The sequence below is a fragment of the Bidens hawaiensis genome, unplaced genomic scaffold (genome assembly GCF_021521415.1).
Source record: "Bidens hawaiensis isolate Kalapana, Puna unplaced genomic scaffold, B.hawaiensis_p1.1 tig00025007_1, whole genome shotgun sequence".
Lineage (NCBI taxonomy): Eukaryota > Viridiplantae > Streptophyta > Magnoliopsida > Asterales > Asteraceae > Bidens > Bidens hawaiensis.
This window is the reverse complement of record NW_027493973.1, coordinates 231519-303607: the sequence shown is the minus strand read 5'-3', so window position 1 is coordinate 303607 and position 72089 is coordinate 231519. Positions and strand designations below refer to the sequence as shown.

Here is a 72089-nt window from a genome sequence, read left to right as displayed (position 1 = left end):
TTTTGAAGCGCTTAAAGGTGATAAGCCAAATTTGAAGTATCTTAAAGTTTTTGGTTGTAAGGCATATGCAAAAGTGATACTACCACACTTAAAGAAGTTGGATGATAGAAGCACTGAAATGGTATATTTAGGTAGTGAACCGGGATCAAAAGCTTATAGACTATTTAATCCTAAAACAAATAGAATTTGTGTTAGTAGGGATGTATACTTTAAGGAAAAGGAGTTTTGGAACTGGAAAGAGGAAGATGAGAGTTTTAATCAGAAAGGAAACGAATGGACAGAATTTACAGTTGACGAAGTTTCAACATCTGTTCCACCCATCAATGTCGAACCTGAGTTTGAACAAACTGAAAATCAAACTCATGAATATGAAGAACCACTCTCACGCGTTAATCCACCAAATTCACCAGTCACTCCACAATCATACACCCATGAACCAAACTCTGAAACATCTGCAAGCTCCTCTAGACCTTATGATCATACACCATTACGATTTCAAAGTTTAGAAGATATTTATGCTCGAGCACCAGAAATAATTTTAGATGAAAATGAATTGTTACTAGTTGAAGAAGAACCTCTACGTATAAGGAGGCATCAGAAGATGAAAAATGGATTGAAGCTATGAAAGTTGAATTAGATTCAATCAATAGGAATAAGACTTGGATCTTGACCGATTTACCCAAGGATCATAAAGCAATAGGTTTGAAATGGGTATTCAAGACCAAGAGAGACGCAAGTGGAAATATAATAAAACACAAAGCACGTTTAGTAGCAAAAGGTTATGTACAACAACATGGGATAGATTTTGAAGAAGTCTTTCCCCCGGTAGCACGAATAGAAACTGTATGTTTAATTTTAGCCTTAGCTGCTTATAATAAATGGGAAGTACACCATGTAGATGTTAAATCAGCATTCTTACATGGAGAATTAAAGGAAGAAGTGTGTGTTTCTCAACCTGAAGGCTTTGTGAAACCACAAGACAAATAGAAAGTTTACAAACTTTCTAAAGCTTTGTATGGACTACGACAAGCACCACGTGCATGGAATGTAAAGTTAGACAACACATTGAAGTCACTTGGATTTCAAAAGTGTTCATTAGAACAAGCAGTCTATATCAAGGCAAGTTCAAACTCTAATCTGATAGTTGGAGTTTATGTTGATAATTTGATTGTCACCGGATCACCGAAGAAATAAATTGACAAGTTCAAATCACAAATGGAAGGAAAATTCGAAATGAGCAACTTAGGTTTACTAGCCTACTACTTAGGTATAGAAGTCACCCAAACAGGGGGTGATATCTCAAATAAACAAACTGGTTATGTGAACAAGATTCTCAAGGACTCAGAAATGCTTGAGAGCAATGATACAAAGACACCAATGGATCCAGGACTTAGACTAACAAAAGTTGAATGTGGAGAACTAGTCGATCCTACCAAGTATAGAAGTCTAATAGGATGCCTAAGGTATCTCTTACACACGAGACCAGATTTAAGTTATTCTATAGGATTACTTAGTCGTTTCATGCAAGAACCAAAGGAGCATCATCTCAAAGCAATAAAGCAAGTTATTCGTTATATCAAAGGAACAAAATATTATGGTATAACTTATCAAAGCAATGGAGGATGCAAGTTAGTTGGTTATAGTGATAGTAGCTATGGAGTTAACACTGAAGAAGGGAAAGGCACAACAAGAATAGTTTTCTACTTTGGAAACTCTCCTATCAGTTGGTGCACTCAGAAACAACCTACCGTAGAATTATCATCATGCGAGTCAAAATTCATGGCAGCAACAGCAGCAACATGTCAAGCATTATGGTTGAAGAGACTGCTCAGCGCTTTAACCGAATGGAAAGAAGAAAAGGTCACATTGTTGGTTGATAACCGATCAAGCACATCGATATACGTTATCACTTCATATGTGAATGCATCGAAAATGAACAAATAACCGTGGAGCATATTGCTGGAGAATCACAGAAGACAGACATCTTAACAAAGGCGCTACCAAGGATCAAGTTCATCACAATGAGGGAACTACTCGGCGTCAAAGACCTGCTTCAAGTTGATCGTGATTAAGGGGGTGATTGTTGGAAATAATCACTCACAACCGAAAGGGCATTTTAGTCATTTATTATTTATATTATGTTTTAGTTTAATATGTTAATGTAAACAAACTATAAGGGTCAAACATGTCATATGTGTATAGTCTTATGTATGCATCGTCTATATAAACAGAAGTCTGTATCATCATATTGTAACAAACCCACATATTATTAATCAATTTCCATATTTGTTTGATCAATTCGTTGTTATATCTCGATCCTATTTATCATTCTTGTCAAGATTGTTGTTGAACGAACTGATTTTTTTTTAAATATATGTATTTTTTGTTGGACTATATAGTAGAGCCTAATGCATATAAGAACTACCATATACAAGGTTTGACTATATTCGCGTCAAAGTTGTTAGATTAGATATAAAGTAATAGCATCTTAATGAAATACTAATGAAACACTTTTAAGGAGTGTTTGAACTACCAAAAACATACATTTTTTGGTAGGTGGCGGGTCTATGTTAGAGAAGGGGGGGGGGGGGGGGTTGGCTTGAATTAAACAAATTATTGTAAAAGATGGTGATGATGTGACAATGTTGCTTTTAGGTGTTTTTAAGATTTTTTATTGGTTAGGTTTTGAGTGTTTTTTAAGAATGGTGTTCTATAATCTGACGGGCTAGTGGATGGTTAGACATGTTTTTTTTTTTTTTTCTCTTTTGGAGTCCTTATTGTAGATGCTCTAAACCTATAAACTCATAACCCATACCTCAGACATGCTTAGTAACTAGCTATAGGGAAGCCTAAAACTTTTAATGACCTGACATAACCTTAACAGTGAAACAATGCTCCTAAAAGAAGCTCGGGTTTACACGAGAGGTAGAGAAAATGAATAGTGTGAAACCAAAATCTCAATGGCCTTATTTATATCAGGCTATTTCGGGTACCATAATGGATTGTTAAGGGTATCAGTAACGGACTACTATCACTCGACCGTGATTATTAATGAGACACACGTCGATTTTTGGACTTGTGTTAATTTTTAAGGCTTCAGGGACCGCTAATGAAATAGGTAATAGTTCGCTATAATTTATTAAGCCATACAACATGTTTCAGTTAACATCGCTTTTTGTAAATATGCACTCGTCATGGACCACTAAGTTATGGTCCCCTAAGCCCCATTTTCACATTGTACTGGACGAAACATATATTCACATTCTATTTCTTTCCTAGTTCGAGATATGTCTTATTATAGCATATATCGTTATATCATGTTTAGAGATAAGGTGTTTATAAGTGTTTCAGATATAAACACTTATAAAGTATGGGGACTTAGTTATAATTAATCCAAAGTTCAAGTCCTGGGTAAAAAGTGAAAATAGTGGGGTTGGCTTGAATTAAACAAATTATTGTAAAAGATGGTGATGATGTGACAATGTTGCTTTTAGGTGTTTTTAAGATTTTTTATTGGTTAGGTTTTGGGTGTTTTTTAAGAATGGTGTTTCTATAATCTGACGGGCTAGTGGATGGTTAGACATGTTTTTTTTTTTCTTTTGGAGTCCTTATTGTAGATGCTCTAAACCTATAAACTCATAACCCATACCTCAGACATGCTTAGTAACTAGCTATAGGGAAGCCTAAAACTTTTAATTACCTGACATAACCTTAACAGTGAAACAATGCTCCTAAAAGAAGCTCGGGTTTACACGAGAGGTAGAGAAAATGAATAGTGTGAAACCAAAATCTCAATGGCCTTATTTATATCAGGCTATTTCGGGTACCATAATGGATTGTTAAGGGTATCAGTAACGGACTACTATCACTCGACCGTGATTATTAATGAGACACACGTCGATTTTTGGACTTGTGTTAATTTTTAAGGCTTCAGGGACCGCTAATGAAATAGGTAATAGTTCGCTATAATTTATTAAGCCATACAACATGTTTCAGTTAACATCGCTTTTTGTAAATATGCACTCGTCATGGACCACTAAGTTATGGTCCCCTAAGCCCCATTTTCACATTGTACTGGACGAAACATATATTCACATTCTATTTCTTTCCTAGTTCGAGATATGTCTTATTATAGCATATATCGTTATATCATGTTTAGAGATAAGGTGTTTATGTCTTTCTATATTTTCACTTTTTACCCAGGACTTGAACTTTGGATTAATTATAACTAAGTCCCCATACTTTATAAGTGTTTATATCTGACCGAAAACTTGACGGAGTTACACATTTATTAAATCCTTTACTATGTTAGCCCGATTAGCCTTTTTCAGCCTTTTCGCTTAATGCTCGTTGGCATTGATTTGGTCTAGTGAATGTTTAAAGTACTTGTGACATTATAGTTCACTATTTCAGCCAAAATGTTGGCCATTTAAAAAGAATAAAAAAAGGAAAAGAAAACGGGAAAGAAAAATGAAAATGAAAATATTGAAAAACAAAGCCGTTAAAACTAACCAAGTTTCGATTTGCAATTTTGTTTATTTCTAGTTTTCTAAGCTTGGCTTGGTCTGGATGTCAGCCGTTAGCCACTTTATAAATCCATAACAACCCCTTATAATTCATCTTTATTTGTGCATTATTGTATGTTATTTGGGGGAAATTTGATTATTATACAAGCTTATGATAAAAGATATTACTCCCTCCGTCCCATTTTAAATGTCATGGGACTCAAAACACACAAAGTAAGAAATATTTGATCATTTTATTTTATTAGCTGTAAAATGATAATAATATTCTTTAAGTTATTATGGCTAAAAACCATTTTATAAAATGAAACATCTAGTATATGTAATAGTTAAGGCACAATTGAAAATTGAATTTATATGTATAGAAATGACATTTAAATTGGGACAACCAAAAATGAAAAAATAGACATTTAAAATGGGACGAAAGGAGTATTTGTTAACTATTGAATGATATCATATAGACTAGGATATTGTTTACTAGTTTACAGAAATGAGCCGAGTATAGCATATATGTGAGGGGTATGATATCATGCATATCTAGACTATTGAGTACACGAAGTCGAGTTAGGTAGTCCATGTTTTTCAAAATCATGTTCCATATTTCTTGATTAGGTGTGAATATATTGTTGACGTATACCTACGAACATCGTATGCACTTGGCGGTCTTATAGCTTGCATTTGGTAGGTTGGTGCATAAGAGTTTGTTTGAGGACAAACATAGTTCAAGTACCGGAGTTTTGTGAGACAAAATTATGGCCACCATTATATATGCGTTTGTGTCACATAATCAGTCCCTCATCCAATTAAGTTACATGATTAGTCCTTCAAATTTAGAATATATGAAATGCCCTTAATCATAATAGAAAAGTTAATAAAAGTTAATTTTAATACCCAAACTTGTTACAAAATTAAGCTTAAAACCCAAACTTATTACTTTAAAACCTTAATATTCAAAGGTGTTACTTTACTCAAACATCATGCACCATCTGTGTAATTGTGTATAGTTTTTTTTAAAACCGAAAAAGTATTTCAATTTTAACCCACGGAGGGTGTTTGGACTATTCTTTTTGTGGGCCTATCCAATCTCCCATAGATCCGGACTTTGTTAATTGTATTCATCTAAGAGTTCAGCCCATTTGAATTTCTGTAATTTGTTACAATACATTCTCCATAAGTTCATAACCTAATCAAATATGAAATTTATTCAGTTTACTTTACTTTCCCCATGTCTTATTTTGGATAACAATAATTCATCCATTTTAGTTTTAATGTTGAATGACTTAATTTATTTAACTAGCTTTGAATTTATATTCATTAATAAAATTAAACATCCCGTCCGGTACGAAAATGATGTCTTTTTATCCCAAATTTTCCTTCGCGAGTTTGTTTAGCGATTGTAACGTTTAAGCTAGTGGGGGAAAATGGGCTGGGATTCAAAAGAAATTGGCGAAGTGTTCTTGAATAAATGTTTTAATGGTCGTAAATAAGAAATAAGATATGATAAAATCTCGAAAGTCTTGATTTCGTCAAACCAAGTATTTCCGATACATCCCTACCAATCGCTTCACACCTGCAAAAGTAATAAAAGCGATATAAAGTAGGTTCTGCTAAACTAAAACACATATTTCACAAAATAACGAGATGTGAATATAATAAATGCATGCGATATGGTAAAATTTTAATGTTATAAGTACAAGAAAAAGCATAAAAATGCAACTAACATGCATCATTTATATTTAGATGATTTTTGATAATCGTTTAACTATACTTGATTGATTGTATGTTTAATCCTCATGCTTTTGCTAATCATACATGAATGAAACATTTTTAGGTTTCTGACTTGTTGTAACTCGGGGCTAGACACCTAAACCGCTAATATAAAGATTGAGGATTTAGTTGATTGATTAGCTAAGCTACCGTATGATTAATTTGTGAGGAATTTTCTTAGGAATTGTATAGCTACTTGTGGACTTACTAGCGTACGTTGTAGTACGTATTCATGTTTAGGCGGTTCTAAGTCAATATTATGTATAAGCTAGATTTGTTTTATGTTAGCGTGTGTTTAGAGCGTCTATCAAGCTCTGACGATCTAATCTATTCTAGCACTTTATCTTAATTGTTGCTGGTTGTTCCGTGTAGTGAATTGTAGGGTAACTAAACAACGGGACTTGGAGCTTTAGGTATTAGCTTGTCTATTGACCCCTGCCCAGAAGCTTCAGCCTTTTAAGAAAGATGAAACTTAAGTTACGCCTCGCTTGCCTACTTAGTCTAGGTAAGTCTTTCAAATTTTGTATCAGTACCATATGACTCACTGATGGCCGATAACTTAGTTCTTATTGTTGTTTGTGTTTTAAGTTTGTTCCAACGTTATATTAGTTGTAAAAGTGGTACAAGCTAATCACCTAACATTCTAGATGACGATTCAGCGTGGATTTATGTTTATACGTAAAGAAGAATGATTATGGCTTTGCACTTAAATACGATTGCAGATGCTAGTCTCTTACTTAAGTAATATTTTAATAATGGTTGCATGGTATAAGCAGATGCCAAGTATCAGGGACTTGTAGTAAGGCTATGCGTAGTGGCTACAAATTGGGGCGTTTTGCGCCGTGTAGCGCCCAGTCAGCAAGGGGTGAAAGTTTGTTTTTGGGGTGCAATGGTGTAAGGGCTACAATAGTAATATAATAATAATAATATATACATATATGTATATATAACACACACACACGTATTAATATAATAATAATATTTTTTTCTTCTTCTTGGGCGACATCTTCTCCTCGCCCCCCGCCCCATTTCGCCCAAATATCGCCCAGGGGGCGGTGTGCTCTCCCTTTGTCGCCCTTTCTCGCCCAAACTCGCGCCCCATTACGCATAGCCTAATATATGTGAAAGAAGGAGATGGGATCTGTCATGAACAAAAATATTGATTAAAAAAGGATGGTTGCATTGTGATCAGGGTGGCTTATAAGGGGGGAGTAAAATAAAACAATGACTTTAGGCGTCTATTTCTCTAGTGCCGCTAAATTTTAAAAAGTAGAAAACTATATGTAGGTAATTTTGGTGCTGAGATTGTTTATAATTAGGTTTGTTGTCTATACGCATAGAATATAGATGGCATAAGAGCTATAGGATAAAAGCAATTTTTCTTTGGAACATGGACTTGATATTTATACGCTTCAGTCCTCCAAAAAAATTGAGACTGACCTGATTGTGACGCATGATCATCAAGGGAAGTTTATTAGGGAAGAAGAAAACCTACATATTATTACTATGAACTTGGAAGGAGATATAGAGTGTGACATGATACAAGCAGAAAGTACAAGGTCTAGCATTATCTACTTAACACCTCTATTATAAAGGTCTTACAAATCTATCCATAAAAAGTACTTTCATGGTTCAATGCAATATAGTATGTTGTGTTGTGTTTTGTATTAATTTGAACTTTCATGGTTCAATGCAATTTATTTCTAGTAGGTTTTGATATAGTTTTGGAGAAGTGGCAAAAGCAATTAATTTCAAAAATAAAATATGTGATACATTGAAATTTAACAAAAAAATATTAGTACGAAAAAATAGCCTGCTGTTAAAGAAATAACAGCCTCAAAATGAGAACACATGTATTATTTTGAAACCATATGGCTTACATACTACGAATAAGAAACCAAGGTTATGAACTTGTAGTACACCAATATTAATAATCTTCAGATCAATCGACTACATGTACGTCATTGGAAATTTGAAATGGATAACCGCAAGCATTTTACAAGATCGTTGGCTGTCACGACGACCACTTCACTTATCTACGGGAAAAATAGACCGGACGCTAATTAGCCAAATATAATGACAAAATGGACATATTTCAAAGTGGTTGACTACTAATTAATGCACATACCTGAGCAATAATGGTTATCAGAGCATCAGTATCGGATACTGGAAGAACACTATTACACATGACCGTAAAATGAAGTCTCTCCATTTCGGATAGGGCTTTTAACGCAATCGACGAGTTTCTCTGGCAGTAAATTCTTACTAGTACATTGCTGCCTATTTTTCTTACTTTAATCCCAGGATTATAATCAGAATTACAAGGTAAAGAGTTTGTCTCATCAATAAAATAATACGCCTCTAGTTCACCATGAGACTTGGATTTGCTCATTGAAGTAGTTGATTCCTGGATGATATTTTTCCCGCTAGTTGATGTTTCTTCGAGTTCTTTCACTCGGTTTTGAAGATTTTTAATGTGTTTACTTGCATCATCCAGCACTGTGGCCTTGTCCATCTAGAATAAAGATCATTGGAAAGGTTAAATTGTTGTATACATTAGACATAAAGCTCTAGTTTTACGGAATATGATTGTGACCAGTACATGATATATGAAAATGAAATACATCCTAGAATGATTAATTGCTTACCAATTTCATGTTTACAGTTGACATCTTATTCATGCTAATGTACCCCACTACTTAGAATATGCTATATATCTAGAGTTATAACCATATACTTGTCTTGTGAATTAATGGATCTAAGGGTGGGTGATAAAGCTTTGAATACCTGTCTAAATTTAATTTTTCAATAGCATATTAGATTACAAACAACTAATTAGTAGGAAATTTTGATTAACTAGACCGTGTGTTTAATGTACTTAATCCAAGCTCTACTTGTTATTTCACTTTTTAACCGTGTTTCCTATCTAGCTATTTTGCGCCTTTTCTAGTAAATATATAATTAAATGCGTTACTAAAGATATATATGACACATGTAATGGGCCAAACTCTATTGGTGATTTAAGTATTATCAAGCTATATATTTTGTTGAACTACAATTTACTTGTAGACTAAATGAGAGATTATACATTTATAATAGATATTGATACGAGTTATGAGGTGTAGAGTCCACGTTAAATATTATTATGACTTCTATAGACCTGCCCCGGGGAGAAAGAGGGGGGGGGGGGGGGGGGACGACTATCAGTGGCAATTGCATGTGTTACTAAAGTTTGGTAGAAAATGAGCTACTGAAGATCAATAGCAAATAACTTACTGAACATATGTAGATATTGAGCTAATGAAGGTTGGTACCACCTAAGTTACTACTGGCCAGCAATAACAATTGCTGAATGTCGATAGAAATAGAGTTACTGCCGATGGCTTCCTGCAGTAACTCCTATAATTAACTGCCAGATTAAACGTTATTATGGTTCAACCCTTTATATAAATGATTCATCTGGTCTTTCAAGACAACAAATTAACACTTTGAATTATCACATAAAAGAACTTGTGGTTCTTTTCCTAAATCATTCTAGCTTAATCAATTATTAGTTTCGCTTATCTGCGAAATAGTTTAATCTTCAAGTGAAATTACATGATTCAAAAAGGCATCTATGCCAAACTGAAGACACGAAACCTACAAGCTCTACCTGTAAATTACTATCTACTTCTACCACTATAGTCAAAAAGGTAATCTCATATGGCATCAAGGATAGATGATAAACAAGAACTTAATTTCTACGAGTGTTACTCATTTGAATTTTCGTATGGGATGTACTTAAACAAGGAAATTTTAATTTCTAACGTTACAGTTGTGAAATGTTATTTAAGTTGTACCAACTTAAAGGCATGTTAGCAGTATAAGGGTGTAGGAAAGGTTGTAGTTGTGTGTACAATGCTTATGGTCGACAAACGTGTATATAACGGTTACAAAGTTATAAATTGAAACAATACAGTGCGATGGTCGAAAAACATGTACCTTTTTAATTTCAGGTAGGGTAGCAGCCAAGGAAATGAAGCGCTGAGTCAACTTCTCCCTTCTTTTCCTTTCAGCCATGATATGTTCTTTTGCTTGTCTATGGTTCCTTCTTGTGCTGGAACGTCTTTTAGGGAGCTGTATGGATCCAAGAAGTTCGTTTAGACTCGTATCGTCTTTACGTTTTGTTGCGTCATGGTATGCCAGATTGTAACCTCCATAAAGTTGGTTTTGGTTTAAAGCTGTTGATGAGTTGTAATCTCCAAAAGATACAGTGAAATTGGTGGATGAAGATCCACCAATAGGAGCAAAAGAGCTAGTTGAAATATCCATATAACTGTCTTGTTTGTCCAAATCTCTGCTAATGGTAGCTGCACTAATGGATTCGTCTCTAGTGACCAGATTTTGGTAACCATTGAAACTCGGTGAAGAAGATGAATCCGCAAACTCATAATAAGGACGCGCTTGTTGATGTTGGTTCAGGAACTCTGAGAAATCTCCATCCTATCATTGGTAAGTTTAAGTTAATGATCACACAATTTAAAACAAAATATAAAACAGTCAGTATAATAGTTACCAGCTCAGGGAACCATGTCCCATACGGGATATCCATTAAAGGGCGGGTGTTGCTTTGCTTGATCGACTAAAACGTGTAAGGAAGTGATTAGTGCCCTGCAACATACCCAAACGCGTGTATGTTTAGATCCCTGGAATCAATTAAAGTAAATTAACATAACCCTTAATTGTCGGTTGTTTTTTCTATGAAATTAATTAAACCTTCCCAGAAAATGACTAGATTAGAGTGGTCCAAACACATAAAACATATCCTCAAAACCACAACTATTTGATAATAACAAAGATATAAGGTCAAACCAAAGATATTCACAAAAATATTGTGTGGTCTCTAATAAGCCAAAACAACACCTTATCCTGTCCCAGGCCTACACCTTGTTTCAATTCTGAATTATGTTTCAAAATCCAAGCTTTTAAGTATATATTTAAAGCCTTTAAGATCCAGTAACAAATGGTTCAAGCCTGGAACTTTATTTAAGACACAAGCAGCACTTTAGACTTAACAAAATTAGAGAGTATCTAAGAAGTAAGAACCATGAGATGTGATAAAAATGATATCAAAACTATGAAGTATAATTTCAGTCACCATGTATAAGAAGAGTCATGACCATACTAGAACTAAAAGATTTGAATTTATGGAGTGAAAAGTTCAGATCTTGCTCCAAAAACCAGGTTAAAAGAATAAAATATTTGAATCCAGGATTAATTATGATAGAACTAGCAGCAGAATGATCTTATATCAATATTAGGGCTAATAATTCGTGACTTAACGGGTTTAACATGTTAGAAACGATGTGGTTAACACAAGTATTAAACATGAATACGACGCTTAACTTCTTTAGAAGGATAACATATTTGAATTCAGAATTAATTATGATAGAACTAGCAGCAGAACGATCTTATATCAGTATGAATAAAAGATATTCGATTACCTTGCTAAAGCTCTTAAGAATTAAGATTTGTTTGGTGGCTTCCTGAATTTCTTCTTCCGTATGTGATGATGATATTGCAATCTCACATAGTTATAGTGACAAAGATGACAGTAAGTGTAACTTTTATCTTTCTTATATTTTTTATATTTTTTTAAATATATATATATATTTATATATTTTATATTTTTTTAAATATATTTTTTTCCCGAAAGGTAATCTAAACACCTTATTTGATTGGAATATCTAACACGCTTTTCTTTTTATGTTTCCTGTTTTCTTTTTTTTATAACGAAAAATATAAATTGCACACATTATAAATAGCGGTTTTTTTTTCTCTTCGTGACAAATTTTTCAACAGCAATTTTACATTTACATTGCACTTGTAAGGGTTTTAACCCATATCTTTACACTTTCCTAATTGTATATCTATATATATTATGATTTTTATCTTTTAAATTTCAATTTCACTTGTTATGCATTTAATCCATTTTACGTTGGGTGATCTCTTCCTATGCAAAATATACTCGGATACCGAACAAAGTTCATACGTGAAATGGTTCAAGTTTTTAATAAACCTAGCAACCTGAAACTAATGCACTTTCTCTTAACTGCACAAGCGAAAGTTAGGATACTTTCAGTTGCACTTACTTTCTTTTAGTTATTTCTGAACTTTCGTCTAACCATACATTCGACTTAGCCATTCTTATTTTGATCTTACCTTATAGTTAAGTCTTACTTTCATACGACCAATCTAGGCGAAAGTTAGACAATTTCACCAAGACGATTCTTTTGCTTATGGTGAACTTTCGCCTAAGCACGACTACGCTTTAGGCGATCTTTCTCCTAAACATTAGTTTCGTTTCAAAAATTTTTTCGATTAAACAAAGTTCCCTTTTGTCATACCCGGCTTCAAGGGCTTAGACCTATGACCAACATTTAGCAGTGGTTTTGTAAATATATCAGAATTTCCTTCTTTTAGCGGAAGTCCTTTAATAAAAGATTATTTTTTACAAAATCCCGGGATTTAAATACCCGTTTTAATGTCAAAAATCTCTTTGATTCAAAATATAAATTACATTGTTTTATAATTTTAAATATTTGAGTCATCAAATAGCATCAATGACTATATATATAATAGTTTACTCGGTCATTCTTGTATGGTCTAAACTTACTGATTTCCTGTAAAACATATATTTATTGTTATACCATTAATCATTGTTTATAAAAATTAGCTTATGTATTTCGTTATTCGTTAAGGTCTACGTGCATTTTTATTTCGGCTCGGGCGAGGTATTTAAATCCTCATAGACATCCCTGCCTACTCCTACAGGCTTGACGAGACGTGCTCGTCTGGTTCATATAAGGAAATTAAAAAGCCATTGATTGTTGGGAACATCTTTGCGCACAGCTGATTGTATTTGGGAATATGTTCCATATATTACCCAAGACCGAGGTCATCTTGGATTGTCTGATTTCACGGTTACATATACAATAATGTGATGTAACATCTTGGTTGTTGTAATGATCATTCTCAATCATGCCCCCGCTTAATCTTTCGTATCGTGCTATTTCAGTGCCAGCGGTTGGTGAGACCATCAGTTGGAGAGCTAGGATGAAGAAGTAGCAATGGGTATTCGAAAGGCTTTGAGAAGAGGGGCAACAGTGAAGATGCCGAGAATGGCCCGGATCCAGCCAGGTTCTATTGATCATGTCCCCTTCCCAACAGTTGGAAATTGTCTTGGGGCGTCTTTGGCTTTACGAGAGAAAGCTCGCCCTAGAAAAAAGTCCACATTTTTCTAAAAGGGATTGCAGTAATTCTGTTTTTATACTCTTTAAAATTGCTCTCTCATAATGAGAAATTAGATCTACTCTGAAAACCAAAAATATTTCGGTGACCGACACGTACAGTCAAGTAAAAAAAACTTGATGGCTAGACTCAACGTCCGCCATAAATATTAAATCTCATGACAGGCATATAAAGATTGAAAAAAAGAAGAAAACAAATTCACAAGCCAGCGATTACATGATTCATAGTTTTGTAAGGGACTAAAAACTTTTCAAGCTATATGTTGGAAAACTTGATAGCAAATACTGTAGATGATGAGACTAATGAATTACTAATGTATCCGGGACTAGTAAAGGTTTTGCTATCAAAGAAGCCTGATGAGAATTCACTACTACACAAACATGTATTTAAACATGTATTTGCTGTGAATTTTCTTCATGAGAAAAATCAATCGCAAAATTCTGCTACAAGGTAGCTATGAATTATCAAGAGACATATTATGTTACGATGTATCTATATATGGATATTATGTATCACATAAAACATGTAGCAAACTTAAGAAAATAAGCATATTAAAATTGGATAAGGTTAAAATACAAAAGGACGTAAAAATGAGAAATGTGAAAAACAAATTAATCGATTGATTTTATATTTGAATTGTTGTGACTAATTTAAGATGAAAAAATGATGAAAAATGCATAAATGTAATACTCATTTGTAGACTTTTAATCTCTACATTCGACGCACAAGTCAATTCACCTATCATTTTAAAACGTACAAAACGCCCTGCTTGCGGTGCACGCATATAATGTATATATGTGTGAACCCTCGGGTGGGCAAAAGTAAAATTGCACTAATTTTGACGTTATTTTACTAATCTCGTGAAAATAACGTTAAAAGTGGCGGAAGGTTAATCAGGCATCATGTGGTGGCGTTGATAGCCGAAAGACAATGGCACATGCACCGATCAGCCGGTGTCCCGATGATTGAGTGCTATGTGCCTTATGTCCAAGGCTTGATGCAAAACTACTATCGAGCCGGGGGTCTCACCGGAAGCAGCCTCTCTATCCCTATGGGATAGAGGTAAGGCTGTCTACATCTTACCCTCCTCAGACCCTACCATAGCATTGCTATTGGTGGGATATACTGAGTACGATGATGATGATGATTTTAAAACGTACAAATCATTTTCATACACGACTGTTTATTTAAAAGATAAAATCACGATAATAACAAACTTATTTTTATCTTTAATATGAGTATCATATTGTTATATAAAAATAAAAAATAATGGGTTTTTATACATTGTGTTATTGGGTTATCATTGTGTTTTTCATTTTGGTTTTCTATGCATTGTGTTATAGGTTATTGGCATTGTGTTTTTCAATTGTTACTCATATTAAAGATTAAAATTAAAACAAAAATTACATTATTCTGTCTTTTGTTTGTTATTTTGTCTTTATACTCATCATTTTGTCATTTGTTCGTCATTATGTATTTCTACTCATCATTGTGTTGTAGTTATTGTGTATTACGTTAACTATATTTTGTTCGGGTTGACATGTGGCATTAACTTAATTTGAGAAAACAAAGCATTACACTCATTGTATATCACGTTTAAATTATTGTATAATATATATTTTCCGTTGTGTTTTATGTTTCAGATCATTGTGTAATATGTATTCACTGTTGTGTTTTACGTTTCAGATTATTGTGTAATATGTATTTAACGTTATGTTTTATGTATTAGATAATTAGATAACTTGTAATATTATCATTATATTTACATATAATAGTGTTACTAGTACTTAGAAAAAAATAATAATAAATCAAAAATGAGTAGAAAGACACAATGACAAGTAGAAAGACACAATGTTATAAGTTTTGTTTTATTTTTCATATAATAAAGCTATACTCATATTAAAGATATAAAATACTCTTTATTATGGTGTTTTAAAATAATAAGGAAATTAACATATGCCTTGTATGCGAGAGAAAAATATGTGTTATTACCGTTATGCACTTCTCTCGTTGTTCTTCACTTGACACATATCAATCAATTATGACTTCTTATACTTCTTATTTTTGTAAGTCACTCAACCCTATTAAAAATAACGTCAACTGCTATATATCAATATATCATCCACGCTTACCTTCACGCATGGGAAACAATACCCTGATTTTGTGTGAATATAATACACCGTGGTTGAAATTGGTAATATATCCTTGTATTCTTATCTTTGGTGGCTGGGATGCAATCCCAAACCGACTGTGACGACGACGAACAAAGGGTCAAACCCTAGTTAATTACGGGGTTGTTTTGAAAAATGTGACATTCATGTGTAAATTGTAATATGCATATAAATACTGATCTTCAAACAGTATACACGAGCCTAAACTCTGATACCACTTGTTAAAATCTACATACACAAAAACGGAACACAGACAAAAGCAATAAACGAGAACACGGGAATTTAGCATGGTTTGGTTTAGATTGACGCACATCCACGGGTGACAAAACTATGTATTCTTTATTAGGTGACAACGATTAAGAGTGCATAGCGTGATAAGACTAAAGTATGGTTTATATATAACTAATTAATAAACAATAAATATGAAACGTCCTGAGCTTAGTAAACGCTTTCATCTCACTTACGCGTTGAAACACACTAGATGCCTCTAAAACACACTTAACCTATGGAACATTGTAAATGCTGTCAAAGTATATGTAATAGATGTACCATATGTATATGAAACAAAATCGTAACACCATGAACATACAATAATTTTATTGAGCTCCAAATATGCACTTAAACAATCCCATATACTCACAAAATTACACCGGTTGAACATGATTGTTACCCCTTCTAGAAGAAATATAAAGATTAGCAAGATGCTTGTCTTCTGTATGGCTTATTGTTACAAAATCTCTTTTATTGGCATATATTTTTGACTTCAAGATCGAAATAGAATAATTGAGTTGAATATTTAACCCATTTGTCCCCTTTTCATTTCTAGAAACCCACAAGAGAGAGGGACAGGAGGACCCATTTGCACCTCATATCCATCGCTATTATTTATGCATAAGGTCTTTAATACATAACCTTACAAAACTCTAGACCAATGCCACGCTAAAAGTGTCTTTGATGTAAAAATGTGAAATGAGTACCACTCGTAAATCTTTATTAATTTCCACTACAAGACTAGAACGTACTTAACCACGTAATCACGTATGAAGAAACATATTTATCATATAGTACTCTGATGAAACATATTTATCATATAGTACTCTGATACCGCTAGGTTACACAAAAAATAGTTTTTATTTTATTAATCACTAATTGTTTAATATGCAACTATGCACAGTATTGCCTGTCACATCTAACTTAGATTATCTAACTTATAATGAGCTTGTTGTTCCGCTACAATAATTAAGTTGAATGTATTATTAAATTGTTTTTTTTATCTTATACAAATGTGATATGTCTTCAATATCTCATAGAAGCACTAAAGAAGTAAAGATACTCTTTCTAAAACTTCTTTTTGTACAAGCACTAAAGATACTCTTTCTAAAAGCTCTTTTTGAACATAAAAAACACCAAATTCATATTACTTTTCCTTTTGAACAGGCTAGAAAGTATACATATTAATTAAGGGAAAAGTTCTTAAATAGGCATGTTGAAAACGCTTTATAACAAAACTTATCATTGATGTTTAGGATTCATCAAATATTCAAATTAGTCAACCGTCAGTACATAAGTCAGAAGCCGTTACAACAGTTGCGCTGGCGGCATGAACAATAGGATTTAGCCATCTACCTTTCTGAAAAATCCCATAGGAAATTAGCGTATTAAACATGTGAAGATGGATATAAACTAATGTCGGCACTTCAGTTTCAGTATGCTGATATTTTCATCAAAGAGTTAAAACGTCCCTAAATATTAATTTACGCGCGCATACTGTGTATGTAGGAATATGTACATGGAATATTTCTTTTATGGAAACAACGTGAAATTGAAATCAAATATTCTGGTATATTCACCGGTGGTGACTATTGGATTTATTCTGGAATTTAATTAATTTGTAAAAGTCAAAATCGGGATATTGAGTTAAAAGCCACTGTCATTTAGAAGTTTCTAATGCCAAATAAAATAATGTTTCCTTTTGAGGTGTGTTAGTCATCGTAATTTCCAAATTCTTTTAAAGTATACCTCCTTTTGTAAGAATATTTAATTCCACTGAGTTTAAGGTTCATTGGATTATTATAAGTAACATTTGAGATTCAAACCTGTTGTATCCAGTTTAGTAAGAAAATGGGTAAGCCCAGATTATAATCATCACACAATTGGATTTTAATTTAACAAGAAATTAAAGACCACGTGTCAAAGAATTCAGTAAAAAAAATCAAATGGTTTGACTGAAAAATCTAGTCAAATTTTTATGGTTCGACTGGATTTTGACACGTGACATTTTCTAGTTGGATAAATTAGAATCCGGGTGGGTTAACTGGTTTGAGGTTTGGGTATAGATAGTTTGAGAACACATTTCAAATTGATAAAATGTTACCTTATGAGTCAAATGTGCATTTTGGTCTTTTTCCATTTTACAATCATCAAAACCCCCCCAAACATCAGCCCAAAATTTTAACAATTCCTTTACATGCATGGGTTTTACAAGGGATGAAAATTTACGTTTTGTGCGCATTTATTTACTACAAGTTTCGTGATTCGTCTTCGTCGTAAAGTGCGGGTTTAAATAACTAGTTAGTTAACTTTTAAAACAAAATAGTATTTTAAAGACCCAAGTGATGAATAAGAGTGAACATTTGAGGTAACATGATCATTCATGTAGCTTATTATGTTTTATAAGTTGAAGTAATGAAAAAAAATAAAATTAAAAAATTAAAAAAGAAAGAAACTAATAATAATAATAATAATAATAGAAAGAAAGAAACCTGCTATATATTTGCAAAGAAAGTTAATCAGCTTTTTTTTTATCCTTTTCCAGGTTTGTTAATCTCTTCATAATCGTTAAAGTGCTAGTGTGCTACTATTATTGCATTATAAATAATCGAATCAGTAAGATGAAAAAGTGTTGACTTTTTGCCATTATTTATCAATGGAAAAAAGCCTTTTAACTTTGTAAGGATTTCATGTTAATTTTCACAGATGATGTTAAAAACGACCATTCCAAGAATTTCTGTATTATTTTCCTTTATATTTACATTATCTCAATCAGATATTCCAAATTCCAAGTAGCAGGAATCCAAGAAACATAATCATATTTTAAAATATTAACTTATATAATCTTTTTAAATAAAAGACAAACGTGCAATATATTACGTCGCAAGCTCATTTTGAATTGCAAAACTAAGTTTTATATAAACAATATTGATTAATTTTGGAGACATAACATCACTATGCTTGACATATTAGATAGTTCCGCTAAGTAGCTCCAAAACCTCAAACATCGAGGGAACCAAAAGTATCCAAACACTTTGTATAAAACAACTTTTAAACCAACACTAGTTTAAAAAAAACTATAGTGAGTTTTTTTCCCCCAAACTAGTGTTAATTTAAGGAAAAATTATTTACCATTTTAGTGTTATCTATAAAAAAATATTTGCTAAATTGGTGTTTTTTATTTATTTTTCACCTTTTAAATAACAGTTTTTTTATTTAACTAACTATTAGTTAATCTATTATCTATTTTTATCTATTCTTTTAATGTATTTTCATGTGATCAATACAGTACGTTTTTTTTATATATTTTGTTTATCATTCAACCTTTTCTTATTTTTATTTACTTATCATTCCAAATCTTTCTTTTTTATTTCTTCTCTTATTGATTTTTCTTAAACATATCATTTGTTTGTCCTTTTTATTTTAGAATATATTCATTTTACGGATTTTATTTTCTAGTTTAGATCGGGTTCGTTTTACCAACGCACATGGGTGTATTTTTTTGCGTAAATATGATATTGTATGAATTTATTTTTTGGGTTTAGTTTCGGTGGTATAGTGAACCTAACTGTTACTGATGGATATCGGCGTTAGTATTGGTTAGGTTCCACGGTACTGAAACTAAATTACCTGAAAGTAAAATTCATAAAATAACGTATTTACCTAGATGATGGTACAATTATTGGGGACTCTAAAGAGGTTGCCAAAGCTTTAGATATTATCAGGTCGGAGGGTCCCTGCCTGGACCTTGAACTTAATATTAAGAAAATCGATGTATTTTGGCCGTCGTGCAATGGGGTTAAGGTGCAGGAGGGGGTGTTTCCATGTGAGATTGAAAGACCGGTGCTAGGTGTGAAACTCCTCGGGGGAGCCGTTAGCCGAGATGCCGGGTTCATCAGTGAACTTGCTATGAAAAGGGCTTCGCGAGCTGTGGATTTGATGAGCTATCTCCCGCATTTGCGGGACCCTCAATGCGAGCTCCTTTTGCTCCGCTCATGTATGGGAGTTGGAAAGTTGTTGTTTGGTCTCAGAACATACCAACCTGTGTATGTAGGGGAAGCAGTTTCTGTGTTTGACAATGGTCTTCGGGGGGCGATTGAGGACATCGTGGTCTGTGGTGGTCCCTTCTTTGGAGATTTTCAATGGAGGTTGGCATCACTTCCGACTCGTTTTGGAGGTTTGGGTTTATGTTCAGCTTCAGACGTTTCTACTTATGCGTTTGTGGCCTCGAGGGCGCAATCTTGGGAATTACAAGACCACATCCTTCGAGGTTGTGGTATTGATGGGTTTGACTCCGATTATGGGAGTGCGATAGATCGGTTGCACATTTCACTTCCCGATTTTGACATTAGCGGTTTCTCTAATAAAGACACCGCCCCCCTAAAGCCCAACATGCTTTGGAGAGTGCCCTTTATAGTGGAATCATCAAGAGTTTGGAAATGAAGTTTGATTTATCCCCTCGTCAGAAAGCGGTGTTTGAGTGTCTTCGGGCTCAAGATTTCTTAAGTTTTCTCCCTATTGAAGGATTGGGCCAACATATGTCGGCTTTGGAGTACCGGGCCATCCTGAAGTATCGGTTAATGATCCCTTTGTTTCCGGTAGATGAGCCGTGCCTGGTTTGCCGTAAGGTTTGTTTGGATTCTTTTGGCGAGCATGCGGTTCACTGCAAAGAGTTGCCTGGGTTTAAGTACAGGCATGATTTGGTGAGGGATGTTCTATGCGATTTTCTTAAACGAGCCGGAATTTTGGCTAAAAAGGAAGCCCCCGTAAACTTTCTTACGGATCCTCAAGAAGGAAGATCTACATTATGACCGGCCGATATACTTGTTTTTGGGTGGGTAGGGGAAAACACGCTTGTGTCGACCTCACAGGAGTGTCCTCTCTTGTTGGGATTAGGGACACTGGATTTGTAGCAGGCCAGACAACATTGAAGGCGGCACCGGGCAAGGTTGCTAAACACGAGAGAGCTTGTTTGGAGAATCAACACGTGTTTATCCCCTTCGCCTTTGACACTTTTGGTTTTTTAGCTCCGGATGCCGTTGACCTTTTGAATAGGGTTCAGAAAGTTGTGTATAGTAATGTATCAGCCCATAAGAATCAAAACTTTGTTTTTAGTCGGATTGGGTTTGCTATCCAAAAGGGGGTTGCGGCGCAGCTTGTTGCTCGCTTACCTGCCATTTCATTGTAAATCGTTTGGATGTTTCTATGAAATATAAAAGGAGCCAATATTTACAAAAAATAACACTAGAACTAGGTAAAATCAGGTGTTGCGGCAACTATTCAACGCAAATTCAAGCTTTATTAATTAGGTAGTACATGTACTAAACCCAAAAAACAAATTTTGTAAAATAAATGTATATTTTTTTAGAAAAAAGAAAGAAGAAAATATATTAAATAAAAATAAATAAAGTAATAATAGAAAAAAGACGAGTTAGTAAAAAGATAAAAAGAAGTTGAATGATAAAAAATATAAAAAAAGCTATTGGATTAATCAAATGAAAATATATAAGAAGTGTGAAATAGATAATGAATTAACTAATAGAAGATCTAAAAATACATTAATTTGTTGATTTAAAAGTAAAATAGAAACACATTAATTTAATAAATAATTTTTAATAAGCATCAAAATAATAAATATTATTTCCACCCACAAAAGTATGAAATAAAAAAGGAACTAGTAAAAACACTATTCCCAAGGGGTAGATGAGAAAAACTATGTTAACCATTCACATATATATCAAGCAAAATGATAAAAGTTACAATAACTACTAGAAACCTAAAAGAGTGCCAACTTCTAGAAGCATGGGTAATTTAGCTTTTCATAATTTAAAATTATTTGTCCCCCTATTATACCATTTTACAGGAAGAATGGACGCTTTAGCCTTTTATGATTGAAAATATAGGGCCCATCTTAATAAAGGAAAAAGGATATTGAACGAGTCAATTCGCCCAAACGAACAGGTCATTGTCATTTTGATATCAAGAAATCTAGGGATCGGTATTATTCTTCTATCGAATGGTTCCATTCATTAAAAAACAAAAGGAACATGCATGACTACACCAAATACATTAAATTGTCATGCGGGCTAAGACATACTTCATATTGTTTAACGGATTAACTCTTAGCTTAAAGATTAATAGGTTGAGATTTGCATATATGCCATCTTGATGGAAACACAAGCTCTACATCCTCCTTCAATCATTGCTTGATGTCCGAGCTTGGTTTTGTAAAATTAATATTCATTAATCTAGCCCTCATTATCATTTATCTGATTTTAATGATCATGGACTTAAAAATATCCCTACGATTGGTAATTATAATATTCGATTGACCTAATTACTCTCATTGTTATAATTAAGGTTTCTCCTTGGATATGTATATGTACTTATATAGTGATTATTAGAAAGCGATAAAGGACTTTTGACTTAGCCACCAATAATCAAATCCACCCCCTGTCTCTATATCACGAGTTTCAGCTAACGATACACCCTAAACGAGAATTTTATATGATCATAATCATGTCGTCTCCCATCATTGCGTTCTCAGGATTAACAAATACACATGATTAACTATTGTTGTTTCTATTATCTTATTACATAATTGATCAACATGTTTATGCCAAAAACCGGTCTCTCTGTTTAGAACACACACTCTGTTTTTAGGGTTTTTCTTGGATACGGAGAAAAATGAAGATGAAGGTGGTGCCTATGATTTTTCTAGGACTCTTTAAATTTTGAGAATTCGGGCTAATGGCATTTTAACACCCCCCCCCCCCCTCCGAAAAATAAATAAATAAATAAATTCATAGTACCATTTCTCCTTCAATAAAGAAATACCTTATTTAGTTATAGAATCTATAATAAAATCCAGATTTTACAACTATATAATTGTCATGTTGTATAGATTTTCCCACAAGTGAAGGTAATTGGACAAAGGAAATAGGAACTACATATAGAAGATGAAAAAGAGGTATCAAAGACTTTAACTAGTATATATATAGTTTGGTGAACATATATTTTAGATGAATATTTGTGGACATCAGTTAATTCAACTACGTCCTTAAGTGTGAATGTAATGCAATTAAGGGACAATATTTCGTATAAAAGAAAACAAAGTAGGGCCAAAGAGTTCAACTTTGATTTTCGAGAGAGGAAAGAAAGAGAGCATGATGACAACAAATATATTCACAAAAAATAAAAATAATAATAACCCAAAAGAGAGAGAGAGAGAGAGAGAGAGAGAGAGAGAGAGGAACTTAATATTTTAGGACTTGTCTACTGTAATAATGTTTCCTTTTGTTAATTTCAGTTTGTTGGCCTTACCTATTATTTTCTAATAAATGTTATGCATATCATGAAACATACCTACGTTAACAACCTCTTCATTTGTTACCATTTTTTTTTCTTTTTCATTTTTTTATTGTTGTTTAGTCGTGAGTTGCTAAGGAATTAATACTATGTTGGCCACTTTTGTAAAGTGGTACAAAAGAAAGTAATAATGTTAAAGTATCGATTTAATCCATAAGGTTTGCTCAGATTTCATGAATCTTTTACTCTAATTTTTTTATCTGTTACAATCCATTAGTTTTTTTTGGTATCACGTTTAGTCCAACGAATTAACTCCACTAACTAATTATACCAAGTAAAAGAGCATTTTGGTCTTTTGTTGTGAAATGCACCATTAATTCAAAAGCACAAATAAAAATAATAAATAACAAATCTGAATAACAGAAAAGTCTAGGTGAATCATAAATGTTATAGATATAATTTACACATACACACATATATATATATATATATATTATTTTTATACGTAAGTATTATTGAATTAATGGTTGTATCTATCCTGAAAGACCAAAATTCCCAATTATTTAACATAATTACTTATTGGAGTTAATGAGTTGAGTAAAATTGCAACTGAAATATACCTATTTGACTAGAGAAAAAAAACTTTTTGGAATCTAAGTGAACCTGATAACGATACTTAACTCAAAGTTTTAACACCCTAGATGAAGATCCGGCCAATGTATTTGTCGATGGACAAAGAAGAAACAAATAATATCTTGTTTATTGTTAATACTAGGAAGATGAAAGATCCAAGTATGGTAAAACAATATCTAGAATGTGACATGGAAAAATAGGAGAAACACGTCTAGCAACATGCACTTGAACAACTTAGCAGGTCTTTCAAAGATGGGTGGAAGTTACAATCTGCATTCATACTACTATGCAATAACGTATATTAGTTTATTTTGGTTTTTTTATGATCTTCAATATATGAAAGTAAGCGTATCAAAAAAGCATTAAGCAATATCTTACGTCGATTTTTTTGGTATTTATTTGTACTTAAAAGGTTTAACATAAGGCTATGTGTAATGACATCGCGCCCCTATCACTTCACACATTTCATCAATTAGACCATTTCACATCCATTTGTTTAGGGCGTCAAAAGTAAAAAACCTTGGGCACTATGCGGTCAACGGGCGCAAGGGCAAGAAATGCGGGGCCAAAGATGTATGTTTCCAACCAATCAAATTCATCACTTGTATTGTGGTGTTACTAGTTAAACTATTATGCGTTTTTTTTATTAACATGTTAACTATTACTCTTCTCGGCACTTCATTGCACTTAGTCTAATTGATTCTAGATGTATTCATATATAGTTCTATTCCATTTGCAATATAGCTTTAGAGAAGACACGAAAACAATTTGCTAGAAGACAAGAGTTATACGGAAATTCAATTAAAGTTGAGATGTCAACCTACAAAGTTCTGGTCATATGCTTAAAAAGATTAGCTAGAACGAAAAAGATAGCCCACTATTGAAGAAATAACTACATCAGAACTAGAACATCTTAGTACGGATAGAAAAAGAAGGTTATGAACTTGTACTACTTCACTATTCAATCATGAAATCAGCTACAGGTCATCAAAAATTTGAAAGAGATAGTTGCAAGCACTTTACAAGATCCTTGGCTGTCATGACAAACTCTTCACTCATCTACGAAAAATAATGAAAAAAGTTGCACAAACGTTTAGCCAAAAAAATGTAACTAGAAAGCAATTGATTGAAAACTACATGTGCATCATAAAGTATAATTTTTGATGAACATATTTACTTGCAATCGAGTGATCGACTATCGGCTATCAACCAACATACCTGAGCTATAATGGTTACCAGAGCAGCGGTACCAGAAATCGGAAGAATGCTATTACACATGACAGTTAAGTGAAGTCTCTCCAATTGGTTGAGGGCTTTCAATGCAAGAGGCGAATTTACTTCGCAGTAAATTCTTACTAGTACATTACTTCCTAATTTTCTTACTTTAATACCATGATTAGAAGCAGCATTACAAGGAAAAGTGTTTGTCTCATCGAAAGAAGACTCCTCTAGTTCATGGCCACCATGAGACTTGGATTTGCTAACCGAAGTAGTTGATTCGTGGATGATATTTTTCTCGCTGATTAATGTTTCTTCGAGCTCCTTCACTCGGTTTTGAAGATGTTTAATGTGTTTACTTGCGTCTTCCAGCACGGTGGCTTTGTCCATCTACAAAAACAGCTTAATAGAAATGGTCAGTTTTTAGACCACACGACCATAACACTCTAGTTCTATTGATTATTATTATGCTGTGACTAGAAATCCTTAGCATACATGATATATGAACTATACATCCATGCATAATTAATTGATTGATTCTCATTTTGATGTTAATCAATAGGGGGTTGCGGCGCAGCTTGTTGCCCGTTTGCCTGCCACTTTATTGTAATCGTTTTATAGTAAATTATATAAAATAGCTGCAGAAATGTTTTTTAAAAAAAACAAAAAAAACAACTTAATTACATTAACGACACTACATAAAATATGCCCTATATATCTTGAGACTGTAGCTTATACTTGTCTCAAGGTGGGTGGCAAAAATTTCAAGACCTACTAACATTTGTTTTATGAACCACATGTCTACTTATTGGATTAAATAGAGCTTAGAGCATATCCGTCGTTAGATGTTCATAAACTGTCATACCAGCTCCACATATTTAAGACATTTCTCAAAAACCCTTATTTTCTTGCACAATATCAAACCTCCGTAAACTCATTAAAAATTAATAAAGTTTTAAATATACAGATATAATATATATATGTCTATGTGAGAGAGTGGGTCCCCATTCTCATTTGCTTGGTCCATGGACTTCACGTCTGCAATGGTTAAGTTTCAGCCTTCCTAGTCCGCCCCAATTCCACCTCATCCGGACGCCAACAAAATGGTAGCATTGGAGATGCTCATGTTAGCAAGACGCTAATGATAATGAATGATAAATGATAATATAAGTGTTACTAATTAAGACTTTCAAATGACATATTGAACATGGAACTTAATTTTTTAATGTTACTGTTTTGAGAATTGTAAGTGTAATGGTATGTCTTTACCTTTTTAGTTTCAGGTAGGAGAGCAGCCAAAGAAATGAAGCGCTGCGTCAGCTTCTCTCTTCTCTTCCTTTCAGCCATGATATGCTCTTTGGCTTGTCTATGGTTCCTTCTTGTGCTGGAAACTCTTTTAGGGAGCTCTATGGATCCGAGAAGTTCGTTTAGATTGATCTCCTCTTTACGTTTCATCGCATCATGGTATTCCAAAGTGCATCCTCCATAGAGTTGACTTTGGTTTATAGTTGATGATGAGTTAAAGTCTCCAAAAGATAAAGTGAAAGTGCTTGATGAAGACCCTCCAACAGGACCAAATAAACTAGATGTGGTTGCCATATAACTGTCTTGTTTTCCAATGGTGGCTGCATTGATGGACTGGTCTCTTGTGACCAAATTCTGGTAGCCATTTAAGTTTGGTGAAGAAGATGAATCTAGAAACTCGCTATAAGGGCGTGTTTGTTGATGTTGGTTTATGAACTCACGAAGTTCGTCAATATCCTACCATTGACATGTTAAAATTAATCATCAAACAACTTAAAACAAGAAAACAGTCAGTAATTATATCAACCAATGCTATTTCTAAATATAGATGTATGGAAGATATTCTTACCGACTCGGGCAACCATGTTCCGAATGGGATATCCATTACAAGTGTGTGTTGCTTTGCTTGATCAACTAAGAATGCGTACGTAGGGAAGTGATTAGTGGCCTAGCTGCAACAAACAAAAGATATTCAAAAAGGGTCAGCGGCAAAGGTTGTTGCAAGTTTGTCTTCTATTTCGATGCAAATACTACTCTTAATGAACAAAATATCTTATTCAGGTTTCAGACATAAATCATTGAAGTTCAAAGTATCTATAAACTTTGTCTAGAATCTCATTAATATTCTAAATCGAGTAGCATGTGTTTCAGGCCAGGTGTTTATGTAAGAACCTCTTTTCTAGAGAAAGCAAAATCAAAAGCTGAAAATGCTGGTAATTATGTAAGTCTAGTCAGTTGCTTCTAACAACCATGTTAATAAAGTTTATTATTTTTTTTACTAACTAATATAAGCAGTCTACAGACTACACTAGAACCAAAAGATTTGAATTTCTGGAGTGAAAATTTCAGATCTTGCTCCAAAGTCAAGGTTAAAGAGTAAAATATTTGACCTATTGAACATAGAATTAGGATATGCAATAGTTAAAAAAAACAATGATTTGATGATATTATTTTCAAGCAAATTGCACCCTATTAATCCAGAATAACTTTTATGAACATATTTAAAAGAGATCAGATTACCTTGGTAGATCACTTTAGATCTGTTTAGTAGCTTCCTCAATTTCTTCTCTAGTATGAGATAATGATATGGCAATCTCATCTACTTATATAGATGACAAAGAAGACTTCAAGTATCAATCTATCTTTTATGTATTTTGAGTTTTTTTAATTTAAATTTAGTTGGAATATTGAACAAGCTTTTCTATTTTCCTTTTCTTTTTCTGTTTCTTTTTTTATCTCGCGGTAAAGCAGAAATCCAATAGGTCAAACACGTGCTATGTTTTCAATAGAGGAAAATGCATAATTCTTTTTTTGTTGGTACTACTTAATTTTGATTTTCAGCTATTTATCACTTATTAGTTATTACAAATTATTTGAATAGATAATATTAAACACACTTTATGAAAATGCATAATACAAATATCTCATTAAAAATACAACTTTAAAACGCTCTGTTTGAATAGATAACATGTTTGAATAATAACATTGTACGATTTCATGATTACTATTTAGACATATTAAACATTCGAAACTAAAGAAGTGGGGATCCATGTAGGCTTTGCCAGATCGAGAAAACAAAATGGGAAACTTCACAGACGCTAACTGAAGCTCACGGCTTCTTAGTTTTCGTTGATTATCATAGTAGGCTCATTGAGAATTTGTGGAAATTTTCTATACTATTGAAGACTCATAGAGATAAGGTTATGCACCAACCTTAATGTTGCCGAGGGTGTGGAAGATCGTGGAGTATATTGTAACGCATCTACTAACCTCGGTTGTGTTGTTATGATGCCAATAAACAAAGTGATCATGCATGCATCAAGACAACTAAAGATCCATGGGAAGAACTGCGCACACCACGACCTAGAATTAGGTTATATATCGATTACTATGAAACTATAGAGATGTTATCTTTACAACGTTAAGCGCATAATAAGCACATACCATAAGAATTGAAACATATATTTGACTGAAAGAGACAACTTTCAACGACGACAGTTGATGGAAAGTTTAAGCAATCAGGGAACATAATAATAGGATATGGATACCTTGTCGCTATAGGTTACCCATATAGCGATGATATGTCGTCGTTATAGGATCACCATTGCAACCATTTTCTTATAAAAATAAGATTTAGAAAAATAATATCTCAACCTCTAGAGATGATATGTCGTCGCAAAAAGGGTTCCCATGAAATCTTTTTAATTAAAGAAAAAGATTTAACAAATATAATTTTACATTTTATAGCGACTTAATGTCGTTGTTAAGAAACCTGTTCAAGTATAAAATGATTTAATATGAAATTTGATTGACCTATAATGACATGTCATATATTGACATGTGTATGTTTTATTTATTTTTCAAAAGATTTATATTGTATAATTATAATAACAAAAATGTCAATTGATCACTGATTATAAAATTTCAAAACTGTCAAATATCATAATTTAAATAAAGTATCATAAGTACTAAAATCCATCTTCATCTTCATCGATCTCTCCTTGACACCCACATTTGTTTTTGTAGCATTTTAGTTTATTGATCTCTTATTGCATCCGTTTCATCAGGCCCGGCTCCGAGAAAGCAAAAAAAATTTTGGGCTGAAGGCAAAAATTTTTCTGGGCCTTAAGTCAAAATGAGTATTTTGTTGGTTTAAATAATTAAATTTATATATAGGTTTACTTTATTATAATTTGGGTTGTGTAAAATTTTTTGTATGGAAATAGGATTAAACATGTCTTAAATGAGACTTGAACCCATAACATTTTGGTTGAGAGTAATACCCCTTTGCCACTAGACCAAACTAGTGATCATGTAATTAGGTTTAAACACTAAATATACATATTGTTTTTAATTAAAATAAACATATTTAAAAAAAATAAAAAAATTTGGGCTTACCGGGATGTCGGGCCTGTGGCCGTCGACCACACCGCCACCCCTATGGGCCGGCCCTGGGTTTCATTTGTCTAGTGTACTAGACGGAAATATTCTTGCATTTCATTAAGCTGTGAGTGTGAGTTGGACACACACACGACACATCAGGGAATACGTTTTTCACCTTCTTTTAACTCCATGTTACCTACCACAAATTAGAGTTTACAAACCACTTTCAAAATATTAGAAAAATGTACCTATATAAGATGCATGTATTGTTTAAAGCTTAAATTAGTTCAATTGGTACCTCAAATATGGTCTGCGAGTCCAAAACAGGGAGGAAATGGGAGTAGAGGTTTTCGAGAGTTAATAACTAAGGCGAATGCATGATCGTTGGAGTTAAATAATTGGGAAGGAACATGAACATCGAAAGGATTGACATCCCGATGCCTTTTCCATTAGTTATCTGTAAAGAAAAACCTTTAAATTTGGTATATATTTCATTTTAATTTCCATAGATAATGTTAAAAACTAACATTCGTGGAATTTTTGTAATAATTTCCATTTTATTTACATTATATCAACTTCTTTTAAAAGAATAGCTCAAGCAAAATGACAAAGTAGCAATGTTACTAGAAACCTAAGAGAGTGCCCACTTCGTTTTGATATCAAGAAGCCTTGGGATGAGCATTATTCCTTTTCACAACGGTTCTTTTCATAAAAAAACAAAATTCACTAATTATGTTATTAGATTTACCTCAATTATTATATATTATAGACTTTATAGTTGTGTGTAAAAAAAAAAAGCTAGATTTCAGTAGTCTTTTAAAGTAGGAAAAGAACATGACTACGTACAGAAAATATATAAAATTGTCATGCATATACATAAAACTAAAATTCATTTGAAGGACTTATGGCATATGTAGTTGTTTGTTGGAAAGAGAAAGTTATTGCTACCGAAGAAATAAAAAAGTCAGCATTCACAAAAAGTCAGTGTTGACCAAAAAAGCCGTTGCTTTACTAAAAAGTCAATGAGGATCTTATGATCATCTCAAGATAATGAGTCGGATTTATGACACATTTAGGCATTTTCAAACTCATACTCGCTAAGTATATTAAACCAAACCCATCAAAACTCTTTGGGTATTTGTCAAATAATTACCCGTTGGGTATCGAGCAAACCCACAGGTTTCGTGTATACCCATTGTGTATTCCCGATCGAAAACCAGTCGAGTATCTATCTGGTTTGACAATTTATAATTAGTGAATTACATCGGGTAAGTAACTATTAATCAATTAGAAAAATGTTTACCATAAAATGTTGTCATTAACTAATCAATTAAAAACAATGATTTTTATAAAAATACTCCTAGTTTCATATGATGCATCCAATTCTATTAAAAAAATAAAAAATCCATCAAAAAATAAATAATAAACTTTAATGTACATTATATGCTGGTTTACCCGGGTAAATGGGGCTATGTTATCTTATAATCGGGCATATTACGAATCTCATACTCATCCCAAACTTGTGAATAATTTCAAAAGTAATCTCAAACATGTCTCATACCCTGATGGGACGGGTATTACCCGGCCCAAATGTTTCAGCTTTCGTGTTTTCCATTAGGTTCGGGTTTTCCCGTCAGATTTGAGTTTCATTTTCATCCCTTAAAATGGATATGGAATTTCTTTGTATTTTAATGTTTTTAATTAAAAAGTTTTGCTTGGAGTGTCAAGAGGCCATGGAACACTTGTAATTAATAAAATGCTCGAAGGCGAACATGGCTTGCAAAACGTAGTAAGTTGGTGTAAACTCCCATCCTTTTTTACTTTTTCAATTTCGGTGTTATAGTTTTCCCAGTCATCTTGCCTGAGAGAAATTGCAAAAGAGGTCAATTCATGTAATAATTAAGGTTACGTTATGAAGTACATGAAAATAAGAAACAACAATATTTTCAATGGAGTCGACACAAAACCAAACAATATCGTGAAGAAGACAAAAGTTCTATGTTTCTTATGGGTGACTACAATATCATAAAAGTTGTAGTCAATTGAAGTATATGGTGTAATTTTAATGTATTAAACTTGTAAGCTCTTAATCTTTTTCTTGTATTTTGTTGGTGACTAGTCAATTGCTAGTTTTCTTTATGAATATATTACCGCCATAAAAAAAATAATAAACTTCAAGTGTTTGTAAGTAAATGTTTTTCGTACCCAAGTAAGCTCTTAATTTTTTTTCTTGTATTAATGTATTATCTTGTATCGTGAAATGGGCCATTGTGGTTTATTTGGACTTCACAAAAACTTGGGCCAGTCTAAGCAAGATTTCATAGGAAAATGCCTCGACTCCCTCGCGTAGGCTATTTAGAGAAAATTATTATATTCTCTATCGTTTCTATTACTGAGTTTTTACTTATTATACTCATAAAATCTATAATATACTCCTAAATAAATGGTGCCATTATTATTATGAAGACCACAGAATGAGACCCACAATCCTTAAAAAAGAAAAAGGCTTGTCCAACTTCCTAACACCACTAGAACAAAAAAGCCATTTGATTAATAATAAGTTTTACTTAGTTACCGTTCCTTTATTCTTTCATTCATTGTCACCACCGTCACCATCTCAACCGGAGGTAATTTTGGTCAAAACCTTTTTTTACATGAACGAAAGTTGATATTTTTTAAAACTAACCATTGTAACTTAGAATTCATTTTGCTTTTAACACACTCTGACCCTAACCAAAATTAATGGGCTTATTTTCAATGACGTGTTTTAAATCGAAAACATTTGGCTTATAACATGTTTGGACTCGTTATTCGGCCTGACCCACCCATTTTGCCAAGCATAGTATTTGGCTATGGAACTTCGCTTCGAATGATTTTCTAACAAATTTGGCTACATGATTTCGTAAAGGTTTTCGCTACATACTAGGTAGCATTCGGGTACGCATGAATGACATGCAGAATGGAATGGACCTTAAGAGAGAACTAAAAAGGTGTTTGGTTGTTCAGTTGAATGGAATCAACGATTCAAGGAATCTCATTTCCTTTAAACACATCAAAATCATTCATTCTCACTTTTCTTTTTCATTTTATTCCCTTTTTCACCTTACTTTCTCGACACCAACACCTAGCCAATATCACCGTTGCCGCCACCACCCCATTTAACCACCATCACCTGCTGCACCACTACCACCAACACATAAAAACATTTTATTAAAATTGTTTTTATCATATTTTATATATAAATTTTTTTATTACATATATAAAGCACAAGTTTGTTTACACATGTATAAAACTTTATGTAATAACAAATTCACATATGTGTAAAAAAACATAGATATGTGTGTGCTGTTGTTTATTATCTCAAATCTATGTGTATATACATATGTTTGGTGGTCATAAACTTTTTAAGTATTCGACAACTAAAACATGCTAAAAGAATGGAGATAAAAAGAATGACATACTGAAAAGGTGTGAAATTATTCAAGTGACAGGTATAATATCAAAACAGGGATCAATAAATCATACTTTGCATCTTACATGCTAATACTTCAAACACTTGAGCCATTTGAAAAGTCTAACAAGTGAGACAAATAACACGTGCTCAGAATTTTTATATATTTAACAACATTTACAGCATATTTATAGTTAAACCTTTCCATGAGTCGGGTCTGATCATCGGATTGGTAAAATGGCCAGTTCGATTATTATAGCAACATTTGATTTTATGATGGAAACCGTTCTAACATGTAATAACATATTTAAGAGACGTAAACATTTGATCCCCATGAAAAACAAATAAACGTACTATTAAAGGTTAAACCTAGATATATATGCTATTAAAATACTAATAATAATGGATCAATTCAAATAGATTTCTGCTTGACCAATAACTCAATCTGATCTGATCTCAGTACGTACTCCCAAAACTTGTTTCCCACGTTGACTGACAAAACCGTCCAAAACCTGCAACACTTGACAAGGTTTTCCTTTTTATTATTATTATTATTTTGGTTTTCCAATTCAAAAGGGGTAGCGGCAAGTTTGTTACCCTTTACCTTTTGTTTAGATGTAATCAATATTTTTCATCTTTTATTGTAGTAGTCAAATTATTATTATTGAGGTTGTTGTTGTGTCTGTATGGCATATACAAAAGGGAATTGATTAACAATTTGTATTCATATGTTTGTATATATATATATATAGAAATGTTAATTTGTTAAGTGTTTTTTACACGTATAAACACCAACCGAGCTACATCTAGATAATGGGTAAGCGAGCAAAAAAGAAGCAAATTTGACGAACTTGAAGGATAGATGCAGCTTCATCATTGTGAGGGTTTTGAATTCAAGGGTGGATTTACTTTACACAGGTGTGGTTTATGAGGCCACGTTGAGTTTCAGGTTTTATTTAAAACGGTTATCAAAATTTTGGGGTTGGGGATGAGCAAAAAAAGAGTTTATGAAGTCACGTTTTTAATTATGCGATAAATAATTTGATAAGTTTAATTACCAATTTGATTGCATTATCAAATCATAATACGGACCAAAAAGCAGAAAAATTAAAATAACAATAAGTTACTAAAATAGCTTATATGAAGCACAAAGAAAGGTTTTTTCTAAAAAATATGTAACACCATAAAAAATATAACCCATTAAAAATTGAACCCAAGACCTTTGATTTCATTAGGTACTCTTTCATTGCATAAAGGAGCCATTTTGTTTATTTTCGTTTACGTACTTCACTTCCAGATTTTGATCTTAGCGGGTTCTCTAATAAGGACACCGCCCCCCCTAAAGCCCAACATGTTGTGGCGAGTGCCTTATTTAGTGGAATCGTCAAGAGTTTAAGAGTGAAGTTTGATCTATCCCCTCGCCAAAAGGCGGTGTTTGAATGCCTTCGGGCTCCTCGGGCTCAGGATTTTCTAACGGCCATCCCCATTGAAGGATTAGGCCAACGTATGTCGGGTTTGGAGTATCGGGCTATCCTTAAGTACCGGTTAATGATCCCTATGTTTCCAACGGATGAACCTTGCCCAATTTGTCGCAAGGTCTGTTTGGATTCTTTTGGTGACCATGCGGTGCATTGCAAAGAATTGCCTGGCTTTAAATACAGACATGATCTGGTTAGGGATGTTCTGTGTGATGTTCTTAAACGGGCAGGGATTTCTGCTAAAAAGGAGGCCCCTGTTAACTTTCTCACGGATCCTATTGAAGGGAGGTCTACTTTACGACCAGCTGATATTCTTGTGTTCGGGTGGGCAGGGGGGAAACACGCCTGTGTGGATCTTACAGGAGTGTCTCCTCTTGTTGGGCTCAGGGACCGTGGGTTTGTTGTGGGTCAGGCTGCGTTGAAGGCTGAATCGGGCAAAGTTATTAAACACGAGAAAGCTTGTTTAGATAATCAACATTTCTTTCTACCATTTGCCTTTGATACATTTGGTTTTCTGGCTCCAGAGGCTGTGAAATTTTTGAGTAGGGTTCAGCGCGTCGTACACGGAACCTCTTCAGCTTCTAGGTCCCAAAGCTTCGTTTTTAGCAGGATTGGCTTTGCTGTTCAAAAGGGGGTTGCGGCGCAGCTTGTTGCCCGTTTGCCTGCCACTTTATTGTAATCGTTTTATAGTAAATTATATAAAACTTCGATTGTGATGGATTCAGAAAGTTTCAAAACAAAAGTCTATATAATTTTTTTTAGCAATTACGGGCTTGGGTCTGTCGCTCTTCTAAACCTCCCTTTACGTTGGCTTTGTCGGATATAAAAACTATGTGAGTGAATATACATATAAATAATGAGTGAACCTACATGGAAAGTGAAATTATGGTCTAGTTGTAAACACTTTGCCACTTTTTTGTGAGAACCCGGGCTCGATTCCTTGTTGTAACGGTTTTTTGTTCTTGTTTAGACTGCTTAATTTAGGATTTTAGGCCTCGTAAAATTTTTGAAAAAATATTACCCGGTAGAATCCATCTTTTTCCTCGTTTCTATTATTATTATTATTATTATTATTATTATTATTTCATCCATAAAATTCACTTCGAAACTGCCATTAACAAGGGTCGAATATAAAGAGGTTTGTACTCTGTTATTCCTTCACAAACACCAAATTCGTAGAATTGTTTGATTGATTTTAGCATGTGGGTTTTGTTTATTTGTCACATGTATATTGAATCTTTATTACATAGGTGTAATGAAGTTGTTTTAAAAAGTGATTCTTTGGTGATGGTTTTATGAACTCTTTATATAAATACTTCAAGAGGAGTTCTGCTTTTTTACTTGCAAAGTCCAAAAGCTCTCGTTTTCCCTATCACGGTGCTATATATATCTTTCACACACAAAAGTTTGTGATTTTAGGGTTTAGTGATTTAAGATTTAACAAACCGATATAACTCCCTTTTGAGAGTTACTTCAAACTAGGGTTGGCATAACATGTCGGACACGACACGATAATACACGACATGGTTAGACACGATGGCCTGTGGTACCAAACACGAACACGACATGATAACTAAACATGTCATTTTTCCAAACACGAACACGGATCTGTTTAGTAACGAGTTAACCTGTTAAAAGACACAAGGAATGATACATGTGTAATGAAACAAAAAATTTTAAAACGAGAGTCTTAATTTATACATAATCTATAACATATGTGAAACAAAAAAAAAGAACACAAATCCATAACATACTTAAGACAAAAAACCCATAGAAACAAATAATAACATTCATTAAAAATAGAATGTCGGCTTCATCTTAAATGAAGGAAATATCATATATAAGTATGACTTTAGGTTTAAGACTTTAAGAGTGTATATTTATTTAAATTAAAATTCATCGCATGTTACGAACATTTTAACAAGTCTTTAACCTGTTAAGCAATGAATTTAAACATGTCTTAAACATCTCAACCTGTTTAAGACAAGAAACTTGTTAAGCTCAAACCTAAACCTGTTAAAACTCGTGTCATGTCGTGTCGTGCTAACAGTTCCGTGTCATAAATTGACAACCCTACTTCAAAATTTTAGCACATTTTATCGGATGGTTAAGTTCTAAGTTTGTACTCAACGAGTAGGGTACTATGCGTTAAGTCTTGGTATTACTATACACTGGCCTTGGTTCAAGATGCTGGCTCTTATAGAACCATGGTACCGATGGATGATCTTTTCTTATACTGTAACATTGCTAATATCCTTTAGTACATGGTCTAGACTTGTCTCGAGATTGCATATACTGTTAGTATAAATTCGTATTTGAAGCATTTTTGGTATCTTTGGGGAACCCTTTACACGGCGTGAATATACACTAATTATCTGGTTTGAATCTTACTAGTGACGTTGATGCTCATTCGACAAGTTATATCGTTAATCATCGATCCATCATTAGATATTATTTATTTCTTGGTAAAAAATGCCACATGTTGGAGGTACAATGAACAACATGCGGTTGCTCAATCTAGTATGGAGGCATTGTATCATTTTTTTTTGCCCACAACATTGTTGAGCTTTTCAAGCTTATTTGAGGTTTATGAGTTATACTTATCTCAGGGCCATCAACTAATGGTGTGACAATGTTGACGCTACACAGTTATGATCAACATGGTGCTTCAAAAGAACCATTTTTGAGATTGACTTGCATTTTACTCGTGATATAGTGTTATCAAAGACTCGATCATCTACTTTGATATTTTCATGTAGCTATTCAAATTGCTTACCAAAGGGTTGTCTTCTATTATATTCAGAGCATGTTTGGAATTTAGTTTGAAAAATGCTTATTGATTTATTGGTTTTTTCAAAAACCTATTTTGAAAAGCCATGATTTGTGACTATTGGAAAACTGTTTTTTAACTCTTTTAAAAAACTAAAATAAAAAAGAATTGTAATTGTCAAACATATTATAACTTATTGGTTTTTTGAAACACCAATAAGCCAATAAGCATTTTTCAAACTTAATCCCAAACATGATCTCAACACCTTCCATTCCAAGATTCACATTACTGGAAATGTTTAATGTTTAATCTGTGGGAGTGTATTTGTGCAGTTACAAGGGTGTGACAGCTTCGGCCTGCCGGGGACACAACCCCGCCTTCATCGGCTGATAAAAATTCTCCTCAGACGCGGTAGCCATCCCAATCATCCCGCTCATCTCAACTTGATCATGACCATTCAATAAACAAACTTATTTAAAAAAAGGATGTACGAATTGGGGTGATGTATGGATTTGAGTGGAATGATGTGACGCTTAAGGATGAGCGGGTATCGGTACTGATATTCCTAAATTTTTTGTACTGGTACAGGTATTGAAAGCAAAATTTGGGAATACCGGTACCGAAAGCCTAAAGCAAGGTACCGATTCATTACCAGTAACCGTTTTGCTCATCCCTGGTGACGCTAATGAGAAGAAGAGAGATTGTGAAAGATGGATTAGTGCCGGATAAGCACTCCTACAACTAGAGGTAGGGTATTTCAGTATACGAGATCTGCTAGTCAAAGTGGCGGATTAGATGGTAGTGGGATCTGTCATTTGAAATGACGGAAGACATGATAACTTAATCACTTCCGCCATTTCAAATGGAGGATCAAACACGGGAAAAAAAGTCCACCCCACCAAACAAAATCTGACACGACCTGTCATCATTTTAGGATCCGCCATTTAAAATGACGGATCACCTAGAAACCATCAACTTTCTTTCTCTCTTCTAGAAGCCTTTTTAACTCTTTTTTTTTCTTCCATTAAAAAAATCACACATTAATGCACCATTGTAACGCGCCGGGTATATAAATAGATCATCGTTACACTGGTTGCGTCGGGTAAAACACTAGTTCAATGCATTTTCTCATTCTATATCAGTTGGTTACGCAGTAGACTATGTTTCTTCCTAGGTAGTAGGATTCTCAAAGTGATGTCTCTAACGTATATGCAACAAAAATATCAAAGGTTGTTTCCAAACTAAGTCCCAAAACTTAAATAAATACGGCCACGTACCGAAAATGATGGTTAATGGTAAACATCAGAAACTATTAAATATTAGGTAGATCAATGTAGATATTAAAAAAAATGAAGTTATATTGTTCAAGGACTTTAAGAACCCAACAAATCTGCCATACAACTAAGAAATAATTTGCTGCGTTTGGGACCAAATAAATTTGTGGTTCAAACTACTAGTAGCAAGTTCTTCACAAGATCGGCTGATTTCACAGCCACGTCATTATTATTCTGCATAAGCCAAGAGAAAATGGATCAGAACCATCTTAGACTATATGTAGTGAATGAGTTACAAAATAGGACGATTTTATCTTGTGACGTCCAGTCAGTAAATAAGGGGGTTTATTGTTTTCGGGGTGCAATGGGGTGTGTCATGTGTGTGTGTATGCTACACACAAAAGATTAAAATAATAATATTCTTCAAACAAGAACCGACGACAAAAACACATTCCCCACCCCCCAAACCACTTGTCGCCCCTCTTAGTGCCCGGGGGGGCGGTGTTCCTTCCTCTTCGCCCCTTTTTACCGTCTAGTACGCACAACCTTATACATATGTATTTTATACCTACAATCGGCGCAACTTATTGCCGTTTTCCTTGTATTTCAATGCATATATATATATATATATGGGTAAGTTAACATACAAATGAAATTAACGTGCTAAACGTGAAAATCAAGTAGATCAATTATATATACAAGTAGAGTAATTATGTAATTACTCTATGATGTAATTATATAATTACTCTACTTGTATATATATAATTACTCTACTTGATTCTCACGTTTAGCACGTTAATTTCATTTGTATTTGATCCAGACCCTATATATACCTATATATATATATATATATAGGGGATGGTTCTAGAGAGAAATGATATTATTGCAAGAAATGTGATAAATGAATATGAACCACTAGTTTTGTTTTAAGTTTTAAATGCTTAAAGCTAAATAAAGAAAATATTAAGAACTCATTTATTTTTATAACTTACTTTTTGCTTCTTAAATTTTTATCCTACACAAGTATAATTTATTCATATATTAAAATTTCTTTTTATCCAAAACTAATTTCTCCCAACTCAATATATTAATCTCCATCAACACATACTTACATTATGATGAATAATACCAAAAAACTAATTTACATGTATTTGCATTAAATATCAACAAAAAACATACAACCTACACAAAAACGTATAATCTACTCTTGTTCTAAGAATAAGACAACATATAACCTACACACGAAAAACATTTAACCTACACACAAAATTCATCATCAATAAAATACACACGCACACGAAAACATTTAATCTACACACGAAAAACATATAACCTACACACGAAAATTTTATCTTACACAAATACAATTTATTCATACATTAATTTCTTTTTATTCAAAACCAATTTCTTCAAACTCAACATATCAATATCCATCAACACGTAGTTACATTGTGATGAATAATACAAAAAACTATCTTACATATGTTTGCATTAAATGTCAATGAAAAATATACAATCTACACAAAAACATATAACTTACACTTGTTCTAAAAATAAAAAAACATATAACCTACATACGAAAAACATATAACCTACGCATGTGTAGGATATGTGTATCTTTGTGTAGTTTATATAATTGTTGATGTCGAATTCCATATGTAAGTTGTATGCTTTTTGTATGATGTACGTTTTTATCGCTCAAAACAAGTGTATGTTATATAACTTTGTGTATGTTGTATATTTATTGTTAACATTTATTGGACAAATTTGTATGATATTTTTTATTACTATTTATGACAATAATTTTTATAGGCATACCAATTGAAAAAAAATATATTATGTTTTGATATTTAGTGTTAAAAAACATGCTAATAAATTGAGTGGAAATTATTTTTTTAATATAAAGAATAGTATTATATGAATAAATTGTATTTATGTTAAATAAAATGAAGAATGTGTAAATAAAAAATAAAACTAAAGTAGTGTTTTTATCTTTTTAATTATTATAGTTAAATTAGTTAAATATATTAATTAGAGAGAGATTCATTATGGTTATATTAGTTGTATTAATTGGAGAGAGAGTATGCATTTATTGTTGCATTTACATCTTTTTTATTTATTTTTAAATATTTAAATCTTAAAATAAAACTAGTGGCTCATATTCATTTCTCTCATTTCTTGCAAAAATTTGATTTCTTTCTTGAACTTAAACCTATACATATATATATATATTGGATTCATATCTTTTAAATTAATGAGCCTATAGATAATTAAATGCTTCCATATAAGTTTTTCAAGAAAATATACAAATCCATTTCCTTACTTAGATTAGAGTTATTAGAATTTATAAATCTTAACTTTGACCTATTGGCCAAGATTATCCCAACTCAGGATATGTTCCTAGACAATACAAATTTTGAACGTATTTTCTTCCGGCAATCTCACACAAACTAAAGATAGGCTAAACAATTAACAAAGTTAGTTTTCAATTAGTGCCTGATTGCTAGAGGAAAATACGTTTAACGTTGAGACGGTCCGGAAACATATCCTGAGTCGGGATTAATCCTGGAAAATAGGTCAAAGTTGGGATTATTAAAACTCAATAACTCTCTAGATTATGATGATGAAACAACAAGATAAATGTTAACCTGAGCAACAATGGTGACAAGAAGAGTGGTATCAGCAAACGGCATGGTTCTACAACTGATGATAGATAAACCAAACTTCTGCATCTCGCTAAGCACTTTCACTAATGACATGCCGTTTTTTCGGCTATAGATTTCGACAAGTAGATTGCATCCAGACGTTCTCACTTCTATCTCTGGATTACAAAGGCTGCTACTCTGATCTTTTAAGTTTGCTTCATTAGAAGATGATCCATTATCACTACTACTAATCCTCGATTTTTTGTAGGCTATAGCTGATTCTTGCATGTTCTTTCTCTCGAGTTTTTTCACACGATTTTCAAGTTCTTGAATGTAATTAGCTGCATCTTCTAACACAGTTGCCTTATCCATCTGCCACCAAAGTTAGCTAGATCATTAATAATCATAAAAAATAAAAATTGGGTACGCGAGATGGTATTAAAAATAGACATAGGATATAAAAATGTAGGGATTGACCCATATGGGTGCTAGGTGGCAATGCGGAAGCAAAAACACGCACAATGCACAAATGATAAAACACACATATGGAAAATAAAATGACACAATATTTCATCATGGTTCGGTCCAATGAGCTAGGAGCTACATCCATGACTGTAACTAGGTTATTTCATTAAACTTAGACATAGATTACAATTACAATAGATTGATATAAATAGAGTAGGGTTGAGGTTTCTAACTTAATTTGGTGACTAAGAAAACTCAAAATAAGCCTAGCTAGTAATTAACTAATGAGCAATGCGGCCCCGGCTAATAGCCCTTTTGTCACCTGATCAAAAACACACAATTAAAACCAAAGGGCTTCAGAAATCCGAACACGAGGACGCATTAGTACCTTTTTCTGGTCTGGAAGGAGGGAAGACAAAGAAATAAACCGTTGAGCCAACTTTTCTCTTCTCTTTCTTTCAGCCAACACATGTTCTTGAACCTGAGCCGGGTTCTTGACCGTTGTGGGAACTCTTTTCTTACCGGCTGCTGTGAATCCAGATGAATCACTATATGATAAGAACTCATCTTTAGGCTTTATATCTCCAAAAGATATAGTGAAAGAGTTGGGAGCATCAGAAACTAGCTTTGGCTTTGGCTTTGGCTTTGGCTTTTCAGTTGGAGGCAATTTCTTGTTAAATTGATCCACTAAAGATGGGGTTTCTATGTAGCTATCTGATGAAAATGAATCAACCCTTAAATCATCCGTTGGACAATAATAAGATTTGTTCATCTGATAATGATTCAAGAACCCTTGCTCTTGTGTTTCCTAAGAAATAGATTCAAATATATTGATTAACAAATCAGGAGTATATATTATTCTTCATTACTGTGATTAATATTAAATTTAACCATGCATGAGTACAGCATGCAGCTTTTACTTACCGATTCCTGTAGCCAATATGAAGGCATATCCATGGTTTAAATATGTCAGTGACTCAGTGTTAGTTTTTTTTTTTTTTTAACAAAAAAGCTTGCATATATTCATTCCACCAAACCAATCTCTAAGCAAGATGCTAAAGAGAAGGCAACACCAATTACACCACCAAAGATAGAATCAAAACAAGTTTACATCAAATTTTAACCATCTATCTATTGACAAATTTTTCCACCTGGATCTATGTTTCAGATTAAGGAATGAAGTTTCCTTGATGTCATCCAATATCTTCGAGACCGAGCAGGGATTATTGTTAAAAATTCTTTGGTTGCGGTCACGCCAAATAATCCACATTCCAACCATTACAACTGCTACCATTGATTTTTCCTCCTGTGTGAGAATGCCGAATCCTTTATCAACTGGAAAGTGTCTTTCACCGAGCTAGTAAGAGCGAGATTTGGGCACTCCAACCAGATTCCCAAATGCCACCAGATGCTTTTGGCAGCCAAACAATTAATAAGAAGATGATCAACAATTTCATCAGCGTATCCGCATCTTGCACATCTTCTATCTTGCAGATTTACGCCCCGGCGTTGTAGTTCCGAAACCGTAGGAATTCTACCATCCCAAGCCTTCCAAATGAACATATTGATTTTTGGTGAAATCCAATTGCACCACTTCAAGACCTGATTATGGACGCTGCCAACGACATTGCTGCTATATCTTCCCTTACTGTTTTAACATTAAACTGCATTCCACCTTCAGAGACCCAGCCCCAATTGTCTGGCCTGCTTTTTATTGGAGCATTCGAGAGGCATTTCATAAGAGCCGAGAACTCCCTCCACTCCCCCCCAGTCTACGGTAATGAGATCCAGTTCCAATCCCATTGAATTTGCTCACCACCCGCTTGTAGTTGTTTTCAATTAGTGCATTTTTATTAAGAGCTCTACCAAAGCAAAAGGGAAATTGATCACATAAGGGGCTGTTTCCGGTCCACCGGTCAAACCAAAATCTGGTTTTGTTTCCGTTCCCCACCGAGCAGACGAGTTTATCGGTAAGATTCATGCCCTTTTTCTGAAAGTTCCCTGCAATTGCACCAATGTTCTTCCAACTTCCTGAAGCTCCTTTTTTTAGCGGGATAACATTTTTTCCCCATTTGTTACCGTGGATTGCCTTTATAACTCTTGCCCATAATTGATCTCCATCGTCTCTTAGCCTCCACCACCATTTTAATAAGAGGGCTAAGTTTAAATCTTTTGAGCTTCCTATTCCAAGCCCCCCAGCCTTTTTTGTCATTACCATCTTGCTCCAACTGACCCATTTAATCTTGTTCTTCAATTCCGCCCCTCCCCAAATGAAGTTCCTTCTAATTCTTTCAATGCTATCGATTACCTTTGCTGGGGCTTTGTAGAGAGACAAGTAATAGGTTGGGATGCTTCCAAGAACGGCTTTAGCTAATGTAACTCGACCAGCCATAGAGAGATTTTTAGCTCTCCAGTTGGAGAGTTTAAACTTGATACGATCCACCACCATTTTCCAATTGCATGCTTTATTCATATTTGCACCAACCACCATGCCTAAGTGAATAAATGGGAATGCGCCAGGTTTGCATCTTAGAATGTTTGCTGCCATATTTAAATCGCCCTCCTCCAATGAAACACCATATAGTTTGCTTTTTTTCATGTTCACCTTCAAACCTGAGATAAGATAAAAAACACGTAAAATACGTTTAAGATTTTTAAGATTCCCAATAGTCGGTTTTCCCACAAAGACAACATCATCTGCATAAAGCAGATGAGATATCACCGGTCCCCCATTCGGTAGCGTAACACCTTTAAAGATGCCCCGAATGGTGGCTTTTGACATCATAACATTCAGGGCTTCCATAGCTATGATGAACAAAAAGGGGGAAAGCGGATCCCCTTGTCGAAGGCCCCTTTCTAATTTGAAGTCCATGGTCGATGAGCCATTCACAATTACAGAAGAAGATCCGTTGAACAGCAGCCCCATCATCCAGCACCTCCACTTCTTTGGAAAACCCAAATGGGAAAGAATTGAGATGATGAACTTCCAATTTATACTGTCAAAGGCCTTTTCAATGTCTACTTTGAAGAAAGCCAGCGGAGATTTTGATCTCTTTCCCCAAGAGTAAAGCTCATTTAAAATTAGTGGGATGTCTGATATGTTCCTTCCGGAAATAAACGCCGATTGGCATGGGGCAACCACCGAAGACATAACCGACTTTAGTCTTTCCACCAGGACCTTTGAAATGATTTTTTGGATGCAACCGATTAAGGAGATCGGGCGAAAGTCGCAAGGGACTTCCGGGTCGACCTTTTTTGGAATCAGGGAGATGAATGAGGAGGCACAACCTTTACTGATTGTACCATGCTTATAGAATTCCTCCATAACTTGTAACACCATTGGTTCTAATAAAGCCCAAAATTTTTTTATGAAGGAAAAAGTAAAACCATCGGGACCTGGGGCTTTGTCACCTCCACATGAATAGACCGCCTCTTTGATCTCTTCTTTCAATAAAGGTTTGATGAGTGTGTCTACTTGAATCGTTGATAACTTAGAAAAACCTTGATCATTTAACTTTGGTCTATTCTCCATGGGCTCCTTGAATCTCAATTTGAAGTACTCTAAGAATTCTGATTTAATCAGGTTTGGGTCGGTTTCCCACTTATCGCCAACCATAATGCCATTGATCCTATTTTTCTGCAAATGGGAGTTAACGATTTTATGAAAGAAAGAGGAATTTTCGTCCCCACCTTTCAGCCACCTAATTTTACCTTTTTGTAGTAGGTCCTGGTTTGTCATCTTCTCCCATAACATAATGGTTTCTTTCGCCAAAGTTCTATTTTTCTTCTCTTCTTCGTTTAGATCCCTGAATTCGGCAACTAGGTCCAAGTTGCAAATCATCATCTTTGCCTCATTCAAAGCTTTTAGCTCCTCATTTTTCTTTCCCTGTCTCCATATTTTTACGGCATTTTTGACAGATTTTAACTTTTCAACCATCCACATCACCTTTGTTGGGGCCAAAACCGGTGTATTTAAAGCCTCCTGAACGATTTTACTTAAGTCCGGATCATCAAGCCAGCTGTTGAAGAATCTGAAAGGAATGGGACCATAATTTTCAGAATGTTTGATCAAGACAATGGGTCTGTGATCAGAAAGGTCTCTAGGAGAGCGAGGACTTTTGCGTTCGGCCAAAGATCAACAAAAGCGTCACAAACAAGAAACCTGTCAAGTTTGCTGCACTTAAACCCATTGTCCGACATGTATGTGAATTTAGCTCCCCCCATCCTGTACTCGCTTAAGCCAGAGTTTGCGATAAATGAATTAAATGACGTGGCATTGCTATAATCAAATATCGAGTTTCTCCTTTCAAACTCCGATCTGACATCATTAAAATCGCCCAAAAAGACAAAGATTCCATCAAGGGAATTTTTGAAATTGCTCAACTCATTCCACAGTTTTTTTCTAGCCGATGGATCTCTAGGGGCGTAAACATTTACGAAGAAAAAGACATCATTCTTTCCAATAATCTCCCCCCCCCGACAGCCAAAAAATTAGGATTTTTGAAAAAACTGGTCTTTTTAAAAATCCCCGTATCCCATAAAGATAACATACCTCCCGATCTTCCTATGGCTGGAACGAAATCGTAGTCGAATGCAGATTTATCCCAGAATCGTTTTGCCTGTAAATCAGAAATATCTTCTAACTTTGTTTCTTGAATAGCTTTGTTCCTGTGCGCTGCGCCCCGAATGTTGATGCTTCCTAGATTCATTGGGAAACAGTAGTGATCTCCTCGCCTTGAACCATATCGACCACATGGTTTTGGTATCCATTCGTTGTTTCTCCAAGACAGTCAGCAATCACAATCGTGCCCCCTGCTTCGTCATTAACATTTTCGTGACAAAGAGGAATATCGAGATTGACATCCTCAAGATCATCGTCATCATCAGAAGAGAAGATGTCAGTTTCGAAGGAATCTTTAACCCCAATTACCTCGTCGTCTGAGAAACCCATATTTGGGAAAGAAGCCCCAGCAGTTCCGGTTCTGTGTTTTGATCTTTTCCTTAACAGGAAACCCCTATTAATTTTCTTCTTAGGTTTTGGAGAGTGGGCCTTGTGTCCGATCAAAGGCCCATCATTTAGATCAGGGCAATTATTTGGAATAATGGGCCCGCATGGTAGGCCCACATCGTTCCTTTTCCTTTTTTTATTAGAAGGCCCAAATAAGATCTCCTCCCAATTTTCAAATGGCGCAGACATATTTAAATTCATATTTAGATCGGGTCCCACCTGTTGACTTTTCTCCTCCCCAGCATTTTGATTTCCAAGGTAAGGGGCATCATTAGAAATGTCAGCTCGAGGTGCCGTGTTCCCTTCCCCATGCACGCCACCTTTCGACCGTTGAGTTTCCTCCACGAAAGCCACCGACTGTTCATTCGGCTTTGGCGGTTGAGAGTTGACGGGTTGTGGCCGGAATTCCCCGTCTTCCATATCCATTTGCTCATTATTGGACTCGGTAACCTCAGGATTCGACCGGAAAGTTGGAACCCATTGATCGGCTCCTTCAAAGACAAAGATTTTGATAGATTTTCCTGAACAAATCATGTCTATCTCCTTCTGAATCTTTTCCAACTTATTCGTCAGGACGTAGCAAGAGGCCGATGATAAGTCAGATTCATCCCGAGAGAATTTAGATATCCCGACAACATCGCCAAACGCCTCCCCAATTTTATCGAATACTTTGCCTTCTCTGAACGACAAAGGCACTCCATGAATGTTTAGTTTAGCAATACGATCATAAGGGAGTTCTTCCTCATTCCACAGTGATAGCTCCATATATTTTTCTTTCCATCCCTCCTTAGCCGATTCCAGAAATTCGTTAGCCGCCGAGGAATCATTAAAGGTGGCCAATGCGCTAAGGCCACCAATGTACGATAGTTTGAACTCCCATCTCCCATTCCTTTGGATCATTATCTGAGTGTTACATAGGGCATCCATGCTTTTTGCTTTAATCACAACCATCCTATCTTTATGTATTGCTGGATACCAAGGGAGAAGACCGGTGACATCGATAACCACCCTACCTCCCTCAGATTCCTTGCTGCTCCCAACCGTTGCATCTAGATATGATTTTCCAGGCTGAGCGACCGAGTTAACCGGACCGGATGATTTTGGGATATACCTTGGGACGGTATATTCCGGGCGAGTTTGATGATGATATGGCTTCTGTTGGTCTCTGTTGTACTTAGCAATTGACACATTCACCTTTGCTTCGAATATCTTAACTTTGTTCATATTCGCCAGAATCTCCTTTGTGTTTTCCACCCACTTTAGACGGACAAATCCAAAAGCATTGCCTCGAACATCTCTTTTCCTCGCCACATAAGCATCTTTGATGTCTCCAAAGGGCTGAAAACTCCTCCAAAGTATTGCACCTGTGCACCCCTCTGGCAGATTTGAGATGAAATATGTAATAATCCCCTTGTTTGATGAACTCCTTTTTCTGTTGTGCCATGTTCGCCACTCTCCCTCACTTTCTCTCATTTAGTTATTCTAAACTAATGACTCAGTGTTAGTTTGCTGTAACTACAGAGAGTTTTCATTAGATATAAGATGAACATGCATATGCTACAGTTTTATAAAAGATTAAGGATGAAAAAGTTCAAAATAATATAACATATATGATCATGACAAGCTTAAGGAGTTAAGGAGTAGAAAACTGTCATTTTTTTCTTCTTTTCAAAGAGCCAAAAACTGATAATATACGGAAACAACAAAACGTACATATTAGATAAAGTTTATGATTTTATGTGATGAGAGTGGAATTAATATTTAAGAAACACCAGAGAACGAATGGTACATATTTGGTTTACTCGTAATGTCTCCTAGAAAACCTGCCTTATCCATTTTTTTTCTTTTTAATTTTTTTTAAAGGTTTTCTCATATATGATGGTACAAGCATGGGAAATAATTAATGGGTCGGTAAACCCCACTGCTGTCTCTGTTCTTCTGTATAATATCTTTATTTTCGGCTTTTAACAAGTTATTAAAAATAAACCGATGATTGGGAGAGATCTTACCTAATTAACTAAAATTAAGCAAAATGTTTGTTGGTTTTGTAAGAAAAAAACGGAATATGTCGAATTTTTATGGTATCATAGCCAATGCAACTAATATTGTAGGCGTCAACAAACTTAACTGTTAACGAAAATAACCGATAACCGAACCGTCACCAAAAAATTAACCGATAACCGAAATTAGCCGAAGGTTACAATTAAGGTTCTTTGATTAAGTGGTAAATCGGTTATGGTTATGGTTAAAAATGTCTCATAACAAAACCTAACCAATACATATTTTTGCAAAATATTTTTTTACATTGAATTTTATGGCTGGGACCTCAAATATATTTGACCTCAAAATAATCATCAACAAATAAACAAAACAATCTTATATCTTATATTTTGTGTACGTACAATTCCTAATTCAATGCAAATATAACTAAACAATTTTTTTATCCTCAACCATCATGGGTTTTCTATATCAAAAACAAAGGTAAATTTGAAGAAGAAAAAAAGTCAAAAACAGTCCAACAGTAATGTTATATCTTATAGTGATAAGCATAAAAGTTGGTTTAAATTAAATGCATTTTCAAAATTGATTTGTATATTGTAGTTAAACTTACTGATTATTTTAGTTCAAAGTTTAATTAAACTCACTGATTTCTTTTTCCATGTTCATTTAAATTTTAGTTCAACCTTGGCTTTATTAATTCCTGGCTAAGATAGCCTGAAGAAACACTAAGTGACCCCGGGCAGATTATAGGTAATCTGGGGGCTAAGTAATGTTTCCCACAAAGGTTAGGTCCAGCAGAGTAAGTTGTACTTCAGGGAACCTGCAAAACAGACACCGTAAGCTCGTCACTGAGAAGGGGGGGGGTTCCTCCTTGTGACCACCCTCCGGCGTGAGAATCAGTCTATATTGCTCTTTGAATATAAAAGTATATGAATACTATTAGAGCAGTTATCAAGTAAGTTATACGAGATAGTAGATGATGAAATGATAATACCATTTGCTGTCTTTTATAGCCGAAGGTGGGTTTCCAAGGGGTTTAGCCGGCCCAACACGCTACCAACTGTAACCTATGCACGTGCCCTACCTGTGAGTGGTGGATAGGTAGCGGCTGACACAGAGCAGGCGTGCCGTGCACTCTTCGTCTTCTACCAACTGCAGGCTAGGCACGTGGTCTGGCAGGAGTTGGTGGGCAGGCGGCGGCTATTGGTCACAGTGCTGTGGCGTGCTGTCTGCCACGCTGCTGTCAGTGAGCTGTCGCATTCTTGGTCAGATCTTTTGTCTTTACCTCGTCAGGTATCACGCAAAAGATCCTCCATCATACGGACTGGCCCATTTTGGCGGGAGTTTTCCCCCTCCCGCCTTTGCTCATTCTTTCAGGTGACACTGAATATTTGTAAGTGTTAAGCCTTATGCGTGTAGCTATGCTGTGCGGGTAGCCTTCCCTGATGGCTTGTATCCGCAACTGCGGGAACAGGCGGGTTACTTTACCATTGGGAGGCTTTTCCCTGCGTATGCAGCTTGCATACTGCGCGTAGGCTTCTCTGAGCATGGTGGGTCCTGCGGGAGTAGATGGTCTTTGCGCAGACATCCCTGTTCAAGGTGAGTCATGCGGGACCAACTGAGCCCTGCTGGGACCTACCTCTTCAAGTCCCCCCAGTCCAATGTTCTTCTCACGAATGTCTAATAAAGTGAGGTGAATTTTTGGACTTAAGCAAAGGGTTTTGAAAAGGGGTTTTTGTAAGGTTTTCCATGGGGGTTCTTCCCGCGGAAGTCCTTGTCACTTGCAGAAATTCCCGAGTTTCCTGCTTGGTCTTTGGGTATGATGCGGGTAGGTCTGTAACCTCCTCGCAAGTCAGGAGCATTGAGTCTTAGTTGTGCGGATTCTCCCTGTGGTTCTGGTAGTTTTTGAACATAGTGATCAATTATGTTTAAACCACCAATTCCATCTTGGAGCCTCAAACAACGTAGTACTCGATGTTCCCGCAATGCGGGGATATTACTTCCGTTTTCACAAGCATTGCCCAGAAGATCCTTCCTGGTTTCAATTCTCAGCGGGTGCTAGGTATGTGAAGGGTTTTGCCTTTACACTGTACCTGCGTCCGTCTTACGGTTACTTTACTTCCAAGGTATTCCTGGCGTCCATTCCCTGCGGGTGCTAGGTATGTGAAGGGTTTTGCCTTTACACTGTACCTGCACCCGTCTTATGGTTACTTGGTTGCCAAATATTTTGGCTTCAATTCCCTGCGGGTGTTAGGTATGTGAAGGGTTTTGCCTTTACACTGTACCCACACCCGGCTTATGGTTACTTATTTGCCAAGGTAAGGGGTATTTTCCCGCTTACTTTTTTGAACCTTAGTCTTCAAATTTTTAAATTTTGAAATTTGAAGAGTTGGATGGATAACAACCCAATACCTCAAACGTCGTGCGACGGTTTCTTCTGACTGTGTCAGGACGTGCCAGAAGTTATGGCGACATGACATTATGTGGTCATTCCAGTTGCTTTTTCAGGCGCGTGGGCACGGGATTTCGGGCGCGTAGCCGCGAAATCTCTGGCACACGTCCTTTTTGACAGCTGTTGCCAGTTTGCTTTTGCCACGCGTCATAGTTTCATTGCACCTTTGATTTCTCTCTCTTCCGTATTAAATTCATCGCATTAATTGCGATTGCTATATAAAGGGGGAGAAGGTTATTTGCAATTCACACTTTCCACTTTCATCTCTTCTTCTCCAGTAATTTCCGGCGAATTTCTCTTTTTCAGTAAAGCATTGCTCTGAAATCTCTTCTTTCTTCCACCATGTCTTCTCACGATGCTGATGATCAGAAGACTGCTGGCGAATGCCAGTGTTATCTTCCTGTCGAGCTGTACCAGTATATCGTCAGGAAGTTCATGCTCGAGTCTCTCGAGCCTGAGTTTCCTGAGCCCCACCATACTGTGTACGATGCCCCTAGTGGCAAGATCGGGGTTTATGCTGCATTCTTTGTCTACGGGAACCTTAGGTTTCCGTTGACAAAGTTTGTGTACCGTGTCCTAGAGAGGCACGGTGTGCACCTGACAGAGGTGCACCCCATGGCCATTGCCAAGGTCCGGCACTTTGAGTGGGTGTGCCGGATACTGGGCCTTGAGCCCCTTGTTGACCGCCTGATGACCTTCTATACTTGGAGGTGCATCCAAGGGTGGTACACTCTTACAACCCGTATCAAGGGTTTAAAGATTTGTACCACCGAGCGGAGTCTTCGCTCATGGAGAAGAGAGTTATTCTTTATATCCGCTCGAGCCATCCCCATTGCCATGAAGTTCAAGAATGGCCAGCCGCTTCCGAACCTTCCCGCCATCAACTACGAGGAGGCGGAATGGTTCGCGAAGATATCCCGGGTCCAGTCCCCGGTTTTCCGTTTTCCGGAGTCGGCGATGGTGATGCTGGGGATGAGCCGGGTGTGGAAGGCGGCGAATGCGGATAAGGTTCCGATCGTCCTTGAATATGGTTCGAACTCTACCCCTTATGGTATGTCTTGTTTCTTTTTTGCTGACTACGATTTTTTCTAACTTTCTTGTTGATTTCAGAGGGTAACGATCTTCAGTCGCTCCTGAATCCGCGGGAGGAAGATGGTCCTGCGCGGATGGGTACTCGTGCTCTGGACGAGAACGAGTTGCCCATCTTAGAGCAGACTGCGGGTCGGTTCGTGGAGGTTTACCCGCCAGGCCAAGAGATCCTGAGCCACCGACGGCCAGGTAAGCCTATCTTCTACCCTGAACCTCTCAATGCTGTGCCTGCTGCTGGAGTTCATGACATTTCTTCTTCTGAGGAATCCGCAGAAGGTCCTCCACTGGTGCGGAAGAAAAAGGCTGCCGTCGGGAGAGGCAAGGAGAAGGTGGCCTCTACGGCCGACCCGGTAGTCTTATCTGACTCGGAGTCAGATAATGCAGAGGTGGCGGGGAAGCTCGGTGGTGAGGAGACCACCGCTCCGGAGGCTGCAGGTGTTACCTCCGGGGAGGCAGCGACGACGACGGTTACCGGTGTCAAGAGGCCGGCTCCATCGGGTTCGCCCCCGCTCGTCCGTGCGTTCAAGCTCAAGAAACCCCGTAAGTACCCCCATAATTCTTGTCTAGATTTGTTGTTTCAAATAAATTTTTCTAACACTTTTGCTTGTGCAGGTGTGGATGTTGACGCATTCCAGGGTGGAGTTGGAGTAAGTATTCCCCCGCCAATGACGGTAGGCTCGGTCAGCCTTCCCGAGGCGTCGACCCAGGCGTCTACGCTTGCTTCCGCTGGTTCCAGCCTTCCTGAGGCTGTTCCAGCTGAGAAGGTGTCTCCGCCGGCCGTGAGTGCAATTTTTACAGCATCTTTCACGGAGCCGGCGGTTACTGTTGCTGAGGAGACGACGCCAACAATGGCTACCACGGCGGCTGCCACTATACCTGCGCCACCGGCACCGACGGCCGGACCATCAGGTACGCGCCGGGCTTCCCGCCGATCTACGCCACTTTCCCGTCTGCCTAACCTGTTGGATGGATTTCCTTTAGGTTCAGGTGATGGGTTTGGCGGCTATCGGCCTGTTATTGACCCTACAGGTACGTAGGGTTCTTTTTTCTTTGTATATTTTTGTCATCTTTTCCTAACTGCCTTTGTTTCTTTTGCAGTGTCGGATTCCAATGAAGTGTATGTTCCAAGATGGAACATACGCCGAGGAACAACCCTTCGCACCCCTGTGGAGTGCGTGGACTGGGCTCGCCACGCTGCTCCTCATGGTGCGTTGGGGGAAGCCATGGCTAGCTACCAAGAGGGTAGGCTAACCAATGAGCTTCGGGTTCTCCAGGCCCGAACGCAGCCCCGCGTCGAGCTGCTTTGTCGTGAAAACGACAAGTTAAAAGCAGCTCGCGCCAAAGATGTATCTGAAGCGCGGGCTCTTCGGGAGGAGAACCGGCAGTTGGCCGCTGCCGCAGCCGAGAAGGAGAAGGCATTCAAGGCCCTCGAGGTTGAAGTCCAGGCGCGACTCGAGGCCCGCTCCAAGGCTGCCCAAGCTGTGAATGAACAGCTTCGGCTGGCCAAGGAGACTGCGCGAAACTCAACTGAGAGGGCTGCCAAGGCTGAAGCTGTTGCTGAGCCACTTCGCGAAGAGAATGAGCAGCTTAAATGCAAATTAAAGGCTCTTCAGCATGCTCATGACGCCTTGGCAATGGAAGATGCCAAGAAGCTGCAGGAGATCCTTGACCAGAGGGGGATGCTTGACCGTACTGAAAGGAAACTCAAAAGCGTCGAAGAAGCTGCCGCCAAGGAAGTTCAACTTGCCAACCTTGATAAAAGCGGAGCCGAACGTGCTTACAAAGAAAGTCAAGCTACCCTCCAATGGCTGCTTCGAGAAGCGTTGCCTGAGGTATCTTTATCTTTTTCTTTACGCTTTCCGCTCGTAATTAGAAAATGTTAACTTGTAATATTCTTTTGTAGGTTGTGCGTCGGGTCCTTTCAGAGACCTCTTACGACGATGCAATGAGCGCAGCCCTCAACGCTTCTCATGAGGATGGGCAGAAGACTGGCTTCCTGCTTGGTCTAGGGTTTGCTGAGAGAGGCTTTCCGCCCTCCAACTTCCCTTTATTCAATGTTAATACTGAAGCTGCTTATGACCAAGCTGTGAATCAGTACGCTGCCTTCCCGCATCCAGTGGTGGAGAAGGTGAATGAAGCTGCTGCTGCTGATGATGGGCTAAGCATCCTTAAGGCTTTCCTTGGGCAGCCGCGCTCTGACGGTGCTGGTCCAAGCGGAGGTGGCCCTGAAGCCTGATCTTGAAGATCCCTTCCCCCTGCTAGGATAGACAGCCTTGTATAGATTTCTTTTAGGCGGGTAGTTACCCAGCCATTCTTGTAATTGATTGTGAAATATTAATCTCTTTGCGTATAAGATTGTTATTTCCTTGGGTTCTTTGCTTTATAAACTTATGACTTGCATACTTAGTTTAAATTAGCAATTTCCCAAGTGTTTAGAATAAGAACCTTTGAACGTGGTTGATGATGGGTTAAAGTTTCGCCTCCTCCTTCGTGATTGTGCGGGTAAAACCGTCACTTGCACTTGGTAGGATGGCTAATCTTTACCCTCTATCTGACCTGCGTGTAGGTTTTCCTTTTCGAAATTTCTAAGGCATTAAGTTAAACCTTTGAACGTGGTTGATAATGGACTAAAGTTTTCGCTTCCTCTTTCGTGATTGTGCGGGTGTAACCGTCACTTGCACTTAGTAGGATGGTTTTAACTTTAGACCTATATCTGACCTGCGTGTAGGTTTTTCTTATCCTTTTTCAAGTGTTCATAAGTTAACCTTTTAACGTGGTAGACGGTAAGTTAAGTTTGGCTTCCTTGTTCGTGATTGTGCGGGTAAGACCGTCACTTGCACTTACAAGGATGGCTAAACTTTACCTACATCTGACCTGCGTGTAGGTTTTCCTTAGAACTTTTTTAACATTTTGGCGTTGTGTTTATGCGGGTATTGCCGCCTTCCACACGCAACTACTTCTTCCCGTAAGGGAAGTTCATAGGTTACAAGCTATTAATACATCATGAAAGGAGAATCATTTCCATAAGTGGCTCTAGGCCTTTTCTTTACAAGTTGGAATTGATCTACATATAACATTTGCGTAATTGAGCTCCATTCCATGTTCTAGGGATGGGAGTGCCATCGAGCCTTTCGAGCCGGTACGCGCCCTTTCCCAGAACTTCTTTGATAATGTATGGCCCTTCCCAAATTGGGGCCAACTTTCCTGGGCGTTGTTGGTTCGAAGCCTCGTTGTTACGCAGTATGTAGTCTCCTTCCTTGAAGTTGCAGAGTTTTACCCGCGTGTTGTAGTATTTTTGCATGTCGTTTGTAGTTTTCTTCACGCACGGCGGCTAAGTCTCTGCGCTCTTCGGTTAGCATAAGGTCTAACCGTCTTTCCGCATCATTGTCTTCTGGTTGGATTAAGACCCTTGGTGAGGGTAAACCGATTTCGACTGGGATCATGGCTTCAGTGCCATAAGTGAGACTGAACGGGGTTTCTCCCGTACTGGTCTTCTTCAGCGTTCTGTTTGCCCAAAGGACGTGCGGAAGCTCGTCCACCCAACCGGATCTATGTTCCAAGAGTCTTCTCTTTATGCCTTCGACGATGCTCTTATTTGCTCTTTCCACCTCACCGTTACCTTGCGGGTGTGCCACTGAGGTAAAGGTGTGGGTGATTTGAAGTTCTTTCAGCCACTGCTGTAGCTTCTTGTCAGCAAAGTTGGTGCCATTGTCGCTTACCAAATTCTGTGGAAGTCCAAAACGACAAATAATAAATTCCCAAATAAATTTTTTGATATGCTTTGCGGTTGTTTGGGCTAAAGGTTTCGCTTCTATCCATTTGGTGAAGTAGTCAATGGCTACCACTAGGAACTGAACATTCCCAGCTGCTGTTGGAAATGGGCCTGTCACGTCAATGGCCCACTTCTGAAATGGCCACGAGGAAGTGACAGGAACAAGTTCATTTTTCGGGCGATGCGTGTTGGGTGCGTAAAGCTGGCAAGATCTGCATTTTCTGATGTATGCCAACGCGTCCATATGCATCCCCGGCCAGAAGTATCCCGCATTGTTTAGCTTGGCTACCACAGCGCGGGGGCCTGCGTGTACTCCACAGATGCCTTCGTGAACCTCCCTTAGGAGGTAGTCAGCATCTTGGTTGTCCACGCATCTTAACAATGGGCCAAGAAAGTTACGTCTGTAAAGGGTGTCATTGACCAGCTGATAATTCAGTGCTTTACAGCGTAGTTTTCTTGCCTGTGACTTCGACTCTGGTAACGTTCCTGCTTCAAGGTATTTTATTATTGGGGTCATCCATGTTTCTGTACCGGTTTGGATGACACAAATTTTCTTGTGCGGGACTGATGGTGTTTCGAGGAGTTCCACGCGGATGTCCTTTCCCAAGTGGGTGAAGGCCAGTGATGCAAGCTTGCTTAACGCATCCGCAGATTTGTTTTCGCTGCGCTTGACGTGTATCACTTTACAATCATTAAAATCGCGCATGATGGCTTTGGCTTGGGCAAGGTACAGGGCCATTGTGTCGTTCACAGCCGTGTACGTCCCGTTTATTTGGTTTGCCACTAGCATGGAATCTACGTGGGCTTCCAAATTTTTTACACCCATCTTTCGCGCAATCCTCAATCCGGCCAGGAATGCTTCATATTCAGCTTCGTTATTCGTACTTGGAAAATCCAGCCGAATAGCATAAGTATATTCCTGGCCTGCTGGATTTGTTAATTTTAACCCTGCGCCTGAACCCTCGTTACTAGCTGCTCCATCAGTGTAGAGTCGCCAGACTTCATCGATTTCGTGTGCTGGGGAGGGTTGAACCTCCTCCTGGCACTCTTTCTCCCGTGAAGCGGGGACTTCTGCAATAAAATCAGCCAGGACCTGACCTTTAATGGCTGGTCTCGGCTTGTATTGAATCGCATATTCTCCCAATTCAATTGCCCATTTGGCTAGACGTCCCGATAACTCGGGTTTGCCTAGAACATTTGAGAGTTTGAAGTTGGTGAGAATAGTGATTGGGTGACCCTGGAAATATCGTCTCAACCTGCGTGAAGCGTGTATAAGTGCCAAGACCAGTTTTCCCAGGGTAGAGTACCGGGTTTCCGCGTCTGCCAGCACGCGGCTAACATAATAGATTGGCATCTGGATGCCTTTTCGTTCTACAAGCAGGACTGCCCCGGTTGCTCTATCTGTTGCGGAGAGGTATAGGATTAACTCCTCACCCGCTTGTGGTGCTGTGAGTGTTGGGAGTTCGATCAGGCGTGATCGAATCTCCTGAAAAGCTGCTTCCGCTTCTGGTGTCCAGCGGAAGTACGTTTTCTTTAAACAATTTCTTAGCGTTGACACAAAAGGGAACGACCTATCCGCATGGTTTGCCAAAAAGCGGTTAAGCGCGACTAGTCGTCCATTAAGTGTTTGAGCCTGTTTTATGGTGGTAGGTGATTCCATCTTGACAATGGCTTCGACCTTTTCAGGGTTCGCTCTGAAGCCATCTTTAGTAATAATGACTCCTAAGAACTTCCCTTCTTCCACCCCAAATGAACACTTGCTCGGGTTGAGCTTCATGTTTATCTTTCTGAGCGTGTTGAAAGTTTCCTCAATGTCTTTCAACATCGCCTCTGGCTCGGGGCTTTTGATGACCAAATCATCCATATAGACTTCCAAGTTTCTCCCAATTTGGGCGTGAAACTCTTTGTCCATTAGTCGTTGGTACGTGGACCCCGCGTTCTTAAGTCCGAACGGCATCATTTTATAACAAAATGTGCCATCGGGCGTCCGAAAGGCGGTTTTGTCCTGGTCATCTACAGCCATGTGGATTTGATGGTACCCCTTATACGCATCCAAGAAGCATTTAAGGCGAAATGGTGCCACCGAATCCACCTTGAGATCAATTTCTGGCAACGGATAACAATCTTTGGGGCATGCTTTATTCAAATCTTTGAAATCTATGCACATGCGCCATTGTTTGTTATTCTTCGGTACCATTACGGGATTTGCAACCCATGTTTGATATTTGCTGACGCGCACGATGCCCGCATCAAGGAGTTCCTTGACTTGGGTTCTGCACGCGTTGGTTTGCTCGGGCCCCATTACTCTGCGCTTTTGTACGATCGGCGTAACGGCCGGATCGCATTTGAGCTTATGCTCTGCCTTTCCCCGGGGTACACCAGTCATGTCGGCTGGTGTCCACGCGAAGATGTCTGCGTTTCGCTGCAGTAAGCGCTTGAGTAAGGTGCGTGTTGGATCAACAATTGTCGGGCCAATGGTAACGGCCTGATCGGGATATTTCCCATTGAATGCCCACTGTTCAGGTTCAGTGATGGTTTGTTTGGCCATCTTCGGTTTGGGTTTAGAGGAGACAGATGCGATGCATACCTGGGGAATGCCCGTGATCATCGCTACGCCTTCAGTTGTTGGCCATCCCATCATGCCGTGGACTGAGGATACCACGGCGTTGAATCTTGCCATCCCGTCTCTCCCGAATAGGATGTCATACGTATGATGTGGTTTTTTCATTACAACAAAATCCACATCCTCCGTGCGTGAATAATTCCCATCGGTGAGAGTGACGGGGAAAGATAGGATGCCCAAGGGTGTGTTCATGCTGCCGTCAAACCCTTCCATTGAAGCGTAGACCGTCTCCAGGCGTTCCTTGTCTTCATCGTCGAGCTTGTCGAAGAACTGTCTGTACATCACTGTCGACGATGCGCCATTGTCAACGAGGGTGCGGGAGGTGATGTAGTGCCCCAGCTGGCTTTTAATGACAATGGGGCCTTCTTTGTTTGGGCCTCCCGGCACTCGCGGGAAGCGCACTTCTGCTTCCTTCCATGCGCATGGTTCGGCTATCGGTCTCTTTCTTCCTCTGACCTTACCCTGGACCATGTTGATGCTAATGTCGACGGGCTTTCGTCCGTTACCCCTGTACCTGTTGTCGTTCCTTCCTCCCTTCTTGATAGATGCCACGAGGTGTGCGAGCCTCCCATCCTTGACGAATGTCTCGACGATGTCCCTCAAGGATGTGCACTCCTCAGTGCTATGGCCCTTTGTCCCATGGAAGTCACAAGACTTGCTCTGATCCGCATTGGGTTTCTGTCGGATCGCTGGGGCTTTTGGCCATGGCAGTTTTTCCGTGGCAAATATCTCCGTGACGCTCTTGGTGAGTGGCGTCCAACGGTTTTTCCGGTTCGAAGGGTGCGTGTTGTCCCTTCCGCCAACCAGAGGGCGAGAGCTTGAGGGGGTGTCAAAGTTTATCCTTGACTGCCAAATACCTTGCCGCCTCTTTTTGTTTAGCCGGGCGGTTCTCACATTGTTCTCCCTTGTCCTCTGTGTGTAGAGGTTTGTATTCTGGGGGAGATCTCTTCCCAGCTGTTTCTCCGTTTCGGCGAAGCGCTTGGCCGCCGTCATTATGGCATCCCATGTGGATGGCATGCCGTCTTTACCCGTCAGAGTGCGGATAAGTTCTGGGTACTCAGCGCCCTGAATGAAAGCGGCGCGAACGAGGTCTTCACTGATGTTGCCCAGACTCAGCTTCTTGGAGTTGAAGCGGGTGATGAAGTCCAGTAAGGATTCATCCTCTTCTCTCACACAGTTGAGGATCGTCCACTGCTCCTCAGTGTGCTTCCTCTGTTGACTAAACTGTTGACTGAACTTGTTCTGGAAGTCTGCCCAGTCATAGATGTGGTGGACCGGTAAACGGTCGAACCATGCTCTGGCTGCTCCTACCAGAGTCATCTGGAACATGTAGCACCACGTGGGTTCCGTCCAGTTACTGACGGTTGCCCCCGCAATGAACCTGTTCAGATGGTCATCTGGGTCGGATATACCATCGTATGTGCCAATATTAGACATTTGTTTGGCACTCCTCGGGGCGATTGCTTCTGCAATGTCCCTTGCAAATTTTGACCTTCCTGCGTTTGTGGCAGTAGGTCTAAAGGCCTTGGAGAAGTCACGCGAGCTTTTTTCCGTGACTGGTTGGAATGCTTCCCCAAAATTCCTTTTTGGCTGGGGATCCGTTTCCTTACGCTTCCCTTTCGCCCTATGGCGAGGGTTCGCGTCGGTGTCGGAATCTTCCCTCTCGGCGTCTGAGTACTCGTACTCACTACTCATGTTGAGGTGCTGGCGAGTACTACCGAATTCCTCAGCTTGTTGGACTGAACGCAAGTGTTCGTCCAATTCAGCCTGAAATTCTCTTTGACGTGCCTCGGCCCATGCCTTCACTTGATCAAGTGTTTGGCGAGGGGCTCGAGTTCGTTTTTCCAGCTGGGCATCAGTGAATCCCAGTGGAATATTTACTCCACTTGCCCCTACATGAGTGACTGGGGTAGTGTTCGTAAAATGTACTTCACTTGCCCCAGCTTGGGTGGCTGGGGTAGTGTTTGTAAACATTGTGTTGCCGGTGTTTACCCCAGTGGCTGGGGTTGTGGTTACCGGAATTTCTCTAGTCATCTTGGAAGTTTTGAAAAACTGGAGAAAGATGTAGTTCTAGCTTTATGCACGGATGGCGCCAATGAAGAAACACTAAGTGACCCCGGGCAGATTATAGGTAATCTGGGGGCTAAGTAATGTTTCCCACGAAGGTTAGGTCCAGCAGAGTAAGTTGTACTTCAGGGAACCTGCAAAACAGACACCGTAAGCTCGTCACTGAGAAGGGGGGGGGTTCCTCCTTGTGACCACCCTCCGGCGTGAGAATCAGTCTATATTGCTCTTTGAATATAAAAGTATATGAATACTATTAGAGCAGTTATCAAGTAAGTTATACGAGATAGTAGATGATGAAATGATAATACCATTTGCTGTCTTTTATAGCCGAAGGTGGGTTTCCAAGGGGTTTAGCCGGCCCAACACGCTACCAACTGTAACCTATGCACGTGCCCTACCTGTGAGTGGTGGATAGGTAGCGGCTGACACAGAGCAGGCGTGCCGTGCACTCTTCGTCTTCTACCAACTGCAGGCTAGGCACGTGGTCTGGCAGGAGTTGGTGGGCAGGCGGCGGCTATTGGTCACAGTGCTGTGGTGTGCTGTCTGCCACGCTGCTGTCAGTGAGCTGTCGCATTCTTGGTCAGATCTTTTGTCTTTACCTCGTCAGGTATCACGCAAAAGATCCTCCATCATACGGACTGGCCCATTTTGGCGGGAGTTTTCCCCCTCCCGCCTTTGCTCATTCTTTCAGGTGACACTGAATATTTGTAGGTGTTAAGCCTTATGCGTGTAGCTATGCTGTGCGGGTAGCCTTCCCTGATGGCTTGTATCCGCAACTGCGGGAACAGGCGGGTTACTTTACCATTGGGAGGCTTTTCCCTGCGTATGCAGCTTGCATACTGCGCGTAGGCTTCTCTGAGCATGGTGGGTCCTGCGGGAGTAGATGGTCTTTGCGCAGACATCCCTGTTCAAGGTGCTACATGTTCCTGCGGGAGTATTTTAGTTCAAAGTTTAATTAAACTCACTGATTTCTTTTTCCATGTTCATTTAAATTTTAGTTCAACCTTGGCTTTATTAATTCCTGGCTAAGATAGCCTTAATTAGATGGACCGTCACATTCCTCAGACGGTCCGTCAATTCAGCTATTTGACTTATGACCAGATTGATCCTAAGTGTAATACGGATCGTTATAAATCTCAAACAATCGGTCAAAGCTGAAATTTTATATATTCAGCGACTTTGGTATAATTTTATTTTTTACTCAAAAATTTAAAGATGCTACATAATAGTTATGATCCAGGATGTCTCAAGGATAATTAAAAGATGTACGGACTACGGACTATGAGGGGAAAAAAATCTTAAAAAATACTCGGTAAAGACATTAAGCTTAGTTTTCAAGACAAAATATTATTTATTGAATTACAATGTTTTGTTGGTATGTAATACACTAAATTTTGTTCAAATTGTACGCCTGCTAATTATAAAGACCAAATCGGGATACCTACGTTACTTGAGAATCAAGTCTTTAATTAATTAAACTTCGATAGAATCTTACGTATGTCCTGATTGTTGGACATGTAATGACCTTATTATGGTGGATACTAAGAACTGAATAAGAGTTGCATTTATTTATCCGCATATTTTACGTGCAATTTTCATGATACCTTGTTATATTTTGACATTTGGTAGGTTATCATGAAGTCAATAGCTATTCACTAACTTTGTTTTAAGCATGTAATTTTGGGGAATTCTTTTCCTCATTTTGTTATCTTTTATTATTATTGTCTTCAACACATATTTTTTAAGAATATTTCTTAGTATTTTTAAAATGATTCTTTGTTTTTCTAAAGGAAAAAACATTTTTTTCTTAATTAAAATAAACATTTTTTTTATAATTTAATAATACATTTTTTTCTATAATTGTTTTAATTGTTTAGAGAGAGTGTTTTTAATAGTTTTTGGAGCTAGTTTCCATTTTTTAAAACAAATTTCTTAATGTTTGTTAATAAATAAATAAATATAAATAGTGTATTTACAAAATAAAATGCACAAATTTTGTGTTATAAAATGAAAAAAAAAAATGTTAGAGGAGATGAAAGGATAACTATGTTAAAAAATAGTTATCCTTAGTAATCATCATATTTTGGGGAAGATAACTTATTGTGAAAATACATTAATTTAATCATTCCTAACTCCTCCTACTCATTTCCTTTACATCCTAAAAAAAACCAAAGAACACCTATTTTTTAACTATCCTTTGTTTTCATTTCCTTTCCCTCATTTAAAAAAACTCAAGAACAGGACGTAAGAGATGAGGTATGATAAGTAGAAGAGGGATACATTTTGTCTAACTCTTTTTAATATTATGATTAATCTTCAATTTTGTTAAGTATAATACTGGTTCTAGGTATGACATGTGTAAACACAACATGTTGAGCCCAAGAGATTTTGGGGTTTGACTTCTTGAGTCATCCATAATTAATTTAATTATGTTGGTAGTAAGGTTTCACAGTTTTTCCAAACTAATTGACCGCCTATTGATCTGATAAGTCAATTGTATCCTTCATTACTTTTAAGTGTACAAATACTAATAGGTTAGCTAGATGGACATCGGTTATATATTGTTTCACAATCAGTCATACACAGTTAGGCCAAACGTAGGGGACGTTGATTTGGGCGACAAAAGGGCGCGAATGGGCTAGAACACCGCCCCCCCCTCCCGGCGATTTTAGTACGATTTGGGGCGGGGGCGGGGATAACTTGTCGCCTGCTCGATTGAATTATAATAATATAATAATAATGTTACCGTTGGGGGGTAACGGTTATATATAAAAATAAATAAATAAACTATATATATATATATATATATATATATATATATATATATATAAACATACACCTTCTTCTCCATTTCATACACAATTCATACCTAAATTCTTCAAAAAATCTAACAAAATGAATCCTACAAACAACCCGAACCAACCGACACTAGTGGAACTCGCCGCTACCATGAAAGAAATCATCAAAAAACACAAAAAGCGTGTCGAGGAACTCAACGATGCCCTGAGAGAAACCGACAAACAACACGAAAAGATTGCCCAAATGTTGGAATTGCGGGAAATGAGTGAAGAATACAAATCCCTCAAAGATGTCGGGTTACACGAAGAGGCCGCAGTATTGCAACGACAACGAATGGAAAAAATGCGCGAATATTATGGATATTAGTATTTTATTTAGTTATGTTTTTTAATATTTTTAGTTATGTAATTTTTTTTTAATTTTAATGCATTATTAGTTATGTTTTTTAAGTTTTTTGTATTTCTTTTTAATTTAATGCATTTTTATCTAATTATTTAAATAAATTGGTTTTTATTTGTTTAGTTTAGTTATAAAAAGAAAATAATAAAAAAAACCGTGGTCCCAACTTGTAACCCCTATACCATTACACTCCAAAAACAAATTTTTCACTCCTTGCTGACTGAGCGTCACATGTCACAATTCGCCCCCAATTATAACCCCACCACTACACATAACCTTAAAGGTTACTCATTCAACTTGCCAAATGTAAATGTTCTTTTATCACTTTTTATTTCTGAAAATAAGCAAAAAGGAATTAAACTTTAATCATACTTTTGCATTTTACTGTGTCACTTTAAACAAATAATATTGATTACCTGGCCACCGTCAGATGCAGGGGATTGGGTAGGCCAAAAATAAAAACGTTTTTTTTTATTTGCTTGTTTCTAAACTTTTTTATCAACTTAAATTACTTTCTAGCAAAAGTTCACTAAATTGGACAATTAAACTAATTATTATATTTTATTAATTAGTAGTTGTTAATTTTATTGCTGGAGTTGACATTGATTCATTTATTTGACAAGCTAAGTTTCATAAATCATCTATTATCTAATATGATTTAATTACGTGGTTATTGGCACTTGCGGATATAGACATTTATTTTAGTGGGGAAATTATAACAAATAAAAATACACGACACAAAAATGTAAAAATAGACCTCATTAAATATTACAAAACAAAATATATATAGCAATTGCCCTCTAAGTGTTTCATTAATCCAATGCTTTCTCCATATCTCATCTCTTTGATTTGTGTGGTAATACAAAATTCTTTACATATCAGGATCCCAAGTAAGATTATCTAGATCAACTACATAGGTATGAAGATTGGTTTAAAAAAATTTCCATAGCACTCGTAAAACAAAAATTCAAGTAGTAAAAGATCAAAAACCAAACAATATATATTAAAAAGCCAATGATATATTAATATATAAGACAAAGAAATCAAGAAGGCTTGCGTTAAGATAATACATACAATCTGATTTCCTTTTTTCATTTATGTAAAAATGTATTATGAACATGATTTGATTGGAACTTGGATGGTCGCTTGAAGCTTGAACCGTTTGCCGTGTTCTTCGTTTAAGAATTAGGATCCTCTTATTTTACGGGTTTCTTTTTAATTCTATCAATACTCGTTAGGAGTGGGCTTGTTCTCATTTTATTGGGACGTGCTAAGACTTCAGAGAAAGAGTATGGAGCCGAATAAAAAAACTTAAGGGGGCTTTAAATTTTTTTAACCATAATTAACACTAAAAATTATAATATATATAGAGTCCATTGAAAATTTGAGTGGGTGACTAACCCCCACTCATAAATACATCCGTCCGCCACTAGATATTGGTGTCACTAAATTCTGATTGTGTCACTTGGACCAAGTGGCAGTACCGTATTAGTTCACAGTTTTATATATTTTATTTAGTTTTGATATCATCTCAAACGTAACGAAAACCGATCGAACGACAATTTTCTTTTGTTTTAATTCCGTTATCATAACGAATATAACCGAAACTAACTGATTTTTTTTAGTTTAAGTAAAGAACGTGACAGAATCCTGTTGAATTCACGTAGATTGGCCACCTTAACCTCTGGGATTTGCCAATACCTGAGTTTTACTGGCCAACACTACCTTATTGGTCCAACTCATACACCTTTATTTTAATTTTGGTACCGTAAAAACTATAACCGAAAGCGGCCAAATGCATGTCGAGCTATCGCCTTAACACTCGTAAACAACAACACTTGGTTTTTAACAGCACCCAGGTTTTAGTTTTACCGATCATAAAAATGACGTTTTAAATATTTATCTTTTAATATGTTAATTTAATGACTTTTTGGGTTTTAACGTTGATCGGGTTTTAGCAACGTTGTTTATACCATAACAAGCGTAATCGATACCCACCAATTTTGTGGCAACTCACTGTCATAACGTTTGAGTTTTACCAATTTCCGGTTTCAACGCTCGAATTTTACCAACACCTGGGTTTACTGAATAAATATGTTAGTTTTTGTTATAACACACTTCACAAGTGTCACTATCTTATTTTTGGTTTTTTATTTTAAGTATGCTAATTTGATGAGTTTGTTTTTAGGTTTAATTCCGATACAGTAACGAATGTAGCTAATATCGATCGGATTCGCATTGACTCGCCATTGCATAGCCTATATTTTAAAGACTGATATCATCACGCAATGTGCGGGTAAACCATCTTTAAATACTATTAAAGCAAAACAATTTGTCCACATAGCCTTCATCTAGGCTGTCCACATGGGCAATCCACTCATCAAGTTACCATTTTCAGATTGTCTAATATTGTGCCACGTGTCCTGCTCTCCAAACACTAAAATTAACAAAACCGGTTTTTTTTTCACAAAAGATTGGATGCAGCCACCGATTCTCTCTCTAATCTCCTCCTCATTATATGAACCCTAATTCCGCCGTGCGATCTACAACCAATTCCACCTGTGATATTCGTTGTAACTTCCCGATGAATATACGAATCCTACATCCGTCGATCCGATTCACCATGGAACCTCTAGATTGTTTACCAACAATACGAGCCCTAATTCCGCCGTTCAGATGCGCGCCTATTGGAGACATCAAAATCCTTGGAATTGATTCTCCGATGATTATATTCAAGGTAACGAGCAATCCAATTTTGCATTAACACTATTTTTTTAACAATTTTTAATTGGTTCCGGCCAATCTGTTATACCTATATTTGTTGATATCTGACTTTTCCGGTGAATTAATTTTTATTTTTGTTTATTTTATTTTATTTATTTTATATTGTACCTATTTCTGGATTATTTTATGATACTTTGTATTGTTTCTTCTTAATTCAATTTTAACAAGTGAATTACAAATCCTTCAATACTTTATATCCGACCTATTTCTGGTTATTTTTTATTTAAACTTAGTAATTGTTTTGTTTGTTCAAGTATTATAATTTTCCGGTTAACATGTTTTATAGTTTTGTTATTCAACACTTGATATTTAAATTTCCGGCTGCCACACCCCGGATTAGGGCCTAGGCGTATGACCAATAGTTGGTACCTGTTTTGTAAATACATCAGAGTTGCGGGTTATTTCAGCGGAAGACTTTGGTTGAATAGAATATTAATTTATTTGAAAACTTCTCGGATAATAAATACCCGGTGTTTGATTTATAAAGCTTGTGGAAATACCATTTGTAATATATTAAAAACTGAGACATCATTACCTTGCGAGCATCTAACTCCATGAATGTCTTGCTACCTGTACTAATCTGTATTCCCTGAATGTGGGGAAAAATACGTCAGCTATATGTTGGTGAACACGTATGACTCTATAAAACATTTGAATGACGATTATAATACAAACGTAGTTTTCTTGACAATCTCAGCGGAAGCATTTCTACTTCCGGTATATGTACCACTGCCCTACGCACATAACGGTATTCTCCGAGCCAAACGGCCCTGACTAGAGAACTGGTCATGACCGTTGCAGCCCACGGCTTCATTGCCTTTGATTGATTGATTGATTGGGCTTTAACAGTTATGTTTGGATCCAGACACATGCGTATTCGGTCTGAGTTGATATTATTCTCTACTTTGTATTATAATGTTTTAGAGATTTCATTATCTCATGTAGATATTGATTGACTCGTTAAGAAAAACACCCGTTCGTCTCATTGAGTATAAATATGTTTTGACTGATTAAAAAGGTTGACGTATTCACGTTATAAAAGGTTTGAACGTATTCACCTGTTGATTGTCTGTTCTGAATGATATGGTGATCTCGTTTGAAACCTTGACTGTGAATGAATGATTGATTGATTGACCTATAATAAAATAGGTATATAAATATCCGGATCGTCTCTTGATCCGACTATAGACCTTTAGTCTGGTTTAAATAGCTTTAAACCTTGATTGATCATTTGTTTGAATAAAATATTTAGACTCATAGTCTTTCTGTTTATTTACCAAATCATATGATGAGTTTCTTCTTCAAGAAGAAACATTTATAATTTGTTTCTTCTTCAAGAAGAAACATTCATTCACTGCTATGCATGTAAAATCTTATGTTTCTTACACATGAAGAAACAATGTTTTAACTATATTTTTTGTATACGAATGCTATGTTTCTTAATCGTAAAGAAACTATATTTCCTTATGAATGTAAAACTGATGTTTCTTAGTTGTAAAGAAACACTATTATAATCCTTTGTATGTTCAAAGCTTATGTAAACATAATTATGATCAAGGTTTGGGCTATACCCCTTAAATATGGTCCAAGCCATATAATAATAATACCATAATGACTTAGGTCAAAACCCTTACCTTACACGGGTATTCGAAGTTAGATACCTAAGTTCGTACGAGCAGCACTTCTACTCTATGTCGTGTACTGGTGCTTAGATTGTCAGAACTTCGAGGCTTAGCACGAACTTCGAGGTTGGCACGCAAAACGAGGCAACATATGGTGGCCGTCATGTTGTGCACGTACTTCGAGATAGATTGTCGGGTTATTTTCGGGTGGCACACACTTCAAGAAACACGTCGAGTATTTGCACGGATTACGAGGTAATGATAGTCGGGTCGGCACGGAAACCGACGTAGTGAGAGAGTAATTCTAGAGAGAGAATCTAGAGAGAGTGGAGAGGTGTGTGGGTAACGAGCTCGTGGCCTCTCCTTTTATAGCTGATTTTGGACTCCATCGCGATACGCGATGGAGTCTTCCATGTGGCCATCGCGTAGCGCGATGCCACCACTTATGCATGACTGCCACGTGGCAAGCCACGTGTCCTACATTACTGCCACGTGTCACCTGAGTGTGACACGTGTCCCTGAGTCATCATGGTCCATCGCGATACGCGATGGTCGTCTTCTTGGACTCATCGCGTAGCGCGATGGGTCATTGTATATTATTTTTCACTTTTAGTCCCTTGTCTTTGATAGCTTGTCATTTCTAGTCTGATTCTCGTTGTCCAAAAATACTAAGGCGGCTCTCAAGCGGCTCGCGGCGATGCGAGCGTACGAAGTGCAAAGTGCGCCATCAAAGCGCCACATTGCGCCCATCGCCCAACGCCCTTCGCCCAAGCCCGTGCGAGTGAGCGTCGGGTGCTTCGCACCCTCCGCTAGGACCACTGGGTGCATGCTAGGTATATAAGAATATTATTATGAAAAATCTATTGCTTATAAAGAGCTTCCATTTCTTTACCACTTTCCATGTGGGATGGGTTTTAATTTCCTTATTTATACCCATGTGGAATGCTTCCATTTTCTTACATATTTCAATGTGGGATGGAATTTTCTTATTCCATATCCTTAACATAAGATAACTTTATTTATGGAATATTTCTTTATAGAATGGTTTTATTTTCTTTATTTGAATTTTCTCATTTACTTATTAGAGAATAATTGATCCTTCAACTTTACTAAGTTGTCAAATTTGGATCAAAATTTTGGGGATGTTACACCGGCTAATATCCGTTCAATTTATTATAGCTGTCATTTTTATATTGTGTTTTTATATTTAATTTTCATTATTTTAATCCGACCAATCTCTGTTTATATTTCTGATAAATTAAATATGGTTTTCTTTGTCCAATTATTAATTTATTCCGGCTATCCTGTTTGTATAGTTTTGTTCTGCAAATGTTTATATTTTTATTTCACGCAATTTCCGTTTTAGTTTTATTTCCAGCCAGTTTATTTTTAGTTTAAACAAATTACAGAAAGTTTTAATTTTGTTAATTAAAGTTTTAGTAACCTTTCAAAATATTAATTGTGAAATTTTATTTTTGTTAAGATTATAAGTATAGTAAGTTTTGAAATAATAATTGTAATTTTTTAAAACAAAAGATTTTTTCTTAGATGACAATAATAACATAATTAACTAAATAATTTATGATTTCCTTCACTTTTTCCGTTTACTATAAAATAATCCTAAATTAAGGAATATATTTTGAAATATTTTCTAAAAACCGGTTTCATGGTCAACTCTTAATTTAATTTTGTTAAGATTATAAATTTAGTAACTTTTGAAATAATAATTGTCATTTTTAAAAACAAACAATTAATTTTCAAATTGACAATAATAACAGTAATTAAGTAAAGAATATATGATTTCATTGACTTTTTCCGTATTAAATAATATATTTTTGAATTTTCAATAAACCCGTTTCATTATGTTAATAATTTTAAGTTACCTTAAAATTATAAATATAATAAATCTGTTATTTTTGAATAAGCATACCTAAAATAAACTGCTAAAATTTGTTTCATTTTATATTTAGAAACTTTCTAAACATAATACGTTTACCATATTAATGTTGAGTGGTCTAATCAAGATCACGTTAGCTTTACCAGGTAGTACTTAATATCGCAGTCGTAATCTTTTATCAACTCCAATCATCTTCTTTGTCTCATGTTCAATTCTTTCTGCTCTAAGAAGTACTTTAAACTCTTATGATCTGTGTAAATGGTACACTTAGTACCATACAGGCAGTGTCTCCATATCTTGAGAGCATGCACTACTGCTGCTAGCTCCAAATCATGCGTCAGATAAGTACTCTCATGGACTTTCAACTGTCTAGACGCGTAAGCTATCACCTTTTGTCGTTGCATCAACACACAACCTAACCCACGATGCGAAGCATCAGTACAAACAATCAAATCCTCGTCACCATCGGGTAAGGCAAGGATTGGAGCTTGCGTGAGTCTCTTCTTTAACTCCTGAAAAGCTTCTTCTTGAAACTTACCCCAACTGAATACTATCGACTTTCGGGTCATGCCGGTCAACGGTGCGGCTATCTTGGAGAAACCTTCGATGAATCTCCTATAGTAGCCAGCTAACCCTAAGAAACTTCGTATATCAGTCGGGTTCTGCGGAGTCTTCCAATTGGTTATCGCCTCAATCTTAGCTGGGTCCACAGTAATCCCTTCAGGATTGATCACGTGACCTAGAAATTGCACTTCTCGCAACCAGAACGCGCATTTCGAAAACTTAGCATACAACTTCTCTTTCTTCAGAGTCTCCAATACTTCTCGCAAATGCTCAGCATGATCAGACTCGCTCTTAGAGTAAATCAATATATCGTCGATGAAGACAATAACCGACTTATCCAACATTGGCCGACACACCCTATTCATCATGTCCATAAATGTTGCGGGAGCATTCGTTAGACCGAATGACATTACGAGGAACTCGTAGTGTCCATACCGCGTCCGAAACGCTGTTTTAGGGATGTCTGTCTCCTTCACTTTCAACTGATGATAGCCTGATCTGAGATCTATTCGTGAGAACCAACTTGAACCTTGCAGTTGGTCAAATAGATCATCAATCATTGGCAAAGGATATCTATTCTTACCGTAAGCTTGTTCAACTCGCGATAGTCTATGCACATTCTCATACTTCCATCCTTATTCTTCACGAACAACACTGGCGCGCCCCACGTGGAAACGCTTGGCCTTATGAAACCTTTATCGAGGAGTTCCTACTGTTGGGACATCAATTCTTTCATCTCGGACGGCGCTAGACGGTAAGGCGCTTTCGCGACGGGCTGGGCTTCTGGTACTAAGTCTATCTGGAATTCTATCTCTCGCTCCGGTGGCAACCCCGGAAGATCCTTAGGAAATACTTCTGGGTAATCGCGCACTATAGGAACATCTTTCATTTCTTTCGTCGCGGCCGTAGCGTTGACAACATACGCCAGGTAGGCACCGCACCCTCGCCTTAACAAACCTTCGGCTTTTATCATTGAAATGACGTTAAACCCTGAACTTTCCTTATCGCCATAAACCGTCACGGCACTACCATCTAAGGAATTTAGCTTTATTATCCTACTCTTACATACTATCTGAGCTTCATATTCGGACAACCAATCCATTCCCAAAACTACATCGAATCCTCCTAAGGTCATAACATACAAAGTAACAGGGAACTCATGTCCCTCTAATTCTATCTTACAATTCTTAACCATTTTCATCACTTTCACCGAGGTGTCACTAGCGGTTTCTACTACGAAGGTTTCAGACACTCGGCAACATTTCATTTTAGCTAGTTTACTAAATGTCGCAGCTACAAAACTTCTATTCGCACCCGAATCAAATAATACTGAAGAAGAAAT

General features: G+C 36.7%; 3 protein-coding genes and 1 pseudogene across 6 annotated transcripts; 1 reads left to right on the top strand and 3 right to left on the bottom strand.

Moving 5' to 3' along the window:
• Positions 1-1215: 1215 nt before the first annotated feature.
• Positions 1216-1944, top strand: LOC143570562 (secreted RxLR effector protein 161 pseudogene; annotated as a pseudogene).
• A 6132-nt stretch (positions 1945-8076) lies between these two features.
• LOC143570554 (transcription factor bHLH18-like) lies at positions 8077-11906 on the bottom strand. Of its 3 annotated transcripts, none has more exons than XM_077056180.1 (5): positions 11774-11906; positions 10846-10940; positions 10272-10772; positions 8419-8805; positions 8077-8326 (listed from the first exon to the last, which is right to left on the bottom strand). In XM_077056180.1, the coding sequence occupies exons 2-5, from the start codon at positions 10879-10881 to the stop codon at positions 8252-8254; spliced, it is 999 nt and encodes a 332-aa protein (XP_076912295.1). In that variant the 5' UTR covers positions 10882-10940; positions 11774-11906; the 3' UTR covers positions 8077-8251. The 3 variants fall into 3 exon arrangements, with proteins under 3 accessions (XP_076912295.1, XP_076912296.1, XP_076912294.1); XM_077056181.1 differs by lacking the exon at positions 11774-11906 and adding an exon at positions 11428-11725; XM_077056179.1 differs by lacking the exon at positions 11774-11906 and having other exon boundaries at positions 10846-11140.
• Positions 11907-24713: 12807 nt separating this feature from the next.
• On the bottom strand, positions 24714-27793 carry LOC143570553 (transcription factor bHLH18-like). 2 transcript variants are annotated; one of them, XM_077056178.1, is made up of 5 exons: positions 27725-27793; positions 27054-27152; positions 26450-26941; positions 25181-25570; positions 24714-25021 (listed from the first exon to the last, which is right to left on the bottom strand). In XM_077056178.1, exons 2-5 carry the CDS (start codon positions 27087-27089, stop codon positions 24950-24952), a joined length of 990 nt encoding a protein of 329 aa, XP_076912293.1. In that variant the 5' UTR covers positions 27090-27152; positions 27725-27793; the 3' UTR covers positions 24714-24949. The 2 variants fall into 2 exon arrangements, with proteins under 2 accessions (XP_076912293.1, XP_076912292.1); XM_077056177.1 differs by having other exon boundaries at positions 27054-27156; positions 27725-27780.
• A 10617-nt stretch (positions 27794-38410) lies between these two features.
• On the bottom strand, positions 38411-42665 carry LOC143570552 (transcription factor bHLH18-like). The gene is made up of 4 exons (XM_077056176.1): positions 42595-42665; positions 42059-42478; positions 41209-41577; positions 38411-38794 (listed from the first exon to the last, which is right to left on the bottom strand). The coding sequence occupies exons 1-4, from the start codon at positions 42625-42627 to the stop codon at positions 38732-38734; spliced, it is 885 nt and encodes a 294-aa protein (XP_076912291.1). The 5' UTR covers positions 42628-42665; the 3' UTR covers positions 38411-38731.
• Between the last annotated feature and the right edge of the window lie 29424 nt (positions 42666-72089).

Bases quoted from the DNA above. Each gene is read 5' to 3' on its own strand.
- LOC143570552 (XM_077056176.1), bottom strand. From the start codon at position 42,627: ATGGATATGCCTTCATATTGGCTACAGGAATCG. The intron at 41,578-42,058 runs GTACTAATGCGT...CTTTGGTGGCAG, and splicing joins TCCTTCCAGACCAGAAAAAG to ATGGATAAGGCAACTGTGTT. The intron at 38,795-41,208 runs GTTAACATTTAT...TGGCTTATGCAG, and splicing joins TTGTCACCATTGTTGCTCAG to AATAATAATGACGTGGCTGT.
- LOC143570553 (XM_077056178.1), bottom strand. From the start codon at position 27,089: ATGGATATCCCATTCGGAACATGGTTGCCCGAGTCG. The intron at 25,571-26,449 runs GTAAAGACATAC...CTGTTTTTGTAG, and splicing joins TCCTACCTGAAACTAAAAAG to ATGGACAAAGCCACCGTGCT. The intron at 25,022-25,180 runs GTATGTTGGTTG...TATTTTTCGTAG, and splicing joins TGGTAACCATTATAGCTCAG to ATGAGTGAAGAGTTTGTCAT.
- LOC143570554 (XM_077056180.1), bottom strand. From the start codon at position 10,881: ATGGATATCCCGTATGGGACATGGTTCCCTGAGCTG. The intron at 8,806-10,271 runs GTACATGTTTTT...TCTTTATTCTAG, and splicing joins CCCTACCTGAAATTAAAAAG to ATGGACAAGGCCACAGTGCT. The intron at 8,327-8,418 runs GTATGTGCATTA...TTTTTCCCGTAG, and splicing joins TGATAACCATTATTGCTCAG to ATAAGTGAAGTGGTCGTCGT.